Source organism: Daucus carota, chromosome 9 (assembly GCF_001625215.2).
Source record: "Daucus carota subsp. sativus chromosome 9, DH1 v3.0, whole genome shotgun sequence".
In the NCBI taxonomy this organism is placed as follows: Eukaryota; Viridiplantae; Streptophyta; class Magnoliopsida; order Apiales; family Apiaceae; genus Daucus; species Daucus carota.
In genome coordinates this window covers 22,993,009-23,053,956 of record NC_030389.2, presented here as the reverse complement: position 1 = coordinate 23,053,956, position 60,948 = coordinate 22,993,009, and the positions used below count along the sequence as shown (strand labels likewise).

The window sequence follows — 60,948 nt, the reverse complement described above, 5'->3', positions numbered from 1 at the left end:
TAGAAGTGACCCTGGTCCGAACAGACCAGCAAGAGAACCGAAACCAGAGCCCGAATGGACCCCTCTCAACCGATCCAGGGAAGACATACTTAAAGAGGTCCGGGACAAACCTTTCTATTATGCTCCAAAACCCATGCAGACTCCTCCAGAGAGCAGACCCACCAACCGCCATTGTGACTACCATGACACCCACGGTCACAAAACGGAAAACTCCATATCCTCAAGTATTTCATTGACGAGCAAATCAGCAAAGGCAACATGGGGCAATACATAGCCCGGAACACAGCAAACAAGGGAGAAGGTTCAGGGAAGCAAAAGAACATAGTCAATGTAGTCTTGGGAGGATCCTGTTCTCCCCCTCCCAGCCCGGACTCATGTCAAGAAGTAATGTCCATACAGACCTTCCCCGAGCAAGTCATTTCCTTCAGCAGCAAGGACTTCGAAGGAGTCACCCGGGGTCACAATCAGGCCCTGGTGGTAACCTTGGATATAGCCGAAAACGAGGTCAGACGGATCCTAGTTGACAACGGCTCTTCAGCAAACATCTTGTTCAAACATACCATGGACCGGATGCAACTAGGGAACATCCGGATGAACGACTACAGGGAGGACCCCTTATACGGATTCGGGAACAGCATTGTCCCGGTCCTGGGAACCCTTTACCTCCCGGTTCGTTTCGGTACAGCCCCAACCCAGGTTGTCCATATGATCAAATTCTATGTCACAGACACTCCTTCCTCTTACAATGTGATCATTGGTCGTCCGGGTCTAAAAAAAATCGAAGCCATCACTTCTGTCACGAACCTGAAGTTCAAATTCCCAACCCCGTTTGGGGTAGGTGAAGTCAAAGGAGATTCGGAAACAGCCGGGGTGTGTTATAGCCAAGCCTTGGTAATGGCGGAAACACATATGGACAACAAGAGAAAGGCGACCGTTTTCCAAAAACAGAGAAGCAACAAAAAGCATCGACCTTACCCGAAAACAAACCCCAAAGGCGAAGTCCAGGTCATCGACCTTGACCCGGGCAGTCATAACCCGAGAGCAACCAACCCTGATCCTGGACAAAGCAACCAAGAAGCAACCATGAGCCCAGCTCAAAACTTCGTTGAAAAGAACACTGATGCCCGGATCCAACAAATGATCTCGGCACAAAAATTAACTAAGGTCGAAGCTGCGGTCGAGACCGAGTGTGTCCTGATCGAGAAAGACAACCCGACAAGGAAAGTCAAAATTGGAAAAGGCCTGGATACCGTTTTCAAAGAAGAACTCGTCCAACTACTTCGGAGTTACGCAGATGTCTTTGCCTGGAGCCCGGATGACATGCCCAGATTGGATGAGTCACTAGCAATGCACAGCCTGGATGTAGACCCCAAGAAGAAGCCGGTAAAACAAAAGCGAAGAAATTTCGCCCCGGAGAGACAGAAGGCGATAGATGAGGAAGTTGGTAAGTTAATGAAGGCAGATATCATCTGCGAGATCAAATACCCGGAGTGGCTAGCCAACGTAGTCATGGTAAAGAAAGCAAACGGCAAGTGGAGGATGTGTGTTGACTACACGGATCTGAATGCGGCATTCCCCAAGGACCTTTATCCTCTACCAAGCATAGACCAGCTTATTGATGCCACATCAAGACACCTGATGTTAAGCTTTATGGATGCTTTCTCCGGGTACAATCAGGTTAAGATGAACCCAGCAGACATAGCCAAAACAGCCTTCATAACCCACCGGGCAGTATATGCCTACAAACTGATGCCCTTCGGGTTAAGGAACGCCGGGTCCACATACCAGAAAGCGATGAATGAAATTTTCAAGGATCAACTTGGTAGAAATTTGGAATGCTATGTCGATGATATCATCTCCAAGTCCACATCAGTCCCGGGTCACATTTCAGATCTCAGAGAAAGTTTTGAGAACATGAGAAGGACTAAACTCAAGCTCAACCCGGACAAGTGCACCTTTGGAGTAGAAGCTGGAAAGTTTTTGGGTTTTATGGTAAGCAACCGGGGTATCGAGGTCAACCCGGAGAAGATTAAAGCAGTACAAGAAATGCAACCACCTCGGACTCAAAGGGAAGTGCAAAAGCTAGCAGGGTCCTTGGCGGCATTACGAAGGTTTGTCTCCAAGCTTGCTGAAAGATGTCTACCGTTCTTTGAATTGCTAAAAGGGGCGAAAAATCAGAAATCAGTAGAGTGGAGCCCGGATTGCCAAAAAGCCCTCAACGAGATCAAGACATACCTATCCAAGCCTCCGATCCTGACAAAAGCCTTACCCGGAGAGCCTCTATACCTGTACCTGTCAGCCGGACCCCTTGCTGTTGGGGCGGCATTGATCAGGGAAGAAGCCGGACAACAGAAGCCTGTCTACTATGTTAGCCAAGTCTTGAAGGATGCGGAGACCAGGTATCCCAACTTAGAAAAATTTGCATTTGCACTGATCACCGCATCCAGGAAACTCAGGCACTACTTTCAAGGAAGAGAAATTAGGATTGTTACAGACCAACCTTTGAGGAAAATCATTCACAAGCCAGATATCTCCGGGAGGCTAGTAAACTGGGCAATCGAACTTAGCCAGTTCAGCCTAACATTCCTACCCCGGACAGCAATTAAAGCCCAGGTCCTAGCCGATTTCGTGGTGGAATGCAATTTTCCAGAAAATCAGACAACTCCCATGGAAACTGAACCAGAAACCACGGCAGATCCTAACCCGGAGTCTTGGATACTACATGTGGACGGATCCTCAACAGCTGAGAGATCAGGAGCCGGACTAATCCTGAAAAGCCCGGATGGATTCACCATCAAAACAGCAATCTCCTTCGGTTTCGCAGCAACCAACAACCAAGCGGAATACGAAGCCCTTCTAGCTGGGTTAAAGTTAGTCCGGACCCTGTCTATCCGAAATCTCACCATCTGCAGTGACTCCCAGATTGTAGTCAGACAGACTAACGGAGAATATCTAGCCAAGGACCCAATCCTGACAAGGTACCAAGCTCTGGTGAAAAGTTACCTTACCCTGATCCCCGGGTACAAAATTCTACAGATCAACAGAGAAGAAAATTCGGAAGCAGACAAACTTTCCAAGCTTGTCCAGAACTCGGCTGACCTGGAAAGCTCGGTCTACTTTGAAGAGTTACACAAACCAACAATCGAGCACGAAGAAGTTTTTGAAATCAACAACAATCCCAATTGGATGACTCCCCTGATCAACTACATAGAAAAGGGCGAGTTACCCGAAGATAAAGGAAAACCACAAAGGCTAAAAGCCAAAGCAGCAAAGTTCTTTGTAGAAGGCGGGATCCTGTTCCGCCGAACTTACTCGGCCCCGATCCTGAAATGTATCGATCCTGAAGAATCCGAGTACTGCCTAAGGGAAGTCCACGAAGGAATTTGCGGAGATCATATGTCGGCCAAGAGCTTAGCTTACAAGATTATCAGACAAGGATACTATTGGCCGACCATCCACCAAGATGCTATGGAGTTCGTGCAAAAATGCAAAAATTGCCAACTATTCAGCAACGTGCCCCGGGTAAGCCCTGTCCTACCTTCCTCAGTTTTATCCCCGATCCCCTTTGCTGTATGGGGAATAGATATCATGGGACCCTTCCCCCGGGCTAAAGGAGACCTCAGATATTTGCTTGTCTCCATCGATTATATGACCAAGTGGGTTGAAGCCAAAGCAATGCGGACAATCAACCAGCAAGACGTCATCCGGTTTATGGATAACATTTTGATGAGATTCGGGCTACCAAGGGTCCTGGTCTCAGACAATGGACCCCAGTTCATAGGGTCGGACTTTGAAAGTTACCTGGCGGAAAGAGGCATCAAACATAAAAAGTCTTCTGTCGCCTATCCCCAAGGAAATGGCTAGGTAGAGGTCACCAACCGGATCCTGCTGCGAGGAATTGAAAAAAGACTAGAACCCGGGTAGCTACCAACACCGCAGGGCGTCCCCCAGGCTTGCCAGGTAACGCAACCCGGACAGGATTCCTTACCCGGGTACAGTAAAACCTACTACTTGCCCGGGTATATATGTACCAGCCGACACTTGCTGCACAAGTCACAGACTGACACGATGAAGACAAAACATAACGGTCAACTACTGGCGATAGAGACAAGCCAGGGAACATTCCAAAATACTACTCCTACGCTGACACCTGGGCATGTGTAGGGGATCAAACCCCTACACGTGTAGGACCAGGATCCAGGTACGCCCCCTTGAACCCTAATCCTTGGCCTATAAATAGACCAAGGATCAAGAGTTTAAGGGTAACTTCACTCTCTACACTCATTCTCTGCACAGACTCAAGCACTCAGTATAAACACAAACACATACAGCCACCATACAGCCATCATACAGCCACCATACACCACCTTCACCCACCACATATAGATAGCTTATTTCCTGTTCATCTATTCCGATACCTGCACTCATTCTCACGCCGGAGGCGCCGCGGGGCTCAAACCCCCCTCCGGTGTTGTTTTGCAGACACCCCACCAGCAGCTACACCGCAAGACACCAGTGCACGGCGGAGGAGCTACCGGAACGTGATCTGGAGTTATCAACCATAATGTCCTTATCTTGCATGTACAATTTAATAAACCAGGGATATGCATTTTATCTCTTTCACAAGTAATGCTGCTTTAGACTTTGCGTGGGAAGACTGTTGTTTCGATTTTGTACTCTCAAATTGTCTGATTATTAAGTTGTGTACTTTCTATAACAGTGGATGTGCCCTGAAAATGTTCTTATATATTGCTCTGATTTGGCAGCGACGAGCGGCCAACAAGTTCTCAAAATTAATAGGTAAAAAATTAGTTTCCTTAACCGCGATACCATTGATATATGCTAAAGGCAAAAAATATCATAGAGGTAAACAATCATATCAGCTGCAAGCAAACTGTAAATGAGTACTGATCATCAACCTATTCTTTACAAGTAACGAACCTTTTAAAAGAGAAGCAGAGTGTGGCATTACTAACCATTCTTCTTAAGAAAGTACCCACTAATGTACACAAAAAAGAACACAACTAGTGTTTTTAACCAGTAAAGACTTCATTAAGATGCTTTCCAGTTTCCACCCCAAGAATTCTGGCTAGCCTTTCATAGTCAAATGTGGCCTTGTGCTTCTAACACTTTATTTAATTATAACAGTGAACTAAATATATTTAGAGTAACTTCATCTTCTCTTCAGAATTTTGGATGACAAAAAATTTACTGATGAAATCCCTGATACATTAGGATTGGTGCAGACATTGCAAACAGTGTGAATATTGTAGTGAATATTGTAGTCTGATATAATCCGGATACAAACAGCAAATCGTACATTTTACTTAGCAATTTAATGGATGTCTTTTATTGTCTACAGACGCTTGGATAGGAACCTTTTGAGCGGTCCGGTCCCTGCAAGTCTAAAAAATCTTACCAATTGTAAACCAGCTGTACCTTAACATAATAACCTTGCTCATAAATTTCTGTATCAAATTTTCACGTTATAAGGTTGATTTATTCTTCAAGCATTTATCCAACAATATTCTGAGTGGAAGTTTTCCTACCCTTTCAGCCATGCAATCGCTTAACTATTTGTAAGTTGGTGCAAAAGTTTTATTTATAGCCCAGTCAATTTTGTTGGGATTTTAATCTCAAACTAGTTATTTTAATTCCGTATTATTTATATTTTATTTGAGTCATTGTGAGCTGGCATTTTAGTAAGACTTGATTTACTGGTGTCTAGCTGATTTTTAGGATCATAAAGAATAAGCAGTAGTCATGGAGTCAGTTTAGGAAATAAGGTTGTCGTGTCCTTGATCAGTGGCTTCAGTTTCTGAGAGTCACATTATATATATTGTATTCAGGGGCCGTTTGGATTGCTGATGGGAATCGGAATCGGGAATAGGAATAAGGGGAATGGGAATGGAGGGAATCGGGTTTGGGAATGAGGTTACCAAGGTTGTTTGGATTGCGTTGGAATCGGAATCCGTTCACAAAATAAAGCTGTTTGGATTACTCTGGAATGGGAATGGGAATGAAATTATTTTTTTGTTAAAATTGGAAATTTCTCTTAAAAAATTTGCTAAATTTGATAAAAAAATTTGCTAAATTTGTTAAAAAATTTGATATTCTCCATAAATGAGCCTAATTTGTTAGATACATCATCAAACATGGAAATTAAATTTTTTTCAGGGTTGTCCTTTGATCGCTTCCTTTTACCAAGTTTGGAAACAGAATCTTGATCAGCTTCTTCTGTAGAAGCGCTAAACATCGAGTCATTTGTTTCATTCCCCATATTCTCTATTGCTTCTGCAAAATTTTCAGCATGACTACCCGTTGCTCGATCATTCCCCATCAACTCTGCAAGTGCATGAAAATGCGGAAACGAAACACCCCACATACCTCTAGCATCCTTATGACTCTGAAAATTCCAAACATAAATACATTAATCGATATGAAGCAGAAACAATTGATGCAAAAACATATCAGCTTAGTCATTATTGCAGGCAAACCTATTCAGATGTTGCAAAACAAGGCAGATTCTGTGTTGTAAAATTCTAATATAATTGTTTAAGTATTTAAACACCACAAACATGCATTCTACTTGTTTATTCATTGTATCCCTCATAGGAGCACTGTGTTATCCTCCTGCTTTTCAATTACTATTACCCATCTATCTAAATTATCATGATAAAGAAGGGTCATGAAGGACTGTACAAATTAATCTACTATGAACTCTAATATATTAAGAATGTCGAACTCATATCATGATAATAATTGCTAAATTCAACTTTAAATATCAGTTACCACATTAACCATATTTAAATATCATGGAAATTGACCAGATCTATAAAATAGTCATCAAGATATCTATTATATATATAATACTGCAACATGGGTTTTTGAGGAGCCAATTAAATCATGTGAAATTACACCTTTACCCTGCTTATGCATATACAGTAGTACATTATACACTGCTCTGCTCTATCTTTTTTACTTTTCCTCTTCTGTCGACGCTTATTCTGTGTGAATGTTTGATGCACCTACCTACAACCCTTCGCATCCTCTCTTCAATCCCATCTCGTGCAATACCTTGGTGGACTATAAACGAGATATATCTTGATGTTTTGATTCGGCATCTATTATGTTATGAGGCATTTTGTGTTTGTGTGGCACCATGATGTGCAAGCTTTAGAAGATGAAAGGGGCGACTAGCGAGTGTTATTATTGTCATCGGATTCACCACTAATTTACAACCAATTCTATTCATTTTGGAGGAAGAACAAGGTGTTTGATAAAATGTTTCACCCAATCGATCCTCTTGAGTCTTGACATTTTGTAAGCTCCCTTTTTCATACTTTATATTTAAATACATGTAATCATGCATATAATTCTTACTTCTTAGTTCTTACGAATGGGACCATGATAAGCTGCTCAACAAATATAAGACTGTTGATGTAGAAAGTTATTTCGCTGTTTCCGATTATTTGTGTTAATCCTTCTTGCTTGTGATCAATACATAGGTTGCTATATGTTACTACAGAAGCTATGAGGAGACTGAGAGTTAGTGAGAAAGAGGACGATGTTGGTAATGATGATTCAAGCATTTTCCGGATCGTCCCGGTGAACTGAATTGCTTATATTATCTCAGGACGGGAATGTGCGGTTATGGTGCTACTTGTCGATTTAACCATCCTTCTAAAATAAAGCTCAAGGTTTATATATTTATTTATTAAAATTATGCATTTTTTTTATTCCGTTGATGGTTGTTACAAATTTTGTTCCAGTGGACATGTCTAATTTCACCCTGTACAATTAGGATAAAGTATAAATGGGATTAGGAGAATTGTGAGAACAATGTATATAGCTATTTCGTATCGTGTTCTACAAATTTTATCCCACCAAACAACTTTTGTGGTTCTCCTTTGAACCAAACTCTATATATTTAAAATTTGACTACAGGTGTATAAGTCTACAAGATTAGAGAATGTTTATAATACTGGCATATTAGTCTTTGAATGTGGGTGGGCCTTCTCATTACGGATCTACTGATTCATCTGGTCTATCTTACGGAGGTGGAATTCCTGCACGGTCGTTCCCCAAAACAATATAGTTGTCTGCTCCTCATTCAGGAGGTCTGCAGACTTGCGTGCCAATTATTTATCTATGCACCATCTCTCCCTTTGGACATTCTGGTATGTAGGTTAGAGTAGTATGTTGGATGGTTGCAATGGTATTGTCCTGTTTGGCTGTTCTCTCTCTGTTTTTACTACTATATAATCAGATGTAATATTCCTAGAACTTAGTCAAACTTATATTAAGTCGTTCGTATCTCATCTATGTATGGCATTCTCCCTACTGTTTAAATGATAAGACTTGCATTTGTCAATTTTAGAGTTAAATCTTCTGCCTGATACTCTAATGCACTTCAAGAATAAAGATTATTATCATTTTTTGCTAGATGATATTTGGCCTTTAGTCCTATTGTTTGTGTTTGCAGATAATTAGTTATCTGCTAAGCTCCCACTTAGTAAAACTTTGAAAGCTATATAGAAATTTTAGACCAGTTTATGTTCCTTTCTTCTCCATGTACATATTTTTAAAACTTTGGAAGTCATATATATTCAGTTGTCTTGCTCTTAAAATAATTTTCTGGCATATTCCCTCATAGTCTCATATGTTGATGACAGGATACAATATCTGAAAATTTTGAATATAAATATATCAAAATTAGTCAAGAAAGCAACAAAATGTGGAGTCTATAGGTTCAATATTTCACATTTTATTAGATAGAAACCACTTTCATTCGTTATAAACTATATGTTTCTCTACAACTCTATATCGGTTGGTAAAATATAACTACTACTCATAGGTGTAGTAGAGCACAACTGCACATTGTTTTGTAAAATATAAAGCATAGTTAATGACCAACTATTGAACTACTCTGAGATTACTCTTCTTCTGCTAGAATAAATGGTCCACAGTGATAGCTAATGACCAGTTTTCCCGATCATTTGTGTTTATCATTATTAGTTCACTTATATTAAGGCTTGCTAGATAATATCATAATCAAGTTTGGTATGACTTCTCTAGGTACTTTCTCAGAACCAAGACATTGTTGCACATTGGCATTGTCCATTCCAAGCTACCACGACAAATAATTGTATATGAAATACTGAAATTGTAGAACATGATTGCTGGAGCAGTAGAAATGGAGGGAGGTATCTTGGTTGTATCCGCTCCAGATGGGCCAATGCCTCAAACAAAGGAACATATTCTACTTGCTCGTCAGGTTTCACGCCTTGTCTTTGATCTTCAGATTTTTGTAAAAACAAGATAATGTTTTAAATCTTTTAAGTATCCAATTTTGGTCGAATTATATAAATGATGCTGTATATAGATTAAACTTGATGCTATTATATGGAAGCCTCAGCAAATTACGAACTCTGCATACTTTGAAGTTTGAGCGGCCGAGAGAAACCTGAGTTTATAAACTTTTCTATAGTAGTTTAGTGCTTCTATTTAATTTGGAGATTTCTCACTACCGGGCAACTTGTACATGATTACAGGCAACACCAAAGGTCAGTGTAAAATCGGCGAAGGAAGAAGTAACCGAGGCCTGAAACAATGGGGAGGATAGTAGTGAGGAGAAAGAACGGAACGAGGACACAACAGCAGCACCTCGTAGGAGGACCAGGCTTGAAGATTAGAATGGATGAAAATTTGATGCCCTCTTGAGGTGGTCTATAGTTTGGCTTCTGTAAGACTCCTCCAGATATTAATAGTATTGTTGTTACTAATTTTTTGCCTTGATAACGGATATGCAGCGAGTTTTTACCCGTTAAATTTATAATGTTAAATAATGTAATGTAAATGAGATCTTATCTAATAAGATATTGTAATGGTTCCCCTCCGCCATGAAATTATTGTAAAATTTCTTGTCAAAAGTTGTTTGTTGCTGGCCAACAGGGGTTTATGCATAAGTTGAGGGGGGCATTTGGTGCACATGGGGGTGGATTAGTTGAGGATAAATTCTGCAGAGGTGTGGGCTCAGGGGGCATTCATATGTGGTGTTTTTATTCCAATATATGTGGAATTGTTATTTCTTAAAGTAGTCTGCAGGTAAGGTGTAGTACAGTAAGATCAAAGCTTGATTTGTTTATTTGGTGAGGGTTTTACAGAAGGGCTTTGGGTCTGCTAATGCAGGGTTTTTAAAATGTGGAAATTTCTGTGTTGCTTCCTAAGAAATTTGCTTGTAAGGTCTGATCTCGAAGATTGTTGTTTGTCTAAGTGGTGAGGTTGTTTTGAGGTTTTAAATTTCAGAGGCATTATTTTCTGGTTACACAGATTGATTTGTAATTTTCCTCTGCGTAATATTTGTGCTTGTGAGTTGGAATTGTTTGTGAGTAGGTTTCATTCGAAGTTGGCCTTCTCTGGGTGCAGTTTGTGCTGGTTTATTATTTTATTATCTTGCTCCTGGTTTGTGGCAATTTCTAATAGGATTTGTTTTATAATTTTCTATTCCACGTAAGTTTGCTTGGACTTTTATTATTTTATAGATTTTCATTATGTTTATTTATTGGAGTGTGTTTGGAGAAATCTTGTATTTGGGCATGAGAGCTCTTTTATCTTATATTTTTTTTTGTTTAAATTTATAAAATTCGTATAAGGTGCGGTCCTCAATCATCAAAAAGAAAATACAATTCTAAAATAAGAACATATTTGTTGTGTTTGGAAAAGGTAAATGACACTATACTATATGGTATGGAGGAAGCTAACGCTCAAAAAACAAATTATCTCTCGATTTACATTGAAAATTTGTAATAAATTAAATTAGAGCATGCCCGTGCCTCGCACGGGCTATAAAGCTAGTTAAATATTAATAATCCAAATGCCATGAAGATAATATTAAATATTAGGATCATTTAGAGGGCAATACAAGTCAGAAACATTTTCTTTCCATCCCACCACTCACACCTCTTTTCCACACTAGGGGTCTGCTTGCATTTAACTAATTTATCACAGAGCAACGAGACTTATAAATATGAGCAATCTCAACTAATATATTCCTGCTGCTACCCAGCTCATATGTTTAAAGCCAGCAAAGATATAATTGACTTCTTAGTAGATGTATCACAGAAGCCTGCTGATCATTTTACCACCATAAAGAATACAGTATACAGGTCTCCTGGAAAAACTAGTAAGGATATTAAGACTCAAGACCCTATCAAGATTCTATGAAACACTAGCCACAATTGCAAACTTTAGAATGGTATATTGAAGAGATAACAGAAACTTGCTAAATTAGTTTGCAGAATTATCTTGAAGAGCTGTATATTTTAACTTAGTGATCATGACTTTTGAGACTAGAACCCAGAAGCACGCATTGATCTGATCAATGATGCACACCCGACCTTTTTTGTTCACCTCAACCACTTGAGAATTCCCTCTGTTTTTCCTTCGACCTTACTTTATACCTCAACAAGTGTATGCAGAAAACTGCTGACATGTGAAAATATCTACTGAAGTTTTCATTCCCTTGTATAAAGGAAGCCAGAACTGAAAAGAGCTAATGAAGTAGCAGTTCAAAATTCAAATTATGGAATGCGCTTCCCATTCCTGTTTACCAAGCCCATAACCCCCCCATCCAAACAGCCCCTCAGTCTTTCTGCAATAAAATCAAGTCGTCGAGTTAGACAATATCTGTGTGATTTTGTTCCAATTTTAAATACAAGCTTATTGATAATATAGCATTTTCAACAAATTTGTTAGTTTTATAGGGGCCGTTTGGGTGAGCTTAAAATAAGTGCTTCTTGCTTAAAATAAAACAGTAAAGTAGAAGTTAGAAGCAAGTTAAAACTTATAAGTGATTAAAGTGTTTGGGAAATAAGTAGAAGTCCTGAAACAAAAGTAGCATTCCTAACTTTTTATAAGTGCTTCTTGACTTTTTTCACAAACGGTACAAATAAGTGCTTTTAACTTATAAAAGAAGTTGGGCTTAAAAGCCGTAAACAAACACCCGCATAGTTTCATGAAAGACGTAACTCAAGTATCCCAGAGCCTAAAGTGAGTGATACTTTTCTGTCCGTTGAACTTCTAACTAAAAATTTATTTGCAAGGGACTTGAGCAATAATTCTTTCGATCCGTCAGATGTTAATCCAACATGGCTTTTAAACCTCCAGAAGTTGACCACATTGTACAATCTCCCTCCTAGCTCCTAACATACGTTCACACCGTTTTCCTGGGATTTTTTGTTTTGCATATTTCTGGTGTGGAATTTTTATGTAATATGATTTTATTCGATATGGATAAATTGATATGACAGATATACTGATTATAATTGTATTTTGGAAATTATATACTCATGAGTTTGAAATCTTGAATACATCCTCGTACTCGTTGCATACGTGTGAAATATGTAAAATATGTTAGTTTAATGTGCAGATTAATAGAGAATTCGAACTTAGAACTTGACATCATTACATTACCCTTAAATCCTTGAGATTCTTTCTAAGTCGATCAAATTTCATATAAACATGGCAAAGAAAAACAAAACTAACAAAAGCAGGGTGAAGCAGTAAAGCTGAATGTCACACTGACATATTTCTTTTATATACACTTAATGGCAAAATAGGTACAAGTAATGACAACAGTAGCGGTTAAAAGAGGAGCTTGGTAGAATTTAGTCTTGTCTACATGTTGCATCTCCAACTCCTCGGTACTAATCACCGATAACTCCAGTTGCTACTTGTCATTTATGTGGTGAAGTAGCTGGTTATTTATAAAAATTCTAAGAGCAAGTCCAACGGTGTCCTACTTGGAGACCTAAAGATAATATAAAAAATTATGTCCTAGTAGTTTAGGACATATTCTACTAACTTCCACTTCAACAATATGCCTTATTTTCACTATATGTTTAATTTTTATTATTAAAAGTTCACTTTCATCCTTAAAACATAATATAAAATAGAGAGAGAAAGAGAGTGTTGGTAAGAATTTATTATAAAATATGGGATAAGGTAAGGAGAGAGAGTGCCTCAAAAATAGGGCTTCAATAGGTTGTCCTAGATATATAGGGCATCACTAGGACATTGTTGGATCAAGTTTTTTCATCAAATGCCTTGTATTATGACTTAGGACACTAAATAGGGCAGCTGTTGGACTTGCTCTAAGGAGATGCTTTTCTAGTTGTTGTGACCACCTGCTGTCTAGTTCCGCCCCTGTAGGTAAGCACGTATGGCAAATCCGCCAAAATTTGGAGGCAATGTCAGAGGTGGTTCTGACGGAGATGGAGTGGGAGTAAGATACTTTCCAGAAGGAAAAACCACACCTCCTTTTCTGCAACACGGAGTCACCATATCGAGAGATCCAGATCTGCCTCCCCCTTTTATCTCCGGTATTGACAATAGAAGGACCAACACTATAATTGTTTCTCCTATTTGTCTAGCCATTATTTTTTTGTGAAGTTCGAAATCTTGTGCCTATTGAGGGTTGCTCACATCATCTATTTATATAGCAGAGGATCACTATCTTCACTTGACATAACCATATTGTCCTTATCTTGCATGTTAACTTTAATAAACCATGGATCTCTTTCACAAGTAATGCTGCTTTAGATTTCCCAGTAGTACTAACTAATCTTGAGACCCTTGTTTCAATTTTGTACTGTCAAACTAACAAGTGATGTGCCCTCAAAATGTTTTTGTATATTGTTCTAGTTTGGCAGCGACGAGAAGCCAGCATAAGAGACAAAATTAATAGGTAAACAATATGTTTCCTTGATGGGGATATGATATTATAAATACATAATATTTGTTACAGAAATACACAAACCTAAAATCTGGTTGACAATTGTTTCAGACTCGAGGATTTTTGGTAACATCCTACTGGCAATTTTTTTGGCTTTTATTGGAACACAGTGTAGCCTTGTACATTTGCATCAGAATTTAGATTAATGTCCAACAATCTTGACACTATTTAGTTATAGAAAGACATGATCTTTGGATACACCAGATAAAGACAGGATCCTCTAAAGTTATATGCAACGCCATTTCAATGCGTCTGTCACGTAGGTTTATATGTTGTGTACGTACTGTGTTCCTATGCTCAACTTCTTTGTTGTATTTCATTTTTATTTTCAGTAATTATTTTGGATTTGAAATTTCGAGAATATTAACCAGGATTATGTTAAGTGAGAGTTCACTCGTAATCTTGTATGTTTTTCTAAGTAAAGACGAATTTTGTTAATCCCAATAATTCAACAAACAGTCTTCACCAAATATTTAGGAATGGACATAAAAACATTATGATAATCAATATATATCAATATATATATATAAAGGAGGATGCGGACGTCTCTAGAATTGCTCGATTCAGTCTTCTGATTTTTCTTAAATTTCGGAGAAAATATAGTTATAATTCAAAAAATCATGTTCAAGAATTCTAAAAGTAATACAATTCTTTTCTTATTGAGTTCCAAATGTAATACAATTCTAAAAAATCATATTGAAGAATTCTAAAGGTAATATAATTCTTTTCTTATTGGATAGAAAATATAATCATAACTTAAAAAATAGGTTTAAGAATTCTAAAGCTAATACAATTCTTTTCTTATTGAGTTCCAAATGTAATACAATTCTAAAAAATCATATTGAAGAATTCTAAAGGTAATATAATTTTTTTCTTATTGGATAGAAAATATAATCATAACTTAAAAAATCAGGTTCAAAAATTCTAAAGCTAATACAATTCTTTTCTTATTGGATTCCAGAGATAATACAATTTATATATCTAAAAATTAATTTTCTTAATTTTAAAATAGAAAACAAAATTAAGAATTGTTCGAATATCGTGAAGGCTGAGATATCAACCTTCAAAAAGAGGCTGAAGTACGTTTTTGTCTTCACAAGCAGCATAAACAATTGTAATGCCAAGGAAACAACTGTTTTTTTATGAACACAGTTCGTCAGGCTTTAAGTTCAATGCTATAAAAGATTTCACTATCCACGGAGTACACTCCTAAGAACATCTCCAAACAAAAGGCGCAAGATTTCTTTGTGTAAATTAATCTTCAATCTTATCTTCGTGAGAATGTTAGTTTGGACTTTGCGGTAAAATTATGATTCAAAAAATCAGGTTCAAGGATTCAAAAAGATTGTAATACAATTTATATATCAAAAAAATAATATTCTTAAATTTAATATAGAAAATATTATTAAGAATTGTTCAATTTCGTCTTATAATTTCTTTAAATTTCAAATTGAAAATAAAATTATCATCTAAAAATTAGGTTCAAGTATTATAAAGATGAAAAGATTGTAAAGATAATACAATTCTTTTTCTTATTTGGGAATGATAAAAGGAATAGGATTTTATTTATTCAAAATAGGTGACGTGGAATTGTTCAAACTAATATCTAAATTATAATATTTTGTTATTAGTATTGTGTTTGATAAGAGAGAGACTCAAACTAATTTTGATATATTATAATATTTAATTTTGTCATAAAATTAATAATTATGGGTCAATGTTGTCTTTGACGGGTGGGCGGTTCAAACTAATTTTATTATTAGCATTGTGTTTGACGGGATGACCACTTAAACAAGTTTTTATACTAATCGTAATATTTTTTTATTAGTGATATGTTTAACCGGAAGATGACTCAACATAATTTTTATAATTTTTATTCTCTTATAATACTAATTCGTATCAAAATTTATAACGCCGCCGCGAAGCGCGACTTTATTCACTATAATCCAAAAAATCAAGTTCAAGAATTCTAAAAGTAATACAATTATTTTCTTATTGAATTCTAAATATGATAAAATTCTTTTCTTATTTAGTAATTCTAAAAGAAATATGATTATATTTATTTAAAATAGCAATAATAGATAAAAAATAATTTATATTTAAAATTTGTAAGGTAATATGTACAATTCTTATTTTCTATAAGATATAAGATATATAAAATTATTATTATTATTTTCATTTTCGATTTAGTCTTATAATTTTCTTAAATTTCGAATAGAAAATAAAGGATTGTAAAGATAATAATCATTAAAAAAACTCATAGCAAAAAAATTAGAAACATAAAAGAATAATAATTTTTAACTAATAAATAGGAATAAAAAATAAAAATAAATAACAAATAAAATAATATATATAAAACAGGTTTCATATATTGATTTTTTTATTTTTTTTAACGTAATTGATTTTATGTTAATGTAAATAATTCTTGATTAGTATTGTGTTTGACGGGCACGGGAGGCGGCCCAAACTATTTTTTATCTAAATAATAATAAATTTTCTATTAGTATTATGTTTGACGTGAAAGTAGCTAAAATAATTTTTTATCTATGTTATAATATTATTATTTTTTGTTAAAATGGGACCACAGTTTAAAATACTTTTTATCCAATTATAATCTTTAATTTTATCATAATTAGAATAATTTTTATTACTATTGTGTTTGACAGTAAGGCGACTCAAACTAATATCTAAATTATTATGTTTTCTTATTAATATTGTGTTTGACAAGGTAGCGGCTCAAACTAATTTCGATCTAAATTATAATATTTAATTTTATCATAAAAATAATAATTATGGATTAATATTGTTTTTGACGGGAGGATGTTCGAACTAATTTTATTATTAATATTGTGTTTGACAGAATGACCACTTAAAAATTTTTTATGCCAATTATAATATTTTTTATTTGTGATATGTTTAACGGGAAGATGACTCAAAATAATTTTTATGCTATTATAATACGGATTCATATCAAAATTTATCACGCCGCCGCGAAGCGCGGCTTTTTTAACTATATATATATAAAGGAGGATGCGGGGCGTCTCTAGAATCGTTCGATTCGGTCTTCTGATTTTTTTTAAATTTTGGAGAAAAAATATAGTTATAATTCAAAAAATTATGCCTAAGAATTCTAGAGATAATCCAATTCTTTTTTTTATTGGATTCTAAAGATGATACCATTCTCTTCTTATTTAAGAATTTTAAAAGGAGTGAAATTATATTTATTCAAACTAACAATCATAGATAAAACATAATTTAAAATCTTATTATATTCAACGTCTCTAGAATCCTTCTATTCAGTCTTCTGATTTTTCTTAAATTTCGGAGAAAAAATATAGTTATAATTCAAAAAATTATGCCTAAGAATTCTAAAGCTAATCCAATTCTTTTTTTTATTGGATTCTAAAGATGATACCATTCTCTTCTTATTTAAGAATTTTAAAAGGAGTGAAATTATATTTATTCAAACTAACAATCATAGATAAAACATAATTTAAAATCTTATTATATTCAAAATAACAATCATAGAACAAATATTTTTAAAAAAACTGATGCGAGCGTCTCTAGAATCCTTCTATTCAGTTTTCTGTTTTTTCTTAAATTTCGGAGAAAAAATATAGTTATAATTCAAAAAATTATGCCTAAGAATTCTAAAGCTAATCCAATTCCTTTTTTTATTGGATTCTAAAGATGATACCATTCTCTTCTTAATTAGGAATTTTAAAAGGAGTGAAATTATATTTATTCAAACTAACAATCATAGATAAAACATAATTTAAAATCTTATTATATTCAAAATAACAATCATAGAACAAATATTTTTAAAAAAACAATTCTTCTAATTTTTTATTAATGATATGTTTTACAGGAACATGGCTCAAAATAACTTTTATGCAATTATAATATTAATTCGTATCAAAATTTCTAAAAAAGATTCTAGATTAGTATTGTGTTTGAGGGGAGGGCGGCCCAAATTAATATTTATCAATTTCTATCCAATTATAATCTTTAATTTTATCATAATTAGAATAATTATAGTGATAATTATCATAATTTTATGATAAAATTAGATATTTTTATCATTATATTAGTATTGTATTTGACAGGATGACTCAAAATATTTTTTATACTATTATAATACTGATTAATATCAAAATTTATCACGCCGCCGCAAAGCGCGGCTTTTTTCACTAGTTAACTAATTAATAAAATAATCTAGCAAGCTTACGTGCTACACTATCAGCTTGATTCTTAACAAACATGAAGAATCCTGCATTGAACATTGCACCACCAGGAGTTGTTACGTTTAATAAGAATTGTAATATTATATTGAATAAATATTAATACTATTGTAGCACCTACCTATATGCTCAATATAGTTTTATTTTTATTGTGTTCAAATTTGAGTTTAACTGCACATGAGCACACACTAGACAAACTTTTTGATATAAACTAATTATAAATATATATTGAGATCCGGATCCAAACCGCATATGAGTTTTCAATTTTTTAACTTGATAATTTAAGATCCACCAAATATAATTAATGCATATATCAATGAATAAATTGTATTTTATGATAATTAAAACTTATAAAACATATTAAGAAATTATTATGACTATTTACTTAAAACTTTAGTGGATTAATATTAATAAGAACCATACATCATGTTCAAATATTCATGTAACATCATTTTGTAAAAATTAATATAGAACTGAATTTATGCTTATATCTAGGATCATATTTTATATGTATTTATTTTTTTCACTAGATTTGAAATTTATATACAAATATGAGATGGTTCTAATCTTTTTCGTAAACTAGGAATCCTTGCCCGCTTCTACGCACGCGGGGTAGAAATCCATTGTAATCCTTAAGAATGCTAACTCTCAACTCTATAAGTTTCCATTCCCAAACTGGAATGCATGGGATTCTGCTCACTGGAGATCTTGATGTCTTGATGCTTCAATGCCAAACTTACAAATAGCATGCTTAACAGAACATTATAGTATTTTACGCACCATTGGTTCTACATGAATTACTAAACTGTATAGGGAATGCAGTTACAATGTAAAATTATATTCTACTCAAGCTAAATATAAAAAAATTGAAAACATGTTGGATGATATAGTAAAAAATATTTAAACATACATACCATAAACAACTCTGTAAAGCATGCATTGCATCGAACAGTAAGCACAGTTCGTTTGCAAAATATGGTAATCTGTAATATTATGGTCATATATGTCAACTTCATCTTCCGATTGTGATACAACCTTGCCGCATAGAGAAATCCTTACGTCCCGTTGATTTGGAAACCAAGCTGAATGTAATGACCCGGATTTTTAAAAAAATATTTTTATTAGTATTAAGAGTGATTTTCTTCAAAGAAGGAATAAGATTTAATATTTTATTCCAATTTAAAGAATTTTCAAGGTTTTATACTTAAACCCGGGTTATTGTGTTATTAATAAATAATTGTATTTTCAAAACGGATTTTCGTATATTATTTTGAAAATTCTGTATGAATATTATGTGAATATATGTGTTATGTGATTAAGTGGTATTGGTGAATTTGTTTGTTAATTAATTATGGTTAATTATGAGTATTATATGATTAATATATGAATTTTTGTGAATTTTGGGTTATCTAGTTTATTGAGCTGAATGCTCGTATGTGTTCGTATTTGAGAGATTTCAATTTCTATATGCTCAGGAGAAAATATAGTTTATTTGGATATTTTCATATCGATTTATGGAATGTTAGATAATGTTATAATCGATTTATGGATTTAATTGTGTATATTTATATTTAATTATTAATTATTTGACTTCCGTAAAACCGTCCACTCGTAACGGTGTGCCAAATTTTCTTCCCGGAAGTTTCAACAAAACTGACCTTTAGCCTAATTTGAATATTCCGGACATTTTTCGTGTTTTGACTTTTTCGATCCGGAGTACGGTTTTCCCCGGAGTCGGTCCGGCGGAGTTTTTCGGGTATTGTAATTGTTGATAATTATCCAGTTTGTCTCGATAAACGTGAAACGAGATATTTTCTTCATCCTTATCTTGTCATAATTGCCATGGGACCCGCAGACCAATAATTGAGTTAAAAAGCCCCGTTTTGATGATTATCTCGAAAACCAGTATCGATTGGACCCCGCTTTATTAATATAAAGCTACTAAATATGTATTTTCATGTCATAAACGATCCAAAGGGGTACCAATTATTTGTAAATATAAATATATCTTTCTAGAGCTTATTTTCACCGTAGAAATCATTTCACCAGTTTCTCTGCACGAATACCGAGAGAAACCGAGCGGTGTTCTTCGTGTTCTTCATAATCAAACGTGGATTTGAAGGCGTTATTGGAGTCAGAATCAAGCGTGCGAATAGTCAAATCGAAGATATCGAAGAGTAGAACCCAGATCAATCATCAAAAACAACATGAGATTCACAGGTAGGGAGTAATTGAAGGTTTAAAATTCGAAGTACTATGATTTGAATAGTGAATTTTTGCAAACGATGTTGTTTGATTGTTTTGATGATTCCATGTTGTAGAGCATCTTCTGCCATTCGTTTTCATATATCATATGTTAGATTTTGAGTCCAGTAACATGCTCAAATATGTGTTTGATTCTTCGAAATTGTAAACTAGGGTTCTTGAGCGAGTTTGAATGTTTCAAATTGGGTTTGGGGGTTTCTTATCCTGTAAATCTGGGCTGTTTTTGTTGGAATCATCGTGTAGAGCTTGAAGAGGGGAATCGTTTGATGATAAGAAGGTGTGTGGAGGAAGCCAGGAGCGTCCCCGCCGGAGCTGCGAAGCTAGCCGGCGGTGAGCCCTGTTCTTCATCGTTTTCCGGCCATAATCGGCCGCCTTTAATGATTTTGAGTGTATATATGTGATGCTAGGAGTGTGTGTAACTGGTCTGGAGGTTCTGGGGTCGAACGGCGGTCTGCAACGCCGTTTCCGGCGAGTCGGGGCGCCGGCGGTATCAAATTACCGTTTGGTACCCTGGCTTTTGGAAACAGTGAAGTTTTAGTATTCTCGTTTCTGTTTTAGCAAGACAGACCCTAAACTTTTCAGAGTTTACACTTTAAACCCTGGACAAAACTTTCAAAAGTTTACACTTTAAACCTTTTGAATTTAATTGTCAAAAATTGTTTTATTTAATTATTTTAAATTCCAAAAATAGTTTTTAATTATTTATTTATTCAAAAATAAATCTAAATTAGTTTATTAATTACTTTTAATTAGTAATTAATTATTTTAATTGGTCAATTAATTTAAATATTAATTGATTAATTATTTTAATTAATTATTAATTGATTTTAATTAATTAATTAATTGGATTTAATTATCCTTTTTGATTTAAAAATTTCGAAAAATAGTTTCGAGCTTTAAAATATTTTTCCAAATTATGTTCAAGGCTCGACAACTGTTTATGAATGATTTCAAGTCCAATTTCAAGTATTTGGGACTTGATTATTTATCTGAAAAGTGATTCTTTTATCGATTTTAATTCCGAAAAATGTTTAAAAATTCCAGAAAATTCCCGAAAAATCATTTTTGACCCAAGAATTGATTTGACATCAATTGGGGTGGGAAACCTTATGTGCTATATGAAGATTACTACCTATTTGATGTGTTATGTGTCGATAGAGAGTGAGAAAACGGTTTTGAACATATCTTTTGATATGTACGTCGGAATCAAGTGAAACGAAAGAGAGATGGAAGCTTATAAAGTCTATTTTAATATGACATAATAATATGATGGAGTCGAGAATGTGAATAATTGTTGTTAAAGGTGCCGAAGGTGATTATATGTTATTGGATTGTTATTAATTGATGACTACGTGATATATATGTTTATTCTTGATATTATATACATGATAAATGATTTGGATGACATAGTGTCGTGAGTTGATTGATATTGGATAAGAGGATATGGATTATAATGATTGGATTTGGTTGGTTGATTGTTGATTGAGATAGGATAACAGGTGGATAGTCTAATAAATAGACGAGATGATGTCGGATTTTCGATAGGATTCATATGATAAATGATTGGTAATATGTTATGTGGAATATGACTTGACTATATGGTAGAGTCAAAGCATGATTACGTGTTAAGTGATATGTGATAAGTTTAAAGGGGTATATAAGTAGGTATCGATATACGTGATATGTATATGCGATATATTGTTTAGTGACTATGGTATTATCTTATTCTCGTAAAGGATTTGGACGAGACGTGTATGCTCGAAGACGTCAGAAAGTCGGAATGGTATTGCAAAGCGAATAAGGGATGAATCGAGTAAGAGAAGTGGTGTGGCGAATAGGGTATAGCCAGAGATGGTTTAGAGACTATGATATGCATAGAGTATGAAGGTGGAAAGATGAGAATGAGCTGTGAGACGGGAGTCAGATTTAAGGCAAGTATCCTGAACCCTTCTTTTGGATATCTTGCGATTATTCTGATCCATTCTTTTCGTATGTGTTGCAAATATTCGTTCCTCTCTTTTCATATTTGACAGTGTAAATATTTTATCCATCCTTTTCTAAACCTCAAAAATTCAGATAATTCCAGTTTTACAAATTAATTCGAAGTTCAGATTGTCATTGAAGCATGTGTTGCTCAGTGATAGTTAGAGCTTTGAATGAATTGGGATCTTCTTGATTATTCAAACCGCCATTGTCATGCTGGTTAGCAGGCTGAATTCAGTTGCTTAGCCGATAATGGAGGATACTGAATAGTTAAGGATTTCCTGAACTATGATTTATGGAAGGATGGACTCTGGTTTATGAAAAGTTGATTATCAAAGTTTGATTTGGAATTATTCTATCATTGATATTGATTGTGTTTATGTTTTGTTGTTATACGTTGACCTGTTATTGAATTATAGAATTGGATTATTGTTTTTATATAAACCTGTGGACCAGATTCGTGGTCATGTTAGGCCAATGAGTGCCTTGGATCCAGTGATAGAGCATGGCGGGGCCTGCTCGGGGTTAGTGCGGAACTGATCAGCTGCCTAACCTTGGTTTTAATTAAAATGTGATAGTCCAATTCAATAATTCTTTTGGAAAAATTGAATTCCTCAGTATTCAATTGCTGCAAGGTATTGTGATTTTCTTATACAATACCTAAACTCGTGAACTCAGGTTGAATCCTTTTATATCTTGAACTCTTGAACTTCTGTTATATCATTTCAGAATTATCACTGTTTATTACTACTTGCGGAGCATTGTTGCTCACCCTTGCTATTCCTTTCTAACCATTTCAGAAAGGCTTAAAGATGAGATGATTGATTGAGATTGTGAGTAAGGCCAATGCTAGGCGAGGAGACAGAGTTGAGGATCCAGTGGTCGAAGAGTGTTCAGGAAAGTTGATGAGGCTGGTGCAAGCTGGAATAGTTGACAGTGATTCTTCTTATCGAAGATGATCTGATTTGGTAAGAGATGTTGTGTAATAATAGTGGTAGATTCTAATTTCAATACTGTAACCTGGATGCGATCCTGTTGTTTTGGGGGGTTTAAATGTTCTCTTTTAAATCTTTTATTTAACGTCTTTCAAATCTTTTATTAAATGTTTTCAAGTTTTAAATCTTTTGGATTTTCATTATCTTTAAAAAAAAAAAAAAAAATACAGGTTTTCAAGGGTGTTTTTAAAAGGTTTTGTGTGGTGACGTCAGAATCCAGGCCCCCGGATTCCTGGACTGTCACAGTTGGTATCAGAGCAACAGGTTATAAGTATTTGAAATTAGAATATAGATCCTAGTTATAGGTTTTCTAGAGAAGAATGTGGTGTAACCTCACATAGAGGTATGGTCGGACTATTTAGGAATAGTCTAGAAATGTGAGTGAAGCATAGAGTTTAGTTAGATGATCAAGTTAAGTGGGGATATTTAAAGAGATTAGGATTCTTAAGTTTAGACGTATGATTTCTAGTATGTTGATTAATTGAGATAGTGAATTGTGGAAAAGGTCAGTATTAGACCTATATAGAAGAGTTTGATAGTAAATGATTGAGTTGAGAATGGTGAAAATGCAGAGTTCAGAGTATTCTGACTATACTGCATAGTTAAAAATGGTCTATGGTATTGATTTGAGAATGATAAAGATGCATGGTTCATAGTATGTTGACCATGTCAGATATTTGGAAAAGGTATATTGTTTTAGTGAGATGTGAAGAGTTACTGTAAGATATGAGTTGTACTGAATTAGAAGGAGAGATTTGTAGATAGAGGTTGATAGATGAGAAGTGCATGATAGAGAGTATGTGGAATTGAGTCCAGTTATTAGAGATGATGTCTACGAGTCAATTAGAACGTTAGTCCTCGACGACAACGCTTCAAGTTAATCGGGATTTCAAATGGCATCAAGGTGGGCCCATAACCCACAGGTTGATGATCCAGACAATCGAAGATACGTTACGTGTTTGTGCTATGGATTTCAAAGGCAACTGGGATAAAGAAGAAGAATGTAAACTACTTGGGCCAGAGTTATTACGGACGATAACGTCTACGATGACATCTTACGAGACTATTACGAGTCAAATCGATTGATTGTCGAGAACGTTGAAAGGATAACATAAATTGAATAACGATTTCGTAAAGTAGAGTGGGAATTTGAGAAGACCTTGGCAATATCTCTCTTCAACTAAAAATTCTTTTGATTGTTTTCTCATCAGTGAGATATTATCATGATATCTTTTCTATAAAAGTTTTGATAAATGAGATCTTCAATTTCTCAAATTCTAAGATGATAATGATATTGATTATTGGTGTGAGTTAGTATTGAATCGGTGTATGATAAAGGCGTGTTTATGAAGAGACAGTGGAATTCCTTGATATTCTTTCATCATCCTTGATATTCCTTGATGTTCTTTGATATTCTCGAGATTCTTTGACATTCGTTGATATTCCTTGACCTTTCTTCAATTTGATTGGGATGAACAACCCTATGTATAGGGGACACAAGGTATACCTGTCTGTGTGATAGGAGTTGGATGGGACGCCATCACTTGTGTGTGTTGTGATTACAAGAAGGTTAACAACCTTTAGTAGTGTCTAATATGGACACGCAACATTAAGTTCATTTGATCGTATTGATCTCCCAGTCATTCTTGTATTCCAATGTCACCTATTTTGAAAACATCTTGTTCTATTCGAAAATTCCCAAAGATCGATTCTTGGGAAATGAATTTTGCAATCGCGAAAGTGTGATTTTCCTTTTCCATTAAAGTCAAAGGTATGCCAAGATCAATCGAAGGTGGATGACGATATGATATTACGAAGTGTGTACGTTTTAGTTTCTTCGGAGGATTCCGAGGACGGAATCCTTATATGGGGGGTAGAATGTAATATCCCATATTATTAAATTTAGATTTAATTATTATAAATCTATTTGTCTAAATATAATTGTTGGCTTTAATGGAATAGTGATCTGATTATGTGAATAGTGTGTATGTGATTATACTTGTTATGTGGATCAATATGGATTATACTAATTATGCGTTCTCCTTCTTTCTCTGATTCCGAGGACGGAATCCCTATAAGGAGGGTAGATTGTAATGACCCGGATTTTTAAAAATATATTTTTATTAGTATTAAGAGTGATTTTCTTCAAAGAAGGAATAAGATTTAATATTTTATTCCAATTTAAAGAATTTTCAAGGTTTTATACTTAAACCCGGGTTATTGTGTTATTAATAAATAATTGTATTTTCAAAACGGATTTTCGTATATTATTTTGAAAATTCTGTATGAATATTATGTGAATATATGTGTTATGTGATTAAGTGGTATTGGTGAATTTGTTTGTTAATTAATTATGGTTAATTATGAGTATTATATGATTAATATATGAATTTTTGTGAATTTTGGGTTATCTAGTTTATTGAGCTGAATGCTCGTATGTGTTCGTATTTGAGAGATTTCAATTTCTATATGCTCAGGAGAAAATATAGTTTATTTGGATATTTTCATATCGATTTATGGAATGTTAGATAATGTTATAATCGATTTATGGATTTAATTGTGTATATTTATATTTAATTATTAATTATTTGACTTCCGTAAAACCGTCCACTCGTAACGGTGTGCCAAATTTTCTTCCCGGAAGTTTCAACAAAACTGACCTTTAGCCTAATTTGAATATTCCGGACATTTTTCGTGTTTTGACTTTTTCGATCCGGAGTACGGTTTTCCCCGGAGTCGGTCCGGCGGAGTTTTTCGGGTATTGTAATTGTTGATAATTATCCAGTTTGTCTCGATAAACGTGAAACGAGATATTTTCTTCATCCTTATCTTGTCATAATTGCCATGGGACCCGCAGACCAATAATTGAGTTAAAAAGCCCCGTTTTGATGATTATCTCGAAAACCAGTATCGATTGGACCCCGCTTTATTAATATAAAGCTACTAAATATGTATTTTCATGTCATAAACGATCCAAAGGGGTACCAATTATTTGTAAATATAAATATATCTTTCTAGAGCTTATTTTCACCGTAGAAATCATTTCACCAGTTTCTCTGCACGAATACCGAGAGAAACCGAGCGGTGTTCTTCGTGTTCTTCATAATCAAACGTGGATTTGAAGGCGTTATTGGAGTCAGAATCAAGCGTGCGAATAGTCAAATCGAAGATATCGAAGAGTAGAACCCAGATCAATCATCAAAAACAACATGAGATTCACAGGTAGGGAGTAATTGAAGGTTTAAAATTCGAAGTACTATGATTTGAATAGTGAATTTTTGCAAACGATGTTGTTTGATTGTTTTGATGATTCCATGTTGTAGAGCATCTTCTGCCATTCGTTTTCATATATCATATGTTAGATTTTGAGTCCAGTAACATGCTCAAATATGTGTTTGATTCTTCGAAATTGTAAACTAGGGTTCTTGAGCGAGTTTGAATGTTTCAAATTGGGTTTGGGGGTTTCTTATCCTGTAAATCTGGGCTGTTTTTGTTGGAATCATCGTGTAGAGCTTGAAGAGGGGAATCGTTTGATGATAAGAAGGTGTGTGGAGGAAGCCAGGAGCGTCCCCGCCGGAGCTGCGAAGCTAGCCGGCGGTGAGCCCTGTTCTTCATCGTTTTCCGGCCATAATCGGCCGCCTTTAATGATTTTGAGTGTATATATGTGATGCTAGGAGTGTGTGTAACTGGTCTGGAGGTTCTGGGGTCGAACGGCGGTCTGCAACGCCGTTTCCGGCGAGTCGGGGCGCCGGCGGTATCAAATTACCGTTTGGTACCCTGGCTTTTGGAAACAGTGAAGTTTTAGTATTCTCGTTTCTGTTTTAGCAAGACAGACCCTAAACTTTTCAGAGTTTACACTTTAAACCCTGGACAAAACTTTCAAAAGTTTACACTTTAAACCTTTTGAATTTAATTGTCAAAAATTGTTTTATTTAATTATTTTAAATTCCAAAAATAGTTTTTAATTATTTATTTATTCAAAAATAAATCTAAATTAGTTTATTAATTACTTTTAATTAGTAATTAATTATTTTAATTGGTCAATTAATTTAAATATTAATTGATTAATTATTTTAATTAATTATTAATTGATTTTAATTAATTAATTAATTGGATTTAATTATCCTTTTTGATTTAAAAATTTCGAAAAATAGTTTCGAGCTTTAAAATATTTTTCCAAATTATGTTCAAGGCTCGACAACTGTTTATGAATGATTTCAAGTCCAATTTCAAGTATTTGGGACTTGATTATTTATCTGAAAAGTGATTCTTTTATCGATTTTAATTCCGAAAAATGTTTAAAAATTCCAGAAAATTCCCGAAAAATCATTTTTGACCCAAGAATTGATTTGACATCAATTGGGGTGGGAAACCTTATGTGCTATATGAAGATTACTACCTATTTGATGTGTTATGTGTCGATAGAGAGTGAGAAAACGGTTTTGAACATATCTTTTGATATGTACGTCGGAATCAAGTGAAACGAAAGAGAGATGGAAGCTTATAAAGTCTATTTTAATATGACATAATAATATGATGGAGTCGAGAATGTGAATAATTGTTGTTAAAGGTGCCGAAGGTGATTATATGTTATTGGATTGTTATTAATTGATGACTACGTGATATATATGTTTATTCTTGATATTATATACATGATAAATGATTTGGATGACATAGTGTCGTGAGTTGATTGATATTGGATAAGAGGATATGGATTATAATGATTGGATTTGGTTGGTTGATTGTTGATTGAGATAGGATAACAGGTGGATAGTCTAATAAATAGACGAGATGATGTCGGATTTTCGATAGGATTCATATGATAAATGATTGGTAATATGTTATGTGGAATATGACTTGACTATATGGTAGAGTCAAAGCATGATTACGTGTTAAGTGATATGTGATAAGTTTAAAGGGGTATATAAGTAGGTATCGATATACGTGATATGTATATGCGATATATTGTTTAGTGACTATGGTATTATCTTATTCTCGTAAAGGATTTGGACGAGACGTGTATGCTCGAAGACGTCAGAAAGTCGGAATGGTATTGCAAAGCGAATAAGGGATGAATCGAGTAAGAGAAGTGGTGTGGCGAATAGGGTATAGCCAGAGATGGTTTAGAGACTATGATATGCATAGAGTATGAAGGTGGAAAGATGAGAATGAGCTGTGAGACGGGAGTCAGATTTAAGGCAAGTATCCTGAACCCTTCTTTTGGATATCTTGCGATTATTCTGATCCATTCTTTTCGTATGTGTTGCAAATATTCGTTCCTCTCTTTTCATATTTGACAGTGTAAATATTTTATCCATCCTTTTCTAAACCTCAAAAATTCAGATAATTCCAGTTTTACAAATTAATTCGAAGTTCAGATTGTCATTGAAGCATGTGTTGCTCAGTGATAGTTAGAGCTTTGAATGAATTGGGATCTTCTTGATTATTCAAACCGCCATTGTCATGCTGGTTAGCAGGCTGAATTCAGTTGCTTAGCCGATAATGGAGGATACTGAATAGTTAAGGATTTCCTGAACTATGATTTATGGAAGGATGGACTCTGGTTTATGAAAAGTTGATTATCAAAGTTTGATTTGGAATTATTCTATCATTGATATTGATTGTGTTTATGTTTTGTTGTTATACGTTGACCTGTTATTGAATTATAGAATTGGATTATTGTTTTTATATAAACCTGTGGACCAGATTCGTGGTCATGTTAGGCCAATGAGTGCCTTGGATCCAGTGATAGAGCATGGCGGGGCCTGCTCGGGGTTAGTGCGGAACTGATCAGCTGCCTAACCTTGGTTTTAATTAAAATGTGATAGTCCAATTCAATAATTCTTTTGGAAAAATTGAATTCCTCAGTATTCAATTGCTGCAAGGTATTGTGATTTTCTTATACAATACCTAAACTCGTGAACTCAGGTTGAATCCTTTTATATCTTGAACTCTTGAACTTCTGTTATATCATTTCAGAATTATCACTGTTTATTACTACTTGCGGAGCATTGTTGCTCACCCTTGCTATTCCTTTCTAACCATTTCAGAAAGGCTTAAAGATGAGATGATTGATTGAGATTGTGAGTAAGGCCAATGCTAGGCGAGGAGACAGAGTTGAGGATCCAGTGGTCGAAGAGTGTTCAGGAAAGTTGATGAGGCTGGTGCAAGCTGGAATAGTTGACAGTGATTCTTCTTATCGAAGATGATCTGATTTGGTAAGAGATGTTGTGTAATAATAGTGGTAGATTCTAATTTCAATACTGTAACCTGGATGCGATCCTGTTGTTTTGGGGGGTTTAAATGTTCTCTTTTAAATCTTTTATTTAACGTCTTTCAAATCTTTTATTAAATGTTTTCAAGTTTTAAATCTTTTGGATTTTCATTATCTTTAAAAAAAAAAAAAAAAAATACAGGTTTTCAAGGGTGTTTTTAAAAGGTTTTGTGTGGTGACGTCAGAATCCAGGCCCCCGGATTCCTGGACTGTCACACTGAATGTAAGAATGATTGTTTGTTCTTGTCCTTAGGACAGAGCTGGTATATTGGGAAAATATCATATTGATCTTCACCGTTAATATCTTGAATCAAGTATATTAGTTCAGGCACTATTTTCCTCGTTGTTGGATTTGAAATCACTGAAGCCATTTCTTTTACAGTCTTATCCCACTGAAATGGACAGTGCATAACTTTGAAAACCAAGTAGGCAAAATATGAGGGGAAGCGAAATGTTCAATTCATTTCCCGAAGGACATATCTTATGGTGCTTAAAGATTGATTGAAATGCCAAACCCAGAAAAGATTAGCAAAATCGTTGAATGATTCAGTTATAAGATTAGAAAAATTGAGAGTTATTATGTCGTAACTGATACTAAGAATAATGGAAGAAGACATTGATGCAAAATGGAAAACACGAAAATTGTAGGGGATTAGTGCTATATTTCTGCAATAGTATATATAACCTTGATAAGAAACTCTTCACTTTTTCTTGTCATTACCACTGTAACTTAAAACATTCTCTCCAACTTAATATAGTAGACAAAAAGTTTTATCCATTGGTGGCTATCTTTACGTATAGCAGGAGTAAAACCATTCGTGTTTTAGGGCTTGATCTTCAAATACTACTGTAATGTGTTTAAAAGCGTTGTACATAAAGTAGTTGTATCATCTGTTTTTGACTTAATTGTGTTGAGCTATGTATCACAGCTTTTGCTACATGCACAGGTCTTGTCTACATATCTCTGCCACGAATCTTTGGTTTGAAAATTGTACAAAGCGCATGTAGTAAATCAGAACTAAACTAAACTGAAACAGGATGTAGTTAAACAATCCACTATTCTTCCCTCTGTTTCCCAGAAACAACAAATCAAAGTTTGTATGAACGCTTACAACATTTTTTAATAAAGATGGATATATTATATAAGTTTCCTTATCAACATTGAAAATTTATAAAATTCAATTTCAAGCCGAAACATATATTACAGCAAAATAAATTACACCATATCATAGTTCAGGGATTTATAAAAAAAAACTTAATAAATATTTCAACAACCTAATTAAAGGTCCAGGAAAGTTAATAACAACAACTGATAATTCTGCATCCAGCGAGTAGCCTAATTCCCATATCCTGCATGATAAACATGGACATTGAATTGTGAAATATTTTATTAATTTTTTTAGAATAATAGTTGGACTATTCCCTTCATACTGTTTCTTACCAGCCCTTAATGTAGCAGCAGCTAGGTGTGAGGAATTAAAGAAAATCCTTGTTGCTTGCATATTTGTTACTGTGGGTGTTCCTGGTAAGAAATGAGAAAAGTTATAGCAACATCTGAAGTTTTTAAGTATTCTATGTTCTAAACATATTTGTTTTGCTAACACCTTCCCAGAGATGAGGTTTGCAGCTTGATATTATTACGATTAGTGGTCGCTGGGTTGTGAAAGCCAAAGACATGTGCATGAAAAGAGCATGTTCGTTCCACATAGTTGCTCCTAAAGTGTTGTTGCTTTCAAAAGAAACAATATATATTATTTGAATGAAGATGAAAGAGTTAATAAAAGCATATTTCAGACATCTATTCCTTACTTGTTATCGGCGAGAACGAATTTGACGAGTATTTGCTCTTTTCCAGTAATGCTAACAAATTGTTGGATTGGTTGAAGATCCTTCACAATGCCACATACATCTGAGGATAGTCGGAAATTATAAACGCTTTAATAGTAGAAAATGTTTTGCATACAGACAATCCGGAATATAAATTTACAATATCTTAACAAAATTACTTACCGATAAGGTATGTGTCCTGACTTGCATGTTCACGAACCATGTTCAAAGCAATGCAGTCAAACACGTGCTTTGGGATGAATTCATGAGGTTCAAGGCAAGGCATAACTACTTTTGCCTCCGTCAAGAAAATCCGCTTATCACCTGTAAAACACTGGTTCCTTTCGTTAGCACCGTAAGGCCTGACAATGAAATTCTCAATCTGAAATACACCACCTTCCACAAGAGAATCATCTAGCCTTGATATAATGCTCGACTTCATCCATGCATGAATACGAAAGTCATGCATTTATGATTCATAGGGAGAAGGATAGAATGAGTTTGAAACATTTGTAAAAAACTAAATGTAAACGGATAACAGTGATTGAAACACTTACGTTTTCATCAACAAAGATCATGCTAATTCCGAAACCTTGACCGCTCGTACGAAGCTGTTCCCATTTCCTGGAAATCCTAACCCCAATCTTCCAGTCCTGTTTTGCAGTCGGCAGCAGAGTAAGCAAGCTGTTCATTCTTGTATGGTTTTGTTTGTCGTGATTATGAATTACTTTAAAATAAATTTGAGAGCCATTCCAGTTATAATAAGAAAGCTAAGGGCTGTTTGGTAAAAATGACAAAATGTTGGAGGACATAATGTTTTGTCTTTATTACGGTTTGACTAATAATGGAAGCTGCTACCTTCGTTTGGTAATATAGATCGCTCGCCTAGTTGCCTTTCATCCAAGTATTTTTAAATTTTTTTAGTTGATTTTTAAAATCAATGTTTTTGAATTTGTAGCTTCTGTAATCATAATATGAATGTAATAAAGTTCTATTTTATGAATTCTAAATTTAAATCGCTTATCATGTATTTATGTATCACATATTTTAACTCCAAAAAAGGAAAATATGGAAACAGTCATTTGAACAAAAGTATGTAAAATTTTATGCCAAAGATTTAGCTCTTTGTAATAAGGACGAGCGGGGTATCAGCCAGAGCAAAGGCTGTGGTGGGCCGTAGCCCAGAGCATATTTTTTTAATTTAAAATTCTACTATGGAGCCCATTTTTTTGGAGTTCAGAGCTCAACAAATTTTCTTACGTAGACATATAGTTAGGAGCGCAGAAAACATAATAAAAAATTAAAAACATAACTCAGTTATGTATGTATGATCTAAAATTATCATGTTTTATTGTTTTCCGTTCTCAATGCCATCATTGTGAAATCAATTATTTTTCTTATTATAGTATTTCCACCTTATAGAATCAGCTCAAGAATTTATTTTTCGAAACTTGGGTCATGTGTAATTTATTTCCTTGCTCCGCTCTATATTGATCTTTTCTAATTTTTATTTGGTTTGACATTAAACTAATGGAATGTCTAATATAAATAACTAAGGAATAATAATTGTTCCATTGTTCGGATTGGACGATACAATTAAATTCATTGAATCAATGTAGTGTTCCTCATAATCTGCAGGGTTGCATTCATGTTCAAATTGTCTGATGTAATTTGTTTAAACGTATGGATTCTGGAAAGCACAAAGTATATTAAATGCATGTTGTTTGTTAATGAATAATACTTCTTGGAAACTTAGGTACACACTGTCAAACTAAAGACGACAACGCAATTAAAAAACAGATATTTAACTTTACAGTCATATCAAACATTCACATTGTTCTGATGTTATGTCTTTTTGGGAATGTAAATTGGAAAAGAACGAAATGTAATGGAGATTTAAAGCATGCATGCAATATTACAAAACAGTGGTGGGTACTAAACATGTACTCCATAAAGAACTTTGTACAATATGCATTGCAACGAACAATAGCCACATTTTGTTTGCAAAATATGATCAATAGTAATAAACTGATCATACAGATCAACTTCATCTGGGGACTTGTTCACGACTTTATCACATAGAGACTGCCATACATGATGGTTAAATGGAAACCACCCAGTATGTAAAAACGACAGCTTGTTCCTTGCGTTTGGACAAAGCTTGTAGATTGGGAAAATATCAATCTCTTCATCACCAGTAATATCGCGAAGCAAGTTTATCATCTCAGGCACTCTGTTCCTCAGAGTTGGATTGGCGATGATCAAAGCCATTTCTTTAACAGTGTCATCCCACTGGAATGGACAGTACATGCCTTTTAAAACTAAGTAAGCAAAGTTTGATGGAAAGTGTATGGTAGAACTCTTCTTTAAAAGCTGAAGATGATGGGGGATAGATTGCCTGCGAAACAACATTTGGGTTGAGAGCAGAAATTCAGCTTGTTCAATTTCTAGCTCCAAGCAGACTTTCAAAAAACGCTCGAATCTCTCACGTGGTATCTCTTCTGGGTAATTAATCATTTCATACATTTTATCCCAGTCCATATTTCGAATCACATGCCTTATAGTCCTTATGGATTGGTTAAAATGCCAGACCCAAAATACATTAGCGAAATCATTGAATGACTGTGTTATAAGGTGAGATAGCAGTAGAGATAAAACATTGTAGTCAAGGTTTAGCAAATTCGGAGAAGTTATTTTGGAAATTTGAAAGGAAGAGATCAACTTGGTTACTGTGATTTCGGTGACTGTGTATATATATCTTAAACGAGAGTCCCTTCAGTTTTGCTTATTACTCTTATCAGTGGTAATTAAACCACAGTGTAAAGTTGTTTGTAGGAAACTTAAAGTCTAATGAAAAGTTCACTGATTTTACATATGCCAATAGTTAACCGTCCGTTGAATAGTGTATGCGAACAACGCTTTGTTAGTCCAGTGGTTACGACTTTCCATGTTGTACTTTGAAGCCTTGAAATATTTTACAATTATTCAAAAAGTTATTACACAAAAATGGGTTTTAATAAAATGTAGTTACTTTTCTGAAATAATAGTTTTTAGAAACTGAGCAAATTTATAAACCAATTTATTCCTTCATTTGATAACATTATTAAATAGATTTTTATACGAATTCAGAAAAAGTTTAAAAAATTGCATAAGCATAAATTAATAGCATTAAATCATTACATTAAGAATACCAATCTCAGAATTCGTATATTTTTCTTACAAATGCTCAATTAGTGCATTCCGAAGCATTTATTTTTGATTTTTCTATAACATTGATAAATTGATAAAATGTTATGTTTTTTGAAATTTTATATATTTTGAAAAATAAATTTATAATTAAAGATGGAGTTTGTTCATTATTTTTCAGTCCAAAGATGGAGTGGTTTGGAGTAGAACTGTCCCAAATTTTGACTTTTGGATCAGGGTTGGAAATGCCCTAAATGCAGTAATTATAAGAAAATGTGCATTTTACTTGTAAGCAAAAAGTCACCTTCAATATATTCGATATAAGATTTGTTTATTCAATTTGTATAAAATTATATATATTCGATATAAGAATCCTGCAACACTCTTTCAATAAAAAGTTGCTTGCTGTATGTGGTATACTGTGTTGTAATCTGTATGAGGTTTGTTGACCAATTTGATGTACGTTCAGATCATAACATGTCTCTCGTTTTTTAATTTGTTTTTTGAACGATTTGAATAGGGTTAACAATAAGACATATTTCACGTTTACGTATTTAATTTGGGTGTAAGACCGGTCACTTAAATTTATTACTTCCTCTATATTATAATAGTAATACTGCATCTGTTTTTTAGTATATGACGTTTGACTATTAACACACACTTTAGAATTACTAATTTGTACTACTTCTTAAGTTTTAATTCATAAAATGGTATCTGCTAGAAACAGTTAGTAAGATTTTGGTATACGAAGTATAGACTTTAAAGTGTGTTGCATTTTTGTCCTCGTGCTACGATTTGGTACATGCCAATAAGTTGCTTGTTAGGCCGAATAAACTCACTATATATGTGATAATATAGTGAACACAATCCAAAACAAACACAAGTATAAGAGAATAATTCAATAAACTCTTATTCACAAATCTCAGTAGTTTACAAATAATCTCTTAGTGATTTATATCTTACCACTAAGAGCTGCTAGGTTACACGAGTGATATTCAATTGATAACTCATCTAGAGTAAACCCTAAGCTGTGTTTATATACACAGTTACATGATATCTACTGATTGATTTATTATTATCTGCTTCCTAAAATAATCTAATCAGTAGCTATCCTTCTGCTGTCCTGATCTGCACAATCTCTCTTGATCTTTATCTTCCTTACTTAGTCAGATATGCTCCTGAAAATCAGCCGCCTGCAAACTCTGATCATTGCTTAAACTCTGATCCAGCTGTCAGTCGTTAAACTCTGATTTCCAGCTAAACTCTGATATTTGCTTCTGCACACTGAACAAGTTAGATACCTGTGACATCATCAAATATGTAACAATCTCCCTCAACTTGTACATTAGACAGAATGAACAAGTTCTATATATTTACTGATGATGTCAAAAACAATCAAGGACAAATGCATGAAGTAACTAATCTGCATAAATAAATTAACACTTACAGAGTAGGCAGAACTAATTACAACTTACAGATCATAGCAGAACTAATTATCCAACCAGTCTATACCCATAGCTCTCCTTAACAAACTTGGTAATCAGATCTTCTTCAATTTGTTTCAGAGTTTGTATCATTTGAGCTTTGACAGTCTTTAACTCTTCATCTTCATCTCCTGTCTGGTATATAGCTGATCTCAAAGCATTAGCCTTGCTTCTCTTCATTGCTTCTCCAAGCTGAATGACTCTAGGCCTGTCTGCTTCATTATTATAACCCAAGATTCTGGTGTTTGCAATAGTCTCCATCACAGAACTATTCTTTTCCATGCTAATTTCAGAACCATCATCTTGAGCTATTTGTGGAATATATTCATCATCAGACTTTATTCCATAGAATCTTCTCTTTTCACTAATTGTTTTCTTCATCAGATCTGACCACCTCTGAGTTGCTTCATTCTTGATCTCCAACATATAGTGAAAATGTTCCAGCTCTCTCAGAGATTTCAGCAATAAATCAGATTCTGATATTCTATACACTCTGCCAGATTCCAGAAATATAGCAATCTTTTCTTTATCTTCTGGCCCATCATGAGTGTCCATCAGAATCTGTACTGACTCAACTTTGTCAAGATCCTTCTGTGTAACAGCTTCTCCTACTTTTTCAGTCAGAGGATAAGGATCTCTGAAAGTAGTTGCTGAACCTGTTTGAATCTTTTCTTTTCTGTGACCAAGACCAGTTGTGTCATAAGCTTCTTTCCCTCTGGTGCCATGAGTTCTTACTCTGGTGAGCATTGGGCTTTCCTTGTATAAATTTGTACCGAGACTCCCATATAAACTCTTTTTCTTCTGATCATCTTGAGTCTTCTCAGAGTTTAACTTCAACCAAGAAGCTTTAGTATCTTCAATCTTTTCTTCAGTTATTGAAGCTTTAACTTGAGCATTGTTAGAGGTTAAAGTTATTTCAGGAATTGATTTGGATTCACCTTTTCTTCTTCTGACCAATCCAACTTCCTTTTCTTCTGGTTGCTCAATACATTTGCCATTACATGCACACTCTTGCTCAGTTTGACCATCCTCTTTGTAGGATTCTCTGGTGCTAATGTAATTACTGATTTCTTTGGCATAGTAGGAACTGAAGGAACTATATCAACTGATTTCTTACCTTTGTCTTTTGAGTCAGACTCAGGCAGAGTTTGAGTTTGAGATCTGGTTCTTGGTCTATTGATGTCAGTGTAATTCACCTCACTGATTACTATTCCCTTTTTCTTTGGAATTTTCTGTTTCTGAGAGGAATCAGTAATCTGTCTTTGCTCATCAGATTTTGTTTTGCTGATCTTCTTCTTCTCAGCAGCCAATCTTTCTTCTTCAAGTCTGATGGCCTCAATATCTACTCCTGGATTCTCTTTTTCAAAGATTTTCCTTGCCATGGCTTCATCAATTGCTTGCAAGGAAGGAGATTTATAGAAGAGAGTGGTTTCTTTGCCTCTGAACTTCAGAGTTTGACAAAATTTCTGAGACTCAGGGTCTCCAGCTTCAATCAGCTTTTCAGCTTCAGCAACCAATTTTTCTTTCTTCTTTTCCACTTCAGAGTTCACAAGATCTATCTCTTTAGATATAGCATCTGAATCTTTGACTGCTTTGGTTATGTTCTGAGCTTGAGTTTCAACAGTCAATTCCATAGATTTGTGTTTTTGAGATTCTCTGGGTGGTCTCTCAGAGCTTGCTGCTTCTCTACTGTTCTTCTTTGTTTCTTTACTCTGCAGCAGCTTCAGCTTTTGCTGTTTGTTCATTTCCCCTTTTTCTTCCTCATCATCATCTGGCTTTTTCCTTTTTAATTGCTGATCAGGTTTGCATTTGTCTTTGGATGTTTTCTCCCCCTTTTTGACATCAGCAGAGGTGAGAACCTGTACCAGCTGTGCCACAGAAGCACTCAAATCTGCCAGAGTATAGTTCATTGAAGCCTGAGTAGCTTCAATAGAGGTAAGTCTATCTTCCACAGAAGGTGATGTGGTTCTGCACATCCTGTGATTATAGGACAAGTGGCAAAGTTTCCTTCTAGCAGGTTCAGAAAATGGAATTGGAGAGCTTGGAACTGTAGGAGCTACAAAAGGAGTGGATTCTCTGACTGGTGATAGTTCCTTAATTGGAGAATCAGCCCTTTCTGGTGTAGGTTCTCTGACTGGCTCAGAGATTATTGAGTGTAGACCAGGAGCTTGAATGGGGGTTGATGTGACTTCTGTGCCTTCATCATCATCAATGTCTGCAAGAAAAATACTCAGAGTATGTGACTCTAGAGCTTCAGTAGCTGCCTCAGAGTTTTCTGCCATTGGAATCTCCTGAGCAGGAGCTGCAACAATATCATCAGGTTGAACCAGAGAATCTTGAATCAGCTGGAGGACCATTTCTATTTGAGCATCCTCTGATTGACCAGGTGCATCAGAGGGTTTTTCTGATATATCAGTATCAGCTGCAATTGTCTCAGACTTGGTTCCTTCTGTCTGAACATTGTGATCAGAGGTTGACTCTGACATTTGTTTGTGGCAAGTTCTGAACGGTAAAAAAAACTTGGTAGTGGAGAAGTAATAATGAGTGGCGTGTGAATCTGAACAAACGTGCACCATTTACCAATAAAACACAATAATTTACCGTGTTTTTCTCCACTCTGGAAAACAAATGGTTTTTCTACCGTTTGATAATAAAAACTAATATTATCTGACCAAAATATTTATTTCAACTCGGACTTCGATCAGAAGCTGACCATTGACCAGAGTTTAAATAAATGACTTATAAAATGACAAATCAAAGAGTGATCATAGAATCTTGGAATGATGAGAGATAAATATTCAAGGTCTAAATGACACTTGCTCCTCAGAGTTTGCAAATTTATTGAACTCTAGTCAAAAATTACTCGAAGCCAAGAAAAATTGTTAATCACAGAAGTGGAGTGAGGTGTGTGTTAACATGAATATTCTAATGTCACAGAGATTGTCAAATTTCTCAAATAATATTAGAAAGAATCAGATAATAAGAAAATGTTTTAATCATCTCATAAGCCGAGTTTCTCACAAAACGGATCAGAGTATACAATTTCTTCTCTTTTGAACAACATTTGTCTTTTGAAAGGGAACTTCTCATGGTAAGTGAGGCATAACCTTTATCAGACTTTTGTTTGCTCAGAGTATTTCTCCAGTAATCAGAGAATGTGAAAAGTCCCCAAAAATTAACTTAATTTTCGATGCATTTGCTTAATACCAGCAGTGCACTTGGATCTTTCCTTTCACAAATTTTCTAAGATCTCAAAGGAGTACCTGAGACTATTTCTTTTGTTTTACTTTTCTTTTGATTTTCTTTTCCGAGAAGAGATATCTTGAGGATCCATAACTGAACTTTATTAACTCTTAGCTCATAAGAGGAGGAAAGCAGATTCTTTTCTGAGTACATATCTAATATTTAAGAAGTAAGACAGTCTAGGTGACAAAATTAACTCATGTGTTGTGTGCTACAGATTTCCACAGCTGTAATATCACAAAATTTAGACTTTAGAGAGGCTAATGACTAAATTCAGTTAAGTGCAACATATTCTTCACAGGAGTATCTTTCATCATGAAAAATTCAAGTCATCAGAGTTTGTCGGGTCAGAGTTTAAATATCAGAGTTTATCAAATCAGAGTATAATCATCAGAGTCTAGATCAGAGAATAACAGATGCAGTTGTGGATCATGTTCATAATAACAAATATTAGCAGATATAGTATCATGCAATGTATCAGAGTTTAGAGAGGACCAGAGATCATCCCTAATTCGTTTACAAGCCTTGTAAATGTTGCTTCAGCCAGAGGTTTGGTGAAGATATCTGCCAACTGCTGATCTGTTGGAACAAAGTGAAGCTCTACTGTTCCTTCCATCACATGTTCTCTGATAAAATGATACCTTATGCTGATATGCTTGGTCATGGAATGCTGTACTGGATTTCCTGTCATAGCAATAGCACTTTGGTTATCACAATAAATAGGAATTTGAGTCAGAGTTAACCCATAGTCCAGTAGTTGATTCTTCATCCATAAAATCTGAGCACAGCAGCTTCCTGCAGCAATATACTCTGCTTCTGCAGTGGATGTGGAGATAGATTTTTGTTTCTTACTGAATCAAGAAACTAATCTTCCTCCTAAAAATTGACAGCTCCCACTTGTACTTTTTCTGTCTATTTTGCATCCTGCAAAATCTGCATCAGAGTAACCAATCAGTGTAAAGTCTGATTCTCTGGGATACCAGAGTCCCATCTCAACTGTTCCTTTGAGATATTTGAAGATCCTTTTGACTGCTATAAGGTGTGGCTCTCTTGGATCTGCTTGAAATCTTGCACATAGACAAGTTGCAAACATGATATCAGGTCTACTAGCAGTCAGATATAGAAGTGAGCCTATCATACCTCTATAGTTAGTAATTTCTACTGGTGATCCAGTATCTTTATCTAACTTAGTTGCAGTTGCCATTGGAGTGGTAGCAGCTGAGCTATCCTGCATGCCAAATTTCTTTAGCAGGTTCCTGGTATATTTAGACTGATTAATGAAAATACCCTCATCAGTCTGTTTGACTTGAAGTCCCAAAAAATAGCTCATTTCTCCCATCATGCTCATCTGATATCTAGACTGCATAAGCTTTGAGAATCTCTCACAGAGTTTAGAATTAGTAGACCCAAAAATAATATCATCTACATAGACTTGAACTAATAGCAGATCATTACCATGGTTGAGATAAAATAGAGTTTTATCAATTGTACCTCTGTTGAAACCACTGTCCAAAAGAAATTGAGCCAGAGTTTCATACCATGCTCTTGGTGCTTGCTTTAGTCCATACAGTGCTTTATCCAATCTGTAGACATGATCTGGAAATTTTGTGTCCACAAACCCTGGAGGTTGTTCAACATATACCTCTTCCTCCAGCTCCCCATTGAGAAAAGCACTCTTTACATCCATCTGAAACACTTTGAATTTCTTGTGTGCTGCATAAGCCAAGAAAATTCTGATTGCTTCCAATCTGGCAACCGGGGCAAAGGTCTCATCATAATCAATTCCTTCTTGTTGAGAATATCCCTTAGCTACCAGTCTGGCTTTATTTCTTGTAATTACACCATCACTGTCTGTTTTGTTCCTAAAAACCCACTTAGTACCAACAATTGATCTGTTCTTTGGTCTTGGTACTAGTGTCCAGACTTTATTTCTCTCAAATTCATTTAACTCCTCCTGCATTGCTGTTACCCAGTCTGCATCCTTTAAAGCTTCTTCCACTTTCTTTGGTTCTGTCTGAGATAAAAATGAATGGAATAAACACTCATTTGCTGTTGCAGTTCTGGTTTGTACTCCAGCATCTGGATCCCCAATAATCAGATCTGGTGTATGAGACTTTGTCCATTTTCTTTCATGTGGCAGTTGAATCCTGGAACTAGATCCTCCCCAATAATCCATGCCAGTATCATTGTGGTTATCTGATGCCTCTCCCCCATTATTCATGCTGTCTTCATGAGCATTTTGAGTGTCTTCATGAGCATTTTGAGTTTCTGATGCTCCCCCTGAAGATGTGTTCTCCTGATTCTCTGATGCAGAGTGATCAGAGTTTGAGGAGTCAGAATCAGAGTTTGTGTTTTCTGCCGAGTCTGCAACATTTTCATCCAGATTTTCATCTTGAAAGTGCTCCCCCTCAACATGTGCTTGAGGTTGGTGAGTAGAAGTGACATGCTCTGATATTGTCTCAGAGTCAGAGTTTATGGAATCAGAGAATGCATCTTCATCTTCAAATCTCAGTTGCTCATGATCTTCAAAATCTTCCATTCCAGTAATTTTCTTATCATCAAAGGACACATGAATGGATTCCATGATTACCCTTGTTCTCAGATTGTAAACTCTGAAGGCTTTTGTTGATAAAGGATAACCAACAAAAATTCCTTCATCAGCTTTTAAATCAAATTTGGTTAGCTGTTCAGGATGATTTTTCAGAACAAAACATTTACATCCAAAAATATGGAAGTATTTGAGATTTGGTTTTCTGCCTTGAACCATTTCAAATGGAGTTTTCCCATGTTTGTTAATCAGAGTTGCATTCTGTGTGAAACAGGCAGACTGCACAGCCTCAGCCCAGAAGTAGGTTGGTAACTTTGCTTCCTCCAACATGGTTCTAGCAGCTTCAATCAGAGTTCTGTTCTTTCTTTCAACAACACCATTTTGTTGAGGTGTTCCAGGTGCTGAAAATTCCTGTTTAATGCCATTTGCTTTACAGAACTCCTCCATTTTAAAATTCTTGAACTCAGTGCCATTATCACTTCTGATGATCTTTACTGCATCTTTAGAGATTTTGTTCAACTGTCTGACATGCTCAATCAATAAAGATGGTGTCTCATCCTTGCTGTGTAGAAAATATACCCATGTATATCTGGTAAATTCATCAACAATGACCAGAGTATATCTCTTCTTTGCAATGGACATTATATTTACTGGTCCAAAAAGATCAACATGCAGCAGATGATATGGCTCAAGAATTGAGGACTCAGTTTTACTTTTGAAGGAAGATTTCCTCTGTTTTGCTTTCTGACAGGAATCACAGAGTCCATCTGGAGTAAAAACTGATTTTGGAAGTCCTTTCGCAAGATCTTTCTTCACAAGCTCATTTATATTATTGAAGTTCAGGTGAGATAATTTCTTGTGCCAGTTCCAGCTTTCTTCAACACTAGCTGAAAGGCATATGTTCAGCCTATTTGTATTTAAAGAGGTACAACTCAACTCAGATAAGAAAGCTCAGTAAATAGCAAGTCAACGGAATCCGTACGAAGAACGTCAAATGATTTATGGGAATTATATGTCAGATAAATTCCAGGATGCTGCTGCACACCACTGAAAGAAGTTCATTAATATGTTCAAGCCTCAGTGCACAAATAATCTTTTGTGGCACGTCCAGGAGTTCAGAAGATATAAAGTTTCTATACTTTATTTTATCAGAAGATTCCATTTAATGAAGAAGTACTTACAAGACGAAGACTCGACGAACAAATCAATTTCTTAATGTTTATTTGACAAAGAATATTTGATTTAACTAGATACAGATGAACCAGACAGTACATCTGTGTATCAGTTATTCAAATTGAATATTTGAAGTCAAGCAGAGTTGGTGGTTCGTTCGTTCGACTGATCAAGACGAAGTTATTAATGTTTAAAGAAGACGCAAAGCAATTCTACTGATGAATAGATGATTAAATATTTAATAGATTATTATTTCACTTCTCAAATTAATTAAATTAATTATGTAATTTATTTGTTAAATTAATTCACTCTCGAATTAATTTAATTTATGAATTAATATGATTAAATTAATTAAGTGGATAATTTTCTATTTAAATATAATCTACAATTACAATCATCATCCACTCAAGTTCAGCAAGACAATCAAGATTGTCTTACCGAATATTTCAGCTCTTCAAGACAATCAAGATTGTCTGCCCGAATATGCTTTGCCAAGACAATCCTTGATTGTCTGGCCGAAAGAACAATTCTGCCAAGACAATTAGGAATTGTCTGACCGAAGTTGCATTGCCTGCAAGACAATACATTGTCTGACCGAAGTTGCATTGCCTGCAAGACAATAGATTGTCTGACCGAGGGAATGCCTGCAAGACAATTCCTGAGTCTTTCAAGACAATATTTGATTGTCTGACCGAAGGTGCACTGCCAAGACAATTGGATTGTCTGGCCGAGAGAACAACACTGCCAAGACAATATAATTGTCTGACCGAGCTCTAAATTGTCTTGCTAGCTCTAAAATTGTCTTTCTGCTGTGTCTTGTGCTTGCAAGGCAATTTAAAATTGTCTTGCCCCTTCCACTTTGTCTTTGCTACTTACAATTGTCTTGTCTTTCAATTGTCTTACAAGTACAAATGCTTTGCCTATAAATATGGCATTGCATCCTTCATTTTTAGTGTTCATTCACTTTGTAATCAAAGCATTTGTAAAGCTTTCAAGTTGTTCGTAACTTGCTTGATCGTTATATCCACAGTTTTCTGTGCTTTGATAACCCGGTTGTTTTAATCACTAAATCTAGAATATACCCTGTCGAATTTATTCTACGAACTTTAGTGGAGATTAAAACTGAACCATTTTAATTATATAACGACTTCAAACATTGTTATATTAATTAATTATAATCTGATTAACAAATCATATTCAATCAGATTCACTTCCGCGACGATTTGGTACTGATTGTATTCAACCCCCCCTTCTACAATCATATCTGGACCTAACAATTGGCATCAGAGCGGTTGATACCATTTTTCCGTATCAGATCCTATACACACTCTGTAACGTCCAAATATTTTTTATTCGAATTAATTTTATTCCAAAAATTAATTTTAATTTAAAATATTTTTCTTTCAAAAATCCAAATCTCATCCAAACACTATTCATTTCAAATCCTTAAACATGAGTACACAAAAGATCAGTAGCATCAAAATCCCACCGTTCAGCAAGGAACACTTTGGCCTATGGAAGAGGCACATGTTCCTATTCCTCCGCACTGCGAACAGAAAATACATCGGGATTTTAGACAAAGGTGTTACTACTCCGATGAATGTCATATTAGCACACGAAGAGGATGGTGTGTTAATACCTCATCAGATCATTCCGAAAGAACTTTCTGAGTACACAGATGAAGAGAGTGAACAGATGAACTTAGATGACGCTCTTCAACTAATATTGGTGGAATCTCTAGATCCAGTAATGTACAATGCTGTTGTAAATTGTAAGAACGCCAAGCAAATCTGGGATACGTTAGAGATTATCAATGAAGGCTCAGAGGAAGTTAGGGAAAACAAGAAAGAGATACTGATGGCTCAGTATGAACAGTTTGGTTCCCATCCCGGTGAAGGGATTTCAGAAGTATTTATCAGACTTAATAATTTGATAAATAATTTAAATCTGAATGGGAAATTCTACGACAAGAAAGAGGTCAATATGAAGTTTCTCTTAACCCTTCCTGAACATCTGGAACACAGAATCACTGCCATCAGGGAAAGCAGAGATCTGAATGAAATTTCTCTGGAAAGACTCTACGGAGTTTTGAAAACTTATGAACTGGAGCAAGTTCAGAGTAAACAGAGATATGGCTGGGGTAAAACACAGAACCATTCGAGAGCTCTAGTTGTTGAGTCACCTGTAGTGGAAGAAAAGAAGAAGGATGTTGTTGTTCCTTCTAAGACTACTCAGGAATTTGTTGTACCTGAGATGGGTCAGACTGCTTCTACCAGTGGTGACGAAGAGTTCTATACAATGGAAGAGCTTGAACAGTTAGAAGATCAATCTCTATCACTGTTTGCCAAGAAGTTTGGAAACATGAGATTCCGGAAGAACCCTTCCTATAAATACAAACCTACTGTTAGTAAGTTTCAGAAGGGAGGCTATTCATCTTCTACAAGCAAAGGAGGATACAAGACTGGGATGGTGGACAGAAGCAAGTTCAAATGCTTCAATTGTGGTGAACCTGGACACTTTGCAACTGAATGCAAACAGCCCAAGGTTCAAGGAAAAAGAAAAGATTCGTATGATGAGCTGAAGCAGAAGTATGATGCACTGGTTAGAAAGCATCATGGTACTTCTGGAAGTCAAAGTTTCAAAAGCAAATCTTATCTGGCAGAAGGCAAAAGCTGGGATGATACAGATAGTGATGAAGAGGAGCAGCTAGGGAATGTTGCTTTCATGGCTACTACTGGATCATCTTCACCTCCTCCTGCTGGAAGCTTTCAGGTAGATCCTACATGCCCTAAACTGTTTATGCAATTAGGACTTGAAAGAGATGATGCTATTAAAAGGATGAAAGCTGCTAATCTTAAAATTGATACTTTAGTCTTAGAAATTCATGCTTATAAGATGAATGAGATGAAAGTATTAAAACCTAAAATAGAACAATTGACTATGGATTTAGGATTACAATGTGCTAAAGTCAAAGTTCTAGAGAAAGGTGAGATTGCTTTAAGACTTCAGCTAGACGAAGAGAAAGTGAAATGTAAAGCCTTTAAGGATGCCTCCTTGATAGTCAAAGAACTTAATGATAAACAAGAGATCAAGAGAACTGTTGGAATAGGCTTTGACTATAACAAATCTGTAGGTAAGGCTAGTAACATTACTCCTTTTAAGAAGAGTGCTGAAGAGAGAGGGATTCCTTTTGTTTTGAAAGATTCCCTTAAACCTTTGTTTAAAACCTCAGAAGCTGAACCTCTTTTACAGACTCCTGTTGTCATTAGATATGAACTAAAACAGGAAGACCTTAAAATGAAAGAGAGTAATGAGATGAGAGATGAGATTCTGACAAACCTAAAACCAATTAAAGTGAAAGGCATTGTTAGGTTGCCTAAAGCTGGTTTAGGTGTCAAATCTGAAAGAACTAAGTTCAACAAGCCTAATAACTTTGTGAATAGTAAGAACAGAAACAATAGATGCCATTCTACTGAGAATTTTAAAACTGTTAACGATAGTAGAGTAGAATCTGTTGATGTTTCTATTATTGTGACTGATACTCCTGTTGTTCCTGCTTTTGATGCATGTCATAAATTTTGTAGTGTTGATAATTGTATGACTTGTGCTTTCAATTTGATGTCTGCTTATTTTAAAAATTTGCATGCTAAAAATGAAAACACATCACCTAGACAACACACAAACAACAAGCATGCTAGATCAAAGACTGCTAGTCCTACTCGTGTTAGGAAGGAGACTTATGTTCCAAAGCCTAAAACTAAGGTTTATAAGGCTGTTGTTAAGGAAGTAAGTGCAGTCAAGTCTGAACCAAGTATCAGTCCAAGAGGCTCTGTTGTTACACCTGATAGAAATCAGTTCTTTAAGTTTGCTGGACCCAATCAAGTGTGGGTCCCAAAGAATGTTTAATCAAATTGTCTTTTGCAGGGTGCCAGTGGAATTGTTCGTGTTACCTGGGTGCTTGACAGTGGAGCGTCAATGCACATGACTGGCAATAAATCCCTGCTAGAGGACATAAGAGAAGGAGCTGGCCCTACAGTCAGTTTTGCTGATAATAGCAAAGGTCGTACTGTGGGATATGGCAAGTACAAAATTGGAAGGATCATCATAGAAGATATTGCAATAGTTGAAGGACTTCAACATAATCTCCTGAGCGTCAGTCAATTCTGTGACAAAGGTTATTATGTTCATTTTGAAAAGGAGATATGTATCATTAAACATATCAAGGATAAGCGTCCTTCACTATGTGGCATAAGGAAAGGCAATATATTCGTAGCTGATTTGTCTTCAGGACCAGGAAACGAAGTTCACTGTTTCTACGCCAAAGCGTCTGCTGAAGATAGTTGGTTATGGCATAAGAAGCTCTCACACCTCAACTTCAAAACCATGAACTCTCTAGTCAAGAGAGATCTGGTGAGAGGGTTGCCTTCCCTGGAATTCTCAACTGATGATCTGTGTGAAGCTTGTCAGAAAGGAAAAGCGAAGAGAGCATCTCACAAAGGCAAAACCATCAATACCATTACAGATCCACTTCATTTGTTGCATATGGATTTGTTTGGCCCTGTGAATGTTGCATCCATTGATGGAGGAAGATATGCCTTGGTTATTGTGGATGACTTCTCAAAATTTACTTGGGTTTACTTCCTGGCTTCTAAGGATGAAACTCCCCTGACAGTAATTGATCATATCAAGTTGATTGAGTTGGAAAAAGGTGTCCCTGTAAAAGCTGTAAGATCAGACAATGGAACTGAGTTCAAAAATCAAACTCTAATCAATTTTTACTCTGAAAAGGGAATTAGAAGGCAGTATTCAGCACCAAGGACTCCTCAGCAGAATGGAGTCGTCGAAAGAAAGAATCGTACACTGATCGAAGCTGCAAGGACTATGATTGCTGAAGCAAAGCTTCCTCTGTACTTTTGGGCTGAAGCTGTGTCCACTGCCTGCTATACCCAGAATAGAACTTTGATCAATAAGGATCATATGAAAACTCCATTTCATCTGTATAACAACAAGAAACCTTATGTCAAACATCTTCATGTCTTTGGAGCCAAGTGTTATGTTCTCAAGGATGGTGAAGAGAACTTGAACAAGTTTGAGCCAAAGGCTTCTGAAGCAATTTTTGTTGGTTATACAAATAATGCTTATAGAGTTTTTATAATTGATACTCTGTCAGTGAAAGTTAGTGTCAATGTTACATTTGATGACACTAAACTTCCAAGTATACAATCTGCTGATCCATCTGAGTCTCTGAAGTTTGACAACTATCCAGACTCTGATTCAGATGATGATATTCCACCTGAGGTTGCAACAGGAGATGACAACAATGATAATGATCCAGGCAATGGTGGAGGAAATGGCAATAATGCTGGAGATTCCACTGATGCCAGTGGTGGATCATCAAGTCATCCTGGCAACAACTCAGGGGGAGCTGATGGATCAACTAGTCATACACATCAGCCAATTGATAATACAGCTGAATCATCAAGGACACATCTTCCAAGGGAAAGGATTTGGAGCAGAGATCATCCCTTTGATTTAATTATTGGTGATCCTGATGTTGGTGTCAGGACTAGAAGTGCTACGACAAATGAATGCCTATTCTCTGGGTTTCTATCTCAACTAGAACCAAAGAAAATAGAAGAAGCACTTGCTGATCCTGATTGGGTTCTTGCCATGCAAGAAGAACTCAATCAATTTGAGAGACAAGAAGTCTGGGCCCTGGTTCCAAGACCAAAAGGAAAATCTACAATTGGAGCTAGATGGGTCTTCCGTAACAAGTTAGATGGTGATGGCATTGTTGTGAGAAACAAAGCCAGACTGGTTGCAAAAGGTTATTCTCAGGAAGAAGGAATTGATTACGATGAAACCTATGCTCCAGTTGCTCGTCTTGAAGCCATCAGAATATTTCTTGCATTTGCTGCACACTCCAACTTCAAGGTTTATCAGATGGATGTGAAAAGTGCATTTCTGAATGGAAAGTTAGAAGAAGAAGTATATCTGGAACAGCCCCCTGGCTTTGAAAATCCAGAGTTTGCTGATTTTGTGTACTTCCTATTCAAAGCTGTCTATGGGCTTAAGCAGTCACCAAGAACATGGTATGACACCCTCTCTGAATTTTTAATTGAAAATAAATTTACTAGAGGTGTCATAGACAAAACTCTCTTTTACAAATTGCATGATAAGGATATGATATTTGTACAAATATATGTTGATGACATTATATTTGGTTCTACTAACGATAACTTGTGCAAGAAATTTGCTAAGTTAATGCAGAGTAACTATGAGATGAGTATGATGGGTGAGCTGTCCTACTTCCTTGGACTTCAAGTAAGCCAAAAGGAAGATGGAATATTCATTTGCCAATCCAAGTATGTCAGAGATCTTCTTCGAAAGTTCAATCTAGAAGACTCTTCACCGGCAAAGACACCCATGGCCACTGCCACAAAGCTTGACCAGGATAAATCTGGTAAGAAAGTTGATATAACAAGCTATCGAGGTATGATTGGCTCTCTACTTTATCTTACTGCAAGTAGACCAGATATCATGTTTGCAACATGTTTGTGTGCTAGGTTCCAAGCTGATCCTAAAGAATCACATCTTATAGCCGTCAAAAGAATCTTTAGATATCTTAAGGGTACACCTGGATTAGGTATTTGGTACCCTAAGAATACTGGTTTTGACTTAACCGGCTATACAGATTCTGATTATGCAGGATGCAGGATTGATAGGAAGAGTACGTCTGGAAGCTGTCAATTTCTAGGACGTCGGTTGGTTTCCTGGTATAGCAAGAAGCAGCACTCAGTGTCTACCTCTACTGCTGAAGCTGAGTATATAGCTGCTGGTAGCTGCTGTGCTCAGATCTTGTGGATCAAGAATCAACTGAATGATTATGGTGTTGTAGTAAACAAAATTCCTATATTTTGTGATAATACAAGTGCCATAGCCATTTCCAACAATCCGGTTCAACACTCAAGAACCAAGCACATTGATATCAGGTATCATTTCATTCGAGAACATGTCATGAATGGTACAGTGGTGTTACATTTTGTACCCACGACTGAGCAAATTGCTGACATCTTCACTAAACCACTGGATGAATCCACTTTCTCTAAGCTGGTTTGTGAGTTAGGGATGTTAAATATGACATAGTTCTCTTGTATATGTTTTTCACATGCATTATATGTTTTTGTATATTTTTGTGAATTTTCTGTATAATTATATCTATTTTATTAGACTTTATATGATTTTCTGTATGTTATCTGATAATATTCTGAGTAATTATGCATGTTTGTATATTAGTCTGTAATTTTCTAAGTGCTCATACACTCCCCTGTACTATTCCCTAAGCATTTAGATAATTATTTGTAATTATTTTGTATTTTTCAAAATTAATTAAGCATAAATATTTGATTTTAAGTTAATTCATCTGTTTGAATTAAAGTTAGAGTCATAAGTATTTATATTTAATTAAAGTTGAAATTTACAAAATATTTGTGTAATTTATAGTATTGTTTTTATTATAGATTTTTGATTTTAATTGCAAAAAGTTTTATCTTTTAAATTAATCAAAAATCATATTAGTTTTATTATTAGTTGTTTTTCTGTTAGACAATTGAATTGTCTACTGATTGGCTCGGCAAGACAATCTCATATTGTCTTGCTGAACCGGTTTTTCAGTTTATTTCAATAATATCAAGCAATATCTCGGCAAGACATTCACTTTGTCTTACCGGGCCTTTTTTTTTATAACAGCCGTTTGTATCAGTAAGACAATTATGATTGTCTTACTGACACTTGTTTTGTCTGCTTTGTTAAAATCTCGGCAAGACAATTTCAAATTGTCTTACCGAGACTTAAAACTCCCCTTTGTCTTCCTGTGTGCATATATATACTAACAAGGCATTTGGGCAAGACAATTCATATTGTCTTGCCTCCACTTCATCTTCTCCAACAACTGCATATACACACAACTGCATATACACACACTCGACCTCGTTTTTCAAGTTTTAGAGATAAAAAACTTGCTCGGTTTCGTGTTTCAAGCTTCGATTGCTTGCTTGGTTACTCGTTTTCGACTTGATCAAGTCGAAACTCTGCCGAAATTTTGGACTGATTTGGTGTGATTTGTGCGTTTTCTTGCTTAAAATCTGGGTTCATCGATTTGTGAGGAACGTTTGCTCTTGATTCCTGTAAACCGGTAGCTTGGATTTCGATTTTAGGGTTCTTCATTTGAAATTGGGGCTTTTGGATTTAAGGGCGCGTTTGGCTTGAGTTCTCTAAGATTGGGGTTTTTGATCTTGAGGACTTGTTTGGACATCTAGCTTTGTGGAGTTATTCGATTAGTGCCATTCAAATTAATTAACTTTTAATTCGATATTATTTTAATATTTCGAATTATTAATTAATTAATTAAGCTTTAATTAATAGTTGAAATTTGCGAGACATTTGAGAATTCACATTTAATTTGAAAAATTCTCGCTTAATTCAATTTTTTAATTATTAAAAATGGCCGGAGAATTCGTGGTTGCTGAGACTAACTACTGTGCCAGCCTTAACCCTGATGACTGCTCTGATAGATTCCGGACTTGGGTCAGATTCCTTTCGAGACAGAGTTTAGTCAGTACGGCAATGACTGCAGATATTCCGATTAAGCTGCAACCTCTTTTTGACTTCTACTCAAATGCTGTCAATTCTACAACTCTGGAGAATTACAAGATCATAGGGGATCTTCCTAATAGGAAACGTATTGTAATCACTGTCGATGATGTGAACCGCATCTTAGGACTTCCAAGGGACAATTTTGAGCCAGATCCCTCAGAGGATGAATTGAGACAGTTCTTTCAGGATATTCACTATCAGGGTCAGATTTTTCTCCCGAAGATGTCAAAGGGAAATCTGAAAGCTGAATGGGATGTGTTCTTTGACACCCTTGCCAAGGTGTTTGCTCCCACAAATAGAAAGAACTTTGGGAATATATCTTCAATGCTGCAAATATTTGGATTCAGCATAGCTTATAACCGTCGAATCAATTTTGGGAAGATATTGCTAAGGGAGATTATCAGAAAAATGGGGTCTGTTACACAGAGATCAATTCAGAGGAATGACAAAGTTGAATGCTTCTACCCCAGATTCCTGATGTTGTTTATGAATGATAAGATGAATGCTGATGATAGGCACATGTACGTCGATTCTCCTGTTGTTCCTATTCAGAGGACTTGTGCCAAGATCCAAACTAGGCTGGTCAACAAGAAAAAGCATGACAATGTACCACTGGTGGTGACTCCATTCATGCTCGAGCAATTCAGCGTTCCTTTTCAGCCTGTACAAGTTCCAGAACCACTACAACAGCAACAATATCAACCACAACAACAACAACAAGTAGCTAATCCAGAACAACAACAATCACCTCCACGTATCAATCAACCACTTCAACTTCTCCAAGACTACCAATCATCCAGCCAATCCTCACATTACTCTCCCTACAACCCTCCTTACAATTCACCACAACAATCACCTCACCAGTCTGATTACAATTCTCCTCACCAATCTCAACATCAATCCCCTCCACAATACAACTTCTTCCCAGACCAACAAGCCTCCATTCTTCCCTCTCAATCTGAACCAATACCTTCACCTACACATCCACATACCATTCCTCCACCACAATCTACCTCTCAGCCTCTGCCTGCTGATTCTGCTATCAATCCAGAGCTACAGGACTTCAGGACAGATTTACAGGTAGCTCAGGTACTTTCTAATCTCACTGATACCTTTAATATTGATATTGCAGATTTTGATTGTGATATTGGATTTGATTTCCAGACTCCCAGCATTGAACCTGTAAACACCCAGGTTCATAACCAAGCTGACGTTTTCGTTTCAACAACTGATTCTTCGTCAAACACATCAACCGACACTACTCATACACCAGTTGTTCGAAAGGTAGCCCGGAAACGGAGTGGTAGTGCTATTCTGAGAGAACCCGCAGCTCTGTCTCATAAGAAGCAAAGGGTGGCAGAACCGGAGACAACTGCAGCTGCATCCATTTCCTCCCAAAAGGATTTGGACACTGAAACGGTAAATATACAGTCTCTAGATTCATTCTCTCCACAGAATGCATTTATTGAAATTGGCCGTCCGACCGCGGTAACCTGTAAAGAGTCAAGCACACAACTAGCGCTCACGCTAGTAAACACTGAACCTGTGTCTTTTGATTCTTCACTTAGAGAGAGCACAGAATTTCAAAACATGTTATATGAAAATCTTTCTGATCACTCTTTCTTTTTGGATCAGGATCTACTTGGCAACCTGCAAGTACATCCGCCTTCACAGGCATTCGGAGGACAATTTGTTTCTTCACCTCCTACAGTTCCATCTCAGGGAACTATGGTTGTATATACAGGTACTGGTGACGGTGTGACAAACACGAGTGAAATCAGGCAAACACCGAGCGAAACACATGCACGAGAGGATAGTGAAAAATTTTTGAGTGTTCGTGAGGTGAGTGCACACACCAACACAGATCTGCTACAGGAACAAATGGCTGCTCTGAGGGCTGAGATAGAAAGGTTGAATGCTGAGAATGCAAGATTCAGAAGTGGAGAGTTGGTGACTCTACAAGAAAAGGTTGTTGATCCTTCATTCTCTTCCCTCAAACAGGTATTAGATGCTCATGTCAAGGGTATTCACTCTAGGATGGACAAATTTGATACAACTCAGGAGCTCTGTCTGACGAAGCTTGACAACTTGGAGCAAACTTTGGCTCAAGTTGTTCAACACTTAAAGATCAACCCGTCAACATCTCAGTCTACTCCAGAGGATCCCTCAACTAAGGGGGAGAAGGATAAGGATGACAAAGATAAGGATGACAGCAATGCTGGTGCTGCTGACAGGGGTGATAAGGGTGGTGACAAGGGTGGTGATACTGATAGGAGTGATAAGGGTGGAGAAGGAGCAAGTGAAAAGGATTCTTCTGCAGCTAGCAAATCCAAAGGCAAAATGCCTGAAACTGAGAACATCTTCACTAATCAGGATTATGACAACATTCCTGAAGATGTTGATGATGATGATGCATTTGACTCTGCTTATTTTGAAGCTGAGGAAGAAGGTCGTTTCGAGGAAGGCTTTCTTTTCAATGAAGATCAGTCTGTAGATCCTGAGCACATGGAAAAGGTCAAGATGTTTAAAGCTCAACATGAAGCTAGCAAAGCAAAGCTTCAGGAACTGCAGAAACTGGTGGATGAGAAGAGGACAACTGATGAGTTGGTCAAGCTGGAGAAACAGAAACTGTGGGATGCTAAGTGCAAGGAAAAGAGAGAGGATATCTCCAGGAAAGTTGGTGAAAGCTGGGATATTGCAAGACAAATTCTCTCTGGACCTCAAAGGGAACCTTTCAATGATGGTAAATTCAAATCCTTCATTTATGACCTGAGAGAGGCTAACCCTAATGAAGATATGTTTATGCGTGCTCTTGCTCTCGAGTTAGAATACATAACTATTGGTGTCAAGAATCTTCTCAATGAATGGGAGATCATTATTTCTACTCAGAGAAACGGAACATTCAGGGTTTCAATTGATTTATTCAAGTTTCTATCTCTAACTGAAATCTGGGTGATTCGTAACAAGATCAGACGCAGCTCGAATCTGAATGAACTCCTTCGTGACAGACTTATGGATTGTGCTATTCATAACAGTCCACAAGTTGTCAGAAAGCCTTACTGTGTCAAGTTCATTCACGAGAGAAAATTTGGAACCTTCTACCTGGACCACCAACATCTTCTTAAGTATGATGTGAGTCAGTTGGTTCTTGTATCTACAATTCTACGTACCAAGGGCTTCGCTACTAAGGCCAAAGCTGATGCTGATACTGAGATTGTAAACTACTGCATAAGGAGAAACATTCAACAATACTTCAGGAAGATGAAGTATATCAACCAATCTCAGCCAGCAGATTTCATCGAAGACCCTGTGGATATAGAGGTTCAATATTATCTCTCTTTGGCTCGTGAAAGAAAGAAGCGTGGAGAATCCACTGCAGCTGAAGAGCCTACTCAGAATGAGCCTTCTACTCCAATTATTCACTGTTCAGATGCTGAAGAAGGAGAAGTCACTCGTTCTGAGTGAATAGATTGATTAGGATATTTTGTTAGATATGTTCAAAGAACATCCTTTTGTAATCTATTTACGATCATGGTTTAATGTTTAATGCAAGCCATAAACTTTTGCTATTTACATTCCTTTGTTTAAATCGTTGTCTTATCTGTTAGTTGAGTTATCCTCTAGGAAATTTGCATGTTATGTTAACAAACAAATAGGGGGAGATTGAAAGGCATATGTTCAGCCTATTTGTATTTAAAGAGGTACAACTCAACTCAGATAAGAAAGCTCAGTAAATAGCAAGTCAACGGAATCCGTACGAAGAACGTCAAATGATTTATGGGAATTATATGTCAGATAAATTCCAGGATGCTGCTGCACACCACTGAAAGAAGTTCATTAATATGTTCAAGCCTCAGTGCACAAATAATCTTTTGTGGCACGTCCAGGAGTTCAGAAGATATAAAGTTTCTATACTTTATTTTATCAGAAGATTCCATTTAATGAAGAAGTACTTACAAGACGAAGACTCGACGAACAAATCAATTTCTTAATGTTTATTTGACAAAGAATATTTGATTTAACTAGATACAGATGAACCAGACAGTACATCTGTGTATCAGTTATTCAAATTGAATATTTGAAGTCAAGCAGAGTTGGTGGTTCGTTCGTTCGACTGATCAAGACGAAGTTATTAATGTTTAAAGAAGACGCAAAGCAATTCTACTGATGAATAGATGATTAAATATTTAATAGATTATTATTTCACTTCTCAAATTAATTAAATTAATTATGTAATTTATTTGTTAAATTAATTCACTCTCGAATTAATTTAATTTATGAATTTATATGATTAAATTAATTAAGTGGATAATTTTCTATTTAAATATAATCTACAATTACAATCATCATCCACTCAAGTTCAGCAAGACAATCAAGATTGTCTTACCGAATATTTCAGCTCTGCAAGACAATCAAGATTGTCTGCCCGAATATGCTTTGCCAAGACAATCCTTGATTGTCTGGCCGAAAGAACAATTCTGCCAAGACAATTAGGAATTGTCTGACCGAAGTTGCATTGCCTGCAAGACAATACATTGTCTGACCGAAGTTGCATTGCCTGCAAGACAATAGATTGTCTGACCGAGGGAATGCCTGCAAGACAATTCCTGAGTCTTTCAAGACAATATTTGATTGTCTGACCGAAGGTGCACTGCCAAGACAATTGGATTGTCTGGCCGAGAGAACAACACTGCCAAGACAATATAATTGTCTGACCGAGCTCTAAATTGTCTTGCTAGCTCTATAATTGTCTTTCTGCTGTGTCTTGTGCTTGCAAGGCAATCTAAAATTGTCTTGCCCCTTCCACTTTGTCTTTGCTACTTACAATTGTCTTGTCTTTCAATTGTCTTACAAGTACAAATGCTTTGCCTATAAATATGGCATTGCATCCTTCATTTTTAGTGTTCATTCACTTTGTAATCAAAGCATTTGTAAAGCTTTCAAGTTGTTCGTAACTTGCTTGATCGTTATATCCACAGTTTTCTGTGCTTTGATAACCCGGTTGTTTTAATCACTAAATCTAGAATATACCCTGTCGAATTTATTCTACGAACTTTAGTGGACATTAAAACTGAACCATTTTAATTATATAACGACTTCAAACATTGTTATATTAATTAATTATAATCTGATTAACAAATCATATTCAATCAGATTCACTTCCGCGACGATTTGGTACTGATTGTATTCAACCCCCCCTTCTACAATCATATCTGGACCTAACACTAGCTCTGCCAAGTAGACAGATTGCAGAGCTTTCAGAGTTTAAAGATAGCTTAGCTTCATAGATGTTTCCATGTCTGTATCCTTTCAGAACAATTTTTCCAGTTCTTTTGCTAATAACCTCACAGTGTTCTTCTAGGAAATTGACATGATAGCCTCTGTCACAGATTTGACTTATGCTCAGCAGATTGTGCTTAAGTCCTGAGACAAGAGCTACAGATTGAATGATGACATTTCCAAGATTGATATTGCCATATCCCAAAGTTTTCCCTATGTTGCCATCTCCATAAGAAACATTTGGGCCAGCCTTCTCCACAAAGTCTGATAGCAGGGCTTTATTTCCTGTCATATGTCCTGAGCATCCACTGTCCAGAACTAGGATGTTTTTCCTGTTGCCCTGCAATCACATACACAACTAATGATTAGTTTTAAGGACCCAGACTTGCTTGGATCCTTTGTTCTTGTTAAGTTTGTTAACACTAGCAGCGGAAGATTTATCAGAGTTTATATCAGAGTTTGTGCTAACAGACTTTTTAACAGATGCTGAACTAGGAGAATCAATCTTTTTCCTCAAAGAAGGTTTTAATTCATAATAATCATAATATAAACTATGGTATTCCTTACAAGTGTAAATGGAATGCCATAAACTACCACAATGAAAACAGGGATTCTCTGGTCTAAATCTAGTATTCCTAGTCTTAACTTCTGATTTTGGAGACATAGCATTTATGTCCTTATTTTTCCTGCAAAAAGAAGCAAGATGATTAGGATTACCACAGTTATGACAAGTTTTCCTAGGAGCATTTGGAACAGGCATGTAATAGTTGCTTTTGTTTATTCCAACCTTTCCATTCCTATTTTTCCTAGGTTCCTTAATCCTGTTTTCTTTCTTAACCTCCTTGAGTTTATGCTTAAGTTGTTTCTGAGTCATCAAACCAATATTAACTTGTTTTGGTGTATCAGTCTTTGATTTGTCCTGAGTCTTTGATTCTGCAACAAATCTTACTGGAACTACCTTAGGTTTTTCAATTTTAATGGTTTCTTGTTTATATGTCTCAGCTTCATTTTTATCAGAGTAACCTAACCCTTTCTTCCAGTTTCCACTTTCTAAGATATTCTGAGTAGTCTTACCTGAGTTAGTCCAAGTTCTGATTATCTCTCTTTCCTTAACAAGTTCTGTTTCAAGAGAAGCATTTTTCTTTAAGAGTTCATTTTTAATAAAGATAGAGTCATCTCTTTCCTTCTGAACTTCTAGCATCAGAACTAGTTCCTTTTCAAGATAATCATTCCTTTTCTTGACATCTAAGTTCTCAGATTTTAGTCTTTCATTTTCTAAAGTCTGATCTCTATAACTAACATGCAGAGTTTTAAGAAACAATCTTAACTCAGTTATATCTTCAGTATCAAAAGCAAGAGTGGAATGAGGTACCTTAGTTTCAACAGTCTCAGTGCTGTTGTCCATGTTTGCCATCAAGGCATAGTTGACTTCATCCTCTGATTCTGATGTGTCTGCCCAGCTTCCTTTCTTTGTGATAAAAGCTTGTTCCTTTTCTTTCTTAGCTTTCTTGCACTCAGTTGCAAAGTGGCCTTTCTCTCCACAATTGAAGCAGGTATACTTAGACTTATCAGATTTTCCAGATTTTTCTTCTTTGCCTTCATTCTTTTTGAAGACCTTTCTGTCAGAGTTTCTGTCTTTGGTTGAGAACTTCTTTCCTTTGTTGAAGTTCTTGTAAGCCATCTTCTTGAAGCTTTTTACCATCAGTGCTGCCAGCTGCATCATCTCAGTATCACTGTCATCAGAGTCTGAAGGCATATCAGAGTCTGAGTCAACATCAGAGTTTGATGACTCAGTATCAGACTTTTTGACATGAGCTTTTCCTTTGCTTTTCACAGTTGAATCCTCTTGAGCTTTTAGAGCAACTGGTTTGGGTTTCCCACCATGTCGTTTGCTCCTTTGCTCCATTTCAAGTTCATGAGTTTTCAACCTTCCAAAGATTTCATCCAGAGACATCTTTTCAAGATCATGATTGTCTCTTATAGTGGTTACTTTCAAATCCCACTTTTCAGGAAGAGCAAGCAGAAATTTGAGATTTGAATCTTCCAAATCATATTCTTTGTCCACAAGAGACAAGTCATTCAGCAGCTTGACAAACCTATCATAAAGATCAGTCAGTGATTCACCAGATTTTGAATCAAAGTGTTCATACTCTTGAGTAAGTATGGTCCTTCTGTTCTTTTTGATGGCTTTGGTTCCTTGACATCTGACTTCCAAAGCATCCCATATATCCTTTGCAGTTTTGCATCCAATTACTCTATTTGACATAGCATTGTCCAGAGCACTATGCAACAGATGCTTCACCTTTGCATCTTTACTGATAGATGAGATGTCCTCTGGAGTATAGTCCTTCTTCTCTTTAGGAATCATCTTCTGGGGTTCATATCCCACTGCAACAGAGAGCTTTGTTGGCATGTGTGGACCATCATAAATTCTATCCAGATATTCTGGATCTGTAGATTCCATAAACATGATCATTCTTACTTTCCAGACAGAATATTCAGATGCCCTAAGGACCGGAACCCTAAGAGACTCATATCTACTGTTTTGTGATTTCTCAGACATGATTGTGTGATTAAGATCTCACTGTAGGTATATCAACAGAGCTAGCTCTGATACCACTTGTTAGGCCGAATAAACTCACTATATATGTGATAATATAGTGAACACAATCCAAAACAAACACAAGTATAAGAGAATAATTCAATAAACTCTTATTCACAAATCTCAGTAGTTTACAAATAATCTCTTAGTGATTTATATCTTACCACTAAGAGCTGCTAGGTTACACGAGTGATATTCAATTGATAACTCATCTAGAGTAAACCCTAAGCTGTGTTTATATACACAGTTACATGATATCTACGGATTGATTTATTATTATCTGCTTCCTAAAATAATCTAATCAGTAGCTATCCTTCTGCTGTCCTGATCTGCACAATCTCTCTTGATCCTTATCTTCCTTACTTAGTCAGATATGCTCCTGAAAATCAGCCGCCTGCAAACTCTGATCATTGCTTAAACTCTGATCCAGCTGTCAGTCGTTAAACTCTGATTTCCAGCTAAACTCTGATATTTGCTTCTGCACACTGAACAAGTTAGATACCTGTGACATCATCAAATATGTAACATTGCTCGTGAGTCGTTTTACAATGGAACATATTGCAATGCATTGTTAAATTAATACAAACAGGGTCAAATAAAAACAGTATCGAATTCATTGAAAATCTTTACATCCCAAAATGTAATTGAAAACATGATCTTGAAATATAAAAAATACAAATTTTGTTTATCATAATCATGCTTGGCGTTAGTAAATCTCCAACTACATAACAAAGAAGTTTTGATATCCTATGACATGGAGAACACATTAATTGTGATAGTGTTAGATATTGTTATGATTCATTTGACATGATTAAGATCAAGGCAAATAAATTGATGGTTCATATGCTAACCATTTAACAACATATGTGGAGCTGCCAGTATTGGATTGACGAAAAACCTTGTTGCATTCAAGTTGGTCAAAGTTGGATTGTCTGCAATAATATTTCCTTAGATCATAACAAAGAGTTAGTTTTACTATCAAGGGTCACAAAACGAAATTAACACTATTTACCTCGATGCATTATAACTTTGCAGCTTGAGATTATTACTGTTATGGGATAGGGTTCAAATCCTTGCGTTTGTCCCATGAAACTGATTGCTAGCTTGTTCCAGAATGTTACACTTATAATAATTTCACTTACAGTAAGAAAACGAAAGAAGGTATGAGACGCTGTTATATAATAGAATAAAGTGAGGAAATGTTTTTGAGAAACAAATATCTTACTCATTGTTAGCTAAAACAAATTTAACAAACGATTGTTCATTCCCATTCCGGTCAGTGTAACTGTTGAAATTTTGAACAGATTGGACTATGCCTACTACATCTGCAAGTTTTGTGTAATTAGCTGTTTTAACATATAGTAGTTATATGATAGGAAATAAACAACGGTATTAAA

General features: G+C 35.6%; 1 protein-coding gene and 2 long non-coding RNA genes across 3 annotated transcripts; all 3 read left to right on the top strand.

The window, feature by feature from the left end:
- The first annotated feature begins 387 nt into the window (after window positions 1–387).
- LOC108198082 (uncharacterized) lies at window positions 388–3,864 on the top strand. Its single transcript, XM_017365861.2, has one exon. It carries the CDS (start codon window positions 388–390, stop codon window positions 3,862–3,864), a length of 3,477 nt encoding a protein of 1,158 aa, XP_017221350.2.
- Window positions 3,865–19,678: 15,814 nt separating this feature from the next.
- On the top strand, window positions 19,679–23,378 carry LOC135149324 (uncharacterized). Its single transcript, XR_010287725.1, has 3 exons — window positions 19,679–20,256; window positions 22,038–22,232; window positions 23,085–23,378. It is a non-coding gene; the product is annotated as an uncharacterized LOC135149324 (long non-coding RNA).
- Window positions 23,379–25,923: 2,545 nt separating this feature from the next.
- On the top strand, window positions 25,924–29,610 carry LOC135149327 (uncharacterized). Its single transcript, XR_010287730.1, has 3 exons — window positions 25,924–26,501; window positions 28,283–28,477; window positions 29,330–29,610. It is a non-coding gene; the product is annotated as an uncharacterized LOC135149327 (long non-coding RNA).
- The last annotated feature ends 31,338 nt before the right edge of the window (window positions 29,611–60,948 follow it).

Coding starts and splice junctions, on each gene's coding strand:
- LOC108198082 (XM_017365861.2), top strand. CDS start 388: ATGTCCATACAGACCTTCCCCGAGCAAGTCATTTCCTTCAGCAGCAAG.